Source organism: Pseudorasbora parva, chromosome 24 (genome assembly GCF_024679245.1).
Source record: "Pseudorasbora parva isolate DD20220531a chromosome 24, ASM2467924v1, whole genome shotgun sequence".
NCBI lineage: Eukaryota > Metazoa > Chordata > Actinopteri > Cypriniformes > Gobionidae > Pseudorasbora > Pseudorasbora parva.
In genome coordinates, this window is record NC_090195.1 from 2,680,051 (window position 1) to 2,752,139 (window position 72,089).

At 38.7% G+C, this 72,089-nt stretch overlaps 2 protein-coding genes across 2 annotated transcripts; one reads left to right on the forward strand and one right to left on the reverse strand.

Moving 5' to 3' along the window:
• Positions 1-8,860: 8,860 nt before the first annotated feature.
• Positions 8,861-37,495, reverse strand: LOC137064279 (uncharacterized). The gene is made up of 2 exons (XM_067435655.1): positions 37,479-37,495; positions 8,861-10,357 (listed from the first exon to the last, which is right to left on the reverse strand). The coding sequence occupies exon 2, from the start codon at positions 10,346-10,348 to the stop codon at positions 8,861-8,863; it is 1,488 nt and encodes a 495-aa protein (XP_067291756.1). The 5' UTR covers positions 10,349-10,357; positions 37,479-37,495.
• A 515-nt stretch (positions 37,496-38,010) lies between these two features.
• Positions 38,011-41,991, forward strand: LOC137064142 (uncharacterized). Its single transcript, XM_067435474.1, has 2 exons — positions 38,011-38,082; positions 40,385-41,991. The coding sequence occupies exon 2, from the start codon at positions 40,394-40,396 to the stop codon at positions 41,942-41,944; it is 1,551 nt and encodes a 516-aa protein (XP_067291575.1). The 5' UTR covers positions 38,011-38,082; positions 40,385-40,393; the 3' UTR covers positions 41,945-41,991.
• The last annotated feature ends 30,098 nt before the right edge of the window (positions 41,992-72,089 follow it).

Below are 72,089 nucleotides of genomic sequence, written 5' to 3' on the forward strand. Positions count from 1 at the left end.
ATTAAATTAAAAAATAACAAAACGCCAGGAATAGACGGGTTTGCAGGAGAATATTATAAACTGTTTGTTGACGACCTAACTCCGGTATTATGTAAGCTATATAATTATGTGTTAAATTCAGTTGAACCCTCCAGAATCATGGTCTGAGGCTATCATCACAGTCCTACACATGGAAGGAAAAGATCCATTGCAGTTTTCAAGTTATCATCCTGTGCGTTGACTATAAAATATTAACATCAATTTTAGGAGCTAGAATACAAAAATACATTAGGAAATTAATAAAACCAGACCAGACGGGGTTCATTTCAGGTCGCCAAGGGACAAATAATATAAGGAGAGCATTAAACTTGCAGTCACTCATGGCAAAGGGTACTCAAACATCAATGCTTCTCAGCTTAGATGCTGAGAAAGCGTTCGATCGGGTAGATTGGCAATTTTTAGAACAAACAATGACTGAGAAGGGCTTCTGTGAAAGATTTATCTTCTGGTTTCGGCTGCTGTACAAGAATCCCAAATCAAGAGTTAGAGTTAACGGACATTGCGCTGACTTTTTTGATATAGAGAGAGGTGTAAGACAGGGTGACTCTCTTTCCCCCATTCTTTTTGCTCTCAGTATTGAACCTCTAGCGGAAGCAATACGTCGGGATGTCCAGATTAAAGGGGTGGAGGATGGTGGGGGAAGAGTTCATCAAATTTCCCTTTTCGCTGACAATATCTTACTCTTTATGACACATCCCCTTACCTCAATACCTCGACTAATGCAATGCCTAAAAGATTATGGAGACATCTCTGGATACAAAATTAATCAAAATAAATCAGAGGCAATGATGATATCAGGAACATGGCCTAAAAAACTAAACAAGATGGAGTCATTTCACTGGTCAAAACAAGGATTTAGGTACTTGGGGATCACTATCACATCTGAAACTACAAGACTCTTTGAGGCAAACTATAATAAGCTAATTAATCAAATAAAGAGTGATCTAGTTCGTTGGGAAGTTCTTCCTTTATCTCTGTTTGGCAGAGTTGAGATTATAAGGATGAATCTACTCCCAACAGTTTGATATTCCCTCAAGCGATTTTTATAGATATTTGCAAATTAGGCACTATATTACGAACCATAAGGAAAAAGAAAGAATTTGCAAAATCCCAAATGGCATAGAACAATATTTTATCACGATTACAGAAGAACGTCTTCCTGTTGGTAAACATGTTTCTCATCTCTATAAAAGGTTGCTAACAGAAATGGCCGGAAACACTTACAATATTAAAGAATAGTGGGAAGCGAATACAGTACGAGAACAGAGCACGAGTTATGGGATAAACTTTGTTATGGGTGCCATAAGGGAATTAACAGTCAACAGTGGAAGGAATTCGACTGGAAAATTAAAATCTGTTACTTTCATACCCCTATGGTTATTTCAAATTTTGTAAAAGATCCCTCTGCAGCTTTATGCTGTAGGCAATGTGGTAAAACAGGTGACCATACACATATATTTTGGGAGTGTCCAGAAATCCTTGAGTATTGGAAAAACATTAAAGAAGAGTTTGAGAAAATTGTAAAGGGAGAAGTTCCCTCAATACGATTTTTCCTATTGAGTGTCATACCAGTCGATGTTTTCAATGCTGACCAAAGATATATCTTACGTGTATTACTACTAATTGCAAAAAAACAACAACATTACTGCTAATTGGAAGAAGTCTGTAAAAGTATCAACTGTAATTGAATGGAAACCGAGACTAAAACAGATTTATATGATGGAAAAAATGACAGCATTACTACAATTGAAAACTGACCTTTTTAATCAAAGATGGCACATGGTTAAAGAATATTTAAAGGTATTAAAATAAGTTTTTATTTTTAATTATTATTTTTAGTTTTATTTTTTATCTATTTATTTATTATTTATTTTTATATCATTATATGGCTGTACATTACTATATCTTGTTTGTTGAGATGTGAACATTCATATTAGGTACAGCAATATATTTACACTACACAGAATATTCTTATTTAGTATTATTATTTTCCTCTGTATTACTCTTGTTATTTTATTACTTGTCTCAGAAATTGTTCTGTTTGTTTTAAATTGTTTGTTTGGAAAAAATATATAAATAAAAAGTAAAAAAAAAAAAAAAAAAAATTAACCGGCAGCAAGTTTGAATCTGGCACGCGTGTACACAAAGCTGTGGATTTGCAACTCGATTTGGAAAACCATAAAATGTACATGAAGAATAGATGTGGTTAGGAAATTTAGTCAGTGCAATATTCTTTCAAAATTAGCTTTTTTTTCTTCTTTTTTTTTTTTACAAGACAAGGTTAAAAGATTAGATAGTCTACACATAATACTGGATGTAGCCTAAAGATACTATTATTTAGCCTAAAAACTCACTTTAACCACCACATTATCTTATAGTAAGAAAAAAAATGTTGAATGACTGCTGATTTTTGTATATACATTCATTTCCTTTTTTCTATTTTACAGAAAAAAATCTGAATCAAAAATTTGATGTAATACCAAAATACAAGCAATTCCTGTAAATGTAGTAGTCAAAATTAAAATTAAGTATCTGTAAAACAGGTATAATGTATAATGAAAAAACGTGAAAATTCTGTAAAAAATTATTTTATGCTTGTATTTTTTTATAAAATGTATTTAAATGGGACACAATATTCTCAGTTTGGCACACAAGTGGACTACCAGATTTTGGGAGAGCACTCGAAATTTGTATAGTGGATGGTCGCATACTTTTCATTGTTGAACTGTTCACAGCTGTCTTCTTGGAACATCTTAAGGTATTACCAGCTTGCCAAAAATGACCCTGCAGTAACTGTGGCTTTCCAGCCTGAAGAACTGAATGACTACGTCCACCTGCGGTTTAACAGAGGAAACGCAGTGATTTTTGGTCTCAGTGTTATTGGCCCTGCCCTGATACATAGTGAAAATGCACAATAATACAAAAGGATATAATTTATATGTATATTTTAACAGTTTGTTTAGCTCTTCAGTAGACATTGGTGACTAATGTCTTTTGCACAAAGAATAATTTAAGTTATCTAGCAACAATTGCTTTGTGATTGTTACAGCCAGCTCGTTTTAAGCTACTACATAAAAGAGGGAGTTTAAATTATATTTATTTGTATTAACAAATATAACAATAACCACAAATAACAAACATAAGCCTAGCGAAAATAAAGAAAAAAAGATATAAACAAAATATTAAAGCTATGTGGTATAAAAAAGAAATGACATGAAAGTCAAAGAGCACTCCCGTGAGAAACTATCCCACAGAGAGTACTAACCCAAATGAAAACTAAGAGCACTTAAATACTCTAATCTGCAAATTATCAATTAACAAGAGAGGGTGTGACTCAGGAACTCCCACAGTCTGCCACCAATGGGTAGAGAGAAACACTCAGGGTCGTTACAGTGATGAACCAGTCATGACAGATACTCAACTGTCTTCAAAAAGGTAAGACTACATTATTATACACTGCAAGTTGAGTCTGTATTTAATGGTTTTGTTCATTTGACTGTTAGAGAAACCATTCATTCACGCCTTATGTATATTATGCTTTTAATTCACCTTTTTTTTCAACTTAACAAAAATAGGCAAAATTTGGGATGAATTAATTGCAGAAGTACTATACATCGTAGATAATACAGACCTTGATTAAAGTGTGAGGAATTTCAGGCCAGTGCGCTGTTTTTAGAGACTCACCAGATGGCGCTAAAGCTCATATTTAAGAACCAACTTCCAAATTCAATATTGATATTGAAAAAAGGAACAGTCAAACCTCTATCAGTAACCTCATCGGTTGATTTCTTCTTGTCTGTGTTTTGTCCAGCATGGATCCAGTGGGAGTGAATTCAATAGAGACTGCAGCTCTGGGGAGACCCTTCCAGCTGGGGATGCTGTATGACTGCAGGAGAGATGCACTCGTACCCGGTGATGAACGGACGACTACCCCAAATAGTAGTCTTGAATGTTTTCAAGGCATATGAATTATAGAGCTAAATGAGTCTCGATAAAGATAAATACACACACTACATTCACAAATGCACACACAGGATTCATAAAAGCACACACAGGATTCATAAATGCACACACAGGATACACAAATGCATAAAAAAATCACAGATGTACACACAAAATTTAAAAAGCACAGAAATTTTACAAATGCGTTCAAGATTCAGAAATGTACAACTGCTTGCGGTCTGTGAACTTCGCTGAATTTTGAGACTCCCCTGACTTGGCTCAACACACAAATGCCCTTTTTAAACAGGGAATGATCAGGAACCAATCAGATATTAATGACACTCCCAATGGATGAGGAATAATTTAATAGTATTTAATAGAGCCGTGTAATGACGTATAAATGAATATCAAAAAATAGTCTGATAGATTGTTTAATATACAACACAACCAATTTGTAACCAAAGACTAGGCTATATAAAATGTGAATGAACTTTTATTAGTAACTTTGATAAGTTCCAGATTTCAATTAATTAATAACATCGATGGAGGGGGGGCCAAAAAATGCAGCCTGCCTAGTGTAGTCCATTTATTTAATCCGGCTCTGGGGCCTGGGGCCCGTTCTTCGTACGTCGCTAACTCAGTTAGCTGGATTTGACTGTTGATGATTCGGCTTAATCTCGGATTGTTTGGTTCTTTGAAGCTCATCCTGGGGCCTATACCATGAAGCTGGTTTAGCTGGCTAGCCAGATATGTTTAAGCTTAGTTTGTGGCAATCCTGGGTTTTAGGTAGGCCATTAAAGTGGTTTGGCTTTTAGCTGTGTTCTTCGCCATAGTAACTTACGCCCTGCTCCAGGACAGGTTATGTTCTGGCCAATCAGCTGTGAGTAAAGTGACACACCTCTGATGCAATAAAGCCACTCCCCCTGTTTCTGCTCCAAATTAAAGGTCACTACATAGCAAATATTTTTTAAAGACTAAAGCGTCTGGCTTTTAACAATGCTTAGTTATAATAATATTAATTTTGAATGATTTAGATATAATTTATATAATTATTATACCCTTAATCAATTACACATTTATCATTTTAGTAAATTAATTATGAATAGGCACTTTGTTAAAATTAATATTAATAGCCTATATAGTCATACAAATAAGCTTTAAAATCAATAAACAAAGCTATTAAAAAATCTATTAAAAAGCTGACTGAGCTTAAACGTTCATTTCTCTCTCTATATTAACTGAACTATCTTCATAACTTTTACTTGCATGGACGTATATTTTTTCTTTTAGTTGTCCTCTTTCATAAATAGCTATTTTCTTCTTGCTGTGTAAATTTGTTTAAATTCTTAATATATTTCAATCATGTAATATACTGCAGATAAGCGAAATGAATCTTGCTGCTTCTCTTGTGAGAAGTGACTCTCGGTGATCCACAGCGTGTGATTGGCTGTTCACTGCTGATGTCACCTGAACTCCGGATTAAAGCCTGAGTTGACAGAGAAAGCTGATGATCAGCATCATGGGACCAACAAAGCCTGAATAGATTGGTTTGGTTTTGTCAACTCAAAACTAATCCTGTAACCCTGAGTTTGTTAATCTACCATCATGGTACAGGCCCCTGGACTTGCTGTCATAGCAACAGGTCCGTTATCTTAAACCTGCTCGGGAGCTTATTTCATGTAAACAGGATTAGATCGCATCTTGAGGTGATATTAAAATCTGTCCCAGCCACTGCTACTTTAAGAGTTCTTTACTGAACCAGGGGCAATATAATTTAAAATAATAATAAAAAGTTTATTTGAAAATAATATTTTAATGTTGTGTAAAATTTGTGTATAATACTATAGACACAGTCACTTGATTGAGAGATTTATTTGTGAATTGTGATGGAATGATTACTTTATTGATGTATTGGAGGTTTACACACATTGTGCAATTTTTTTTAATTTTTATTTATTGCCAGAAAAAAACATGTAAAATAGAGCAAAGAAAATATATTAATACACATATACAACAAAATAAAAAAAAGCAATGAAACAAAAAAATGCCAGAGTATACAAACCTTGATAAATTAATAAAAAAAATAAAAAAATATAAAAAAAGTCTTTCTTGCTTTTTTATTCATAATATTCTTTAAACTGGTGCAATAGTCCTTAGTCTCCTGAAGAAAATGAATAAAATGTGGCTTGGATCCGGACCATTTCTTCTTGTGTATATGAAATTTTCCCAAAATAATAAAAAGTTGTACAATAAAGGTGAAAATATAATTATCACGTTCATTGGAATAATGTGTACATATATCAAAATTAATTCATTTAAATATAACATTTGTTTTCCTTCTATTTCCTCTCAATGTCCACCCCCAAAAAATCTTTGCGTATATACAATCACAAAAGAGATGAATAATAGATTATTTTTCTATTGAACAAAAATCACATGAATAATCAATATCTAAATTAAACCTCTCTAATACATTTTTAGCTGGATATATACCATGTAAAATTTTAAATGTAACTTCTTTTACTTTATTATTTAAGCAGTATGCTTCAAAAATACACCAAGCTTTATTCCAGTTTATATTCCTAAATACACGGTTCCACAATAAACTTTTATGAGTTTGGAGTTAGACCCCATGGTAAAGGGGGTGGTCTCGCTATCATTCATCGCCACAACCTCCGTATCAAGCAACTTGACTTTCACGACACCAATACATTTGAGTACATGGGAGTACAAGATACCCTTTATCAGTATCTCTGATGCTGAAACACTCATCCATGCGTTTGTCACATCACGTCTTGATTACTGCAATGCACTTTTCATTGGCCTACCAGCTAGCTCCATTTCAAAATTACAATATATTCAGAACTCTGCTGCCAGACTACTCACCCACACCAAACGTTCTGCTCATATTTCCCCAATTCTGCATGATCTTCACTGGCTTCCTGTGTCTTACCGTATTCAATTCAAAATTCTTCTTCTCACTTTTAAGTCTCTGCACGGCCATGCTCCCCCTTACCTCTGTAACTTGCTTCTCCCCTTCAGCCCTACTCGCTCTCTACGATCTGCTGATTCCAACTTTCTCGTTGTCCCTCGGCATCGCCTTGCTTCAATGGGGGGCAGATCATTCAGTGTAATAGCACCCAAATTATGGAACTCTCTACCCCGATCACTCCGTTTTGTTGCCACTATGAATTCAAATCCATGCTCAAAACACACCTCTTTACTGAATGTTATAGGTTTTAGAAATGTGTTTTTTTTTGTTTTTTTCACTCCGATTTCTCAATTATTGTACTTGCACTCTCAATTGCCTACTGTTGTTCTGTCTACTCTGTTTGTCAATTGGCTTTATTGTTGTTTGTTTATTGTAAAGTGTCCTTGAGTTCTGGAAAGGCGCTATATAAATAAAACTTATTATTATTATTATTATGAGTAGCTGTTTCACCTGTTATAATATCCCTAATATGTTTATTAGTACAACTGTGTTTCAGAATGCCGCCTAAAAACATGCTGTCTTGAACATATAGGCCTACTGCCTCTTCACACGCTCTTACAAATTGTATAACTTGTTGAGGTATGGCACCAAATACAACAGCAAACTCTTTTGGTGTAACTGGAAACTCAAATTTATCCAAAAATTCACTATAAGATAATAAAATATAGTTTGAATTTAAAAGTTGTTTAACTTACACAATGTTGTTTTCATACCAAGTATTATAGAAGAGTGATGTATTTTTATATTGAATGCATCTATTTTTCCAAATGTGCAGTTAATCTCCGTCGTGCATTAATGTGAGTGATGACGGATATTATGGGATGGGTTAATGCAGCACAAGAGATGCAGATAATTTGATTTTAACTGTTAATAAACTTTAATTAATATTCTCACATAAAAAATCTGCTTCAAATTGAAGTAAAAATGAAATTACAACATTCAAATAAAAATGTAAAGTGTGTACAAAAATTATAAAATCGTGAATATAAATAATTAGGAATCATGTTCATCAAAACAGTGCACATTTAATTTATCTAACTTTTATGTTGGTTAGTTTGTTTGTCCTTATAAAGGTTCTTTTTTTTTCTTTGACAAGTTTTTTGCCAGGTGGCTTTTTTAATTATATGATGTCATTACGTTGTCTTGACGCCAGCCAATCGCTGCATTGCTGATCATGGTTTCGAGTATTGATGCATCTGCCCTCTTCAGGGAACACAGGCACAAGCAGTGATCTCAGATATCTTAATCTAGATATTTCCGCAAATTCGTTTGAAGAACCAAATTAGCCAGAGATCAATTATCAGGATTAAAAGATCTGTCAAATCATCTCGGATGTATTAAGCGAGCTACGAAGAACGGGCCCCTGGACATTTATCACTTTATAAACAACCAGGACGGCCAGGTCAGGACTTGAAAACAGGACGTTTGGTCACCCTCTAAAAGCACATGTCATGCTTATAACTGTGAAGGCTGTGACGAATACACATTTGAATAAAAAAAATCATTCCCTATTCATGTCTATTGTGCTTTTCTGTGTCTTAAACTTATTTCAACTTATTTAATTTGTCTAGTAAAAACAAGTATTATTTGTAGTTGGTTTTAATTACTTTAATCCCAGCAACATGTCAAATAAACTGAACAAACTTCTTAAAATGTTTTGTTTGTCAAGTGTGCTTCTATTTTTATTTGCAATTGAATTGCTTTGATATTCTGTATCTAATGCAATATTCAGGCATTTTTTGTGTGACTTAAGTGTCCAAATATGTTTTTGTTATATGAGAAGGCAGCTGCAGAATATATTTTATACAAGCATAGTATATATCATGGATGAACATTATTTCTTGTCAGTCTATTTTCTTTTTTAGTCAAATTTATGTATCCCAGTCCTCATTCTCCTGCTCTCTTCTTGATGTTTTCCAGTGTTTTGGCCTTTTCAGGCTCGTTTATTTCCTTCAGTTTTTCAATCAGAACATCAATCTGGAGAAGTGTGATCAGAGAATCAGTGTTGAGTGAGATCATCTGCAGAGTTTCCACACAGTGAAAAGCTTCCATCACCAGCTTTACTTTCTCCATCTGTAATTCTTCCAGCTCTTTTTCCAGCTTCTTGACCAAAATACCATCATTTTCCTTTAAATCTGCTTCATTTATCCTTTTCTCTTTCTTTGTCTTTGTTACATATATTTTTGCTTCTTTGACATGTTTGCTGTAGTGGCATTTTTTAGTGCACACTGTACAGTGATCATCTTTCATCACGCTGCACCACGAGTGATTAATGGCCCAACAGCACCCTGGATAATGACAGTTCTCCTCACAGACGGTGCAGATTGTGGCCTTATAGGCTTTAGAAGTATCAATATCAACCTTCTCTTTGTAGGGCACTTCAACCTCATACTCAAAGTTCTTATTGTTCTTGACAAATTCTAGATCTTCTTGAGATTGTTTCAGCTCATTTTGTTTTAGTTCAATTGTTAGAACTTGTGATTTTAGATTGGAGATATTTGCCTCCAACTGCTTCCATTTTTGTAAAACATCGCGAGTCATCTTCAGGGTTTTTGGTTTTATGCTTTCAAGAAATTTGAACAATCCTGTCATTCCTTTAAAACTGAGTTTCCATGATTGTTCCTGGATTGGTTCATATTCTTCATCAGCGGCGTCTGACTGGCAGTTGTCAAACAGGAAATACACCGGCTGATTCTTGTCATCCACTGCACACTTGACTTTAGCCTCTTTAACAGCTGTAAGGGCATTTTTAGGTCGAGCTCCAGTTGAGCGTGTGAAGAGCAAGACAATGTTTTCTGCAATATCTCTCCCAAATAAAGATTGAACACCATCAAATATGTATTGTTGTATCTTTGAGAGACGATTTTGGGTTGCATTAATGACCAGACACACTGCATCTATTTCATGGACCCAGTCACCACATCCGATTAAATTAAGCAACTTCATTGTTATTTCCTTGTCATCCTCAACTCCACGCGTGTCTCCATATCCTGGTGTGTCGATGATTGTTAGATGGATTGGACTCTGTTGTAGATAAAACCCATAAACAGTGATGCTGGAGGTCTGACTGTGAGCTGATGTTCGGTCACTCTGGTCATCTGTGATCTCAAACCAAACCTTGTCTTCTCTCTTTACTCCTAACATGTAGTTGATCATTGTGTTGATCAGTTTTGTTTTTCCTCCTCCTGTTTCTCCCAACATCAGAATGGTTTTATGGGGTTTGTTTGTGTCTCTTTCCCCAACGGTCATTTTTCTATATGCTTCAGACTGATACACATTTTCTGGATTTGTTTGCAGACGGTATCGAGCAGGATTTCCATCTTCAATTAAGTTCATTTTTTCCATTTTGCTTAAATCTTGACTTAACGTAGCCATTTTTTGCCTCTGAAAAGTTATGACAGAAAAACATATTATTTTACACAGCTTGTTAAGATGGAATAAAGTTTTATTAATTAAGTGTAGAAGCAAAGGTACATTTAATATGGTATATTCATGTAATGATCACAAAGTCTTTATAATTAACTACCAATAATATTAGTATGCATATTGATCTAACTATTCTCTAACTTCAATTAAATTTTACATTTCATTTGATACATTTTTGCATCAAGCCAACACTATAGACCACACTTTCAGTTACAGTGGGAACAGAGTTATTGAACAAAACCTTGGCAAAGTACGGCCATTATTTATCGATTTTTACAAAGTGTACCGATAGTCCACTGGAGGTGAGCTTGGTGATGAACCCATGTGCAGTTTACTTACAGGTAAATCAAAATCCAACACGTGAAACAAACCATAAAAACTTGAGGCAATAAACCTCAAATAAAAAATTAGGGTTAGCCATAACCCTTTTTAGCAGAGCTTTTGATTGATTTGATTTGTTACTTCTTAATTTTTCAGCTTTATTTATTGTATTTATTAGGGGCCAAGCACCGAAGGTGCGGAACCCCTCTTGAAATCATTAGATTTTTTCTTATTATTATTATTCTGCCATGAAAGTCTATGGCAGCCCAAAGAACCGTTTGGGGAAAGTTATGAAATTTGGTACACTGATAGAGGTCATTACTAATAGTAAACACACCAAATTTGGAGTTTCTAAACCTTACCGTCTAGCGCCACCAACTGTCCAAAGTTCCAAAGTTTATGCTAATATTTTTGAACCATAAGGGATGGAAACAAAATTCTGATATCATTTGAGTCGAATGATATCAGATTTTACCATGTCGGCCATTTTGAATTATGTGCTAAAATGCTGTATTTTACGAATGCATGAACGGATCGTCACGAAACTTGGTATGGGTCATTACCACGATGCCCTGAAGTAGCCTGAGAAGTTTCGAAACAGCGCCACCTAGTGGATAATATTTTTTTCAAACACATAACTTTGGGTGTGGTTGACATATTTTGATGGGAGTAACTTTTTTTGTGCTCCTGAATCCTTGCTGAGTCCAACGATACCAAATTTGTCAGGTTTCGATGTACGGTTTGTGCAGCGTGGTAATTAAGTGCTTATAAAACATTAGCTGATATCTTTGAAACTGCTTGTCCGATCGAGACGAAACAAGCGTCAGAAAATCGGAAACATAGGTCGATAGCTATGAGTCAATGCCCAAATCTCAAAATATTGATAGTAAGGGGTAGTAAAATCCAATCAAAGTCATGTGTCAGTCATTTTGTGTGTGTTTTTTCACATAAATGTCTATAACTCCAAAACAAAATGAGATATTTCCACCAAAATTGACACACACTTCTATGGGCTCACTCCGAGGACACAAAAAAATTGGTATGATTGTGCCTGTTGGTGGCGCTATAATTAAACAAAACATATAATTGTCTCTATTTTTGCTTATAAATTGTCTCCAAATGTCTTTACTTATTTTTGCAGATGGTCTGCTGCTGGCTTCCTTGTTTGCTTTTCTTGTGCTTGGCCCCTATAATGGCTGCTTGCAGTTATATTTTCTTTTGTTGTTGTTGTTGAATGTTTTAATCGGTAGCACTTTGAGATTTTGTTTAATATAAAGTGTGTTACAAATAAAATCGGTAACACTTTAGGGTAAGGGTACATGAATTATCATGAATTCATTCATTCATGACTTATGCATTACTACATGCTTTAATATCTCATGAATCATCAAGAACTAACAGGAATTCAAAGTCTTTCATTCATGACTTCATGGATGAACAACGCCTTAATTAAAACATTAACTAAGGTGAGTACATCATGATGAATTATGTTTTTTTTACACATGATCATGATGTTTTCTGTTTAAACATTGGTCTAATTCATGCATTTAAGACTACGTTCGAAACCAGAATGTATGTATGTTTGAATGTATTTATGTAATTTGTGTCTATTTTACCTACTATCATGTAATGTTGTTGTTGTAGTTGCAATGTAACATTTTGGAATGGACCCCAGGAAGACTAGCTGATTGCATAGACTTTCAAGCTAATGTGACCCATTAAAGTAAACAAATAAATAAAACTAAGACTACTTTAAATTATGCTTTATTTTATTTATCGGGAGGAGCACATTCAGACAATTTACCCTCATTAATTTGCTTTACTCTAGTTGTGAGTAAGTGGGAACTTGGGAATTATTAAAGGAATATACAAAAACCCACATTACCTTATGCACACGCTAGACCAGTATACAGATTAATATGATTAACCAAAGTTTTTAATTAATCATGATCTGTGAGTTAAGCATGTTCATGTTTTCTTTATAGTAGCCTGCAGGTAAATGGTCAGACCCCAAACTGGCCACAGGCTCAGCACATACACTGTAAAATATTATTTAGAAAAAAAGTTACCTGGTTGCCTTAACATTTTTAGTTCACTGAAATTAAAATTTTGAGTTAATACAATGAACATTTTTAGAGAATCAACAACCTTTATTAAAATATTATTAAAAGATTTTGTAAGCATATTGGGTAATTGTGTGTTTTATTTGTGATGACGCAGTGAAACATGCCAAATAAACAGTGTATATATATATATATATATATATATATATATATATATATATATATATATATATATATATATATATATATATATATATATATTAGGCATGTGCCAATATAAATTTTTCATGTTGCGATTAAATGCTGAAGCTATTGTCACGGTATGCGATATTATACGAAATTGAAATAAGTTGCAAAAATTTTTTTGTCATAGCATAACAGCTTTAAGAACTATTTTTGTAATAAAAAAAAATAACTGAATGTTTAAATACAATAATACAATGCACCAAAAAATAAGAGACCACTTAACATTGAAGAATCAAAGTGGTCTCTTATTTTTTTTCCAGAGCTGTAAAAGTAGTATTTTCAAACAGATTAAAGTGCAAAAGAATTAGGCTCTAAAGAACAGCAGATAACAAATTACAATAAGGTGTCATTATTTAATGCATTCACTAAGATTGAGCAATAAAAACTGATCACTGTTAGTTTTATCTTAGGTCCATTAAAAAAGTTATTAAACAGTAACTAAGAAATTAATATTTCTTAGAATAATTAATTATTTATAAGTGTTTTTCATTGTCAGTTTGGTAATAATGAATTAACATGTTAACTAATGAAGTCGTATCTCAAAGTTTTACTGAACAATAACAAATAATCAGAACAGTTCTAATTATTAGGGCATGTTGTAGTCCAGATTAAAACATATAAATGTTTAAGTTTGAAAATAAATAGCCTATTAAGCCTTTAAAGGGGGGGGGGGGGGGGGGATGAAACACTCAGTTTCAGTCAATCTCATGTCAATCTTGAGTACCTATAGAGTAGTATTGCATCCTTCATATCTCCGAAAAGTCTTTAGTTTTATCATATTTATAAAAGAAATATAGGCTGTACCGAGTCTTTCCGGAAAAAACTGAGCGCATGTAGGCGTATCATGTGGGCGGAGCTAAAGAATGACGAGCGCAAAGCGGTGACGTCCTCAAGCGTGAAGAAACTGATCGCTATCTCAGCTAATAGATATATGATCCAGAATCATTCAGAGGCTGAAATAAATTGAAAAGGATGTACTGTATTTAGTGGCCTGTCAACATTTGTGTGTGTTTACTCTCAGTTTATGAGGACATGATTCGGTTTATGGACTATTGTATGCGACTAAACCTTAGCAGTAGCAAGCAAAACGGTTTTGCACGTCAGACTAGTGTAACGTTATACAGAGAACAACAATGGAGTCCGTTAGCGCATTTAAATGACGAAGCACGCGATCGTGTCGTTTACTGATGTTTACTCACGCAACGATAGCCGACAGCACAGACATTTGAAGCAGTTTTACTCACCGGCTGCTTCCAAAGCAGGACCGAACCTTTATCGCTGGGACCGCTCTGTCAAAAACACACTTCTTTGGTATGATTTGGTAAAGTCCTGACAGCAGTGAACGGTGGAGATCCACTTTTGAGACGCGACTGAAGCGATGTTGTGAAGCTTCCCGTCATTTCTGCGTTCAAATCGGTTCAAATGCAGAACTGCCTTCCTGGAATGCTGTGCTGAAGCGTTGAAGTCGCTCGACGTCACCCATAGGAATAAAGTGGAGCGCGGCGCGACAGAAGTGTTCACGGACGACTGGATCTGCACCTGAGAGAGTGTTTACGGGCGTGCATTTCCTCTCTCGCTCTAGTCACGCGCGCGCGCACCCTACCGGGAGAAAAGCCCGTACCCATACCCATAGTGATATATATCGCATTACCAAAAAACGGCACATGTCTAATATATATATATATATATGTGTTGAACTAATTTTCTTACCTTTGCTTAGTTAAGAAGACATATTATATTAAGTCTGCAGAAATATATTTAAAAAACATTAAATTAATTGATATTTTCAAATCCAGTTAACATTTAGAATTGCAAATGTTGACTTGGCTAAAAAACGCAAATCCAGTCAATATATATATATATATATATATATATATATATATATATATATATATATATATATATATATATATATATATATATAAGGCTATTAGGGCCAACACAATATTTTACTATGGTAAATAGATTGTTTGTGCTGTTGAAATGAGCTGTTAGAAACATTTGATAATAGCCTATATCAAAACAACATTTGTGAAATTAGATGTAGCCAAGCTATTTTCGATGTTTTGTTCAGGATGGATACAACACTTCTATTTACATAGAGCAAATTACATATTTAATATAAATATATAGGTCATAACATATGTAGTTAATTGTTGCATTTAATCTGCCTAATTTTAATGAACATACAAGAGCTTATTTGAATTCGCGGATTGATTATTAACGTTACTGTAGTGAAGCAGAGCAGGAGCGAGTGTTGAGGAGCTGAGCACGGCCGCTGGAGCGATTGGTTATTAACGTTACTGTAGTGAAGCAGAGCAGGAGCGAGTGTTGAGGAGCTGAGCACGGCTGCTGGAGCGATTGGTTATCAACGATACTGTAGTGAAGCAGAGCAGGACCGAGTGTTGAGGAGCTGAGCACGGCAGCTGGAGCGATTGGTTATTAACGTTACTGTAGTGAAGCAGAGCAGGACCGAGTGTTGAGGAGCTGAGCACGGCAGCTGGAGCGATTGGTTATTAACCTTACTGTAGTGAAGCAGAGCAGGACCGAGTGTTGAGGAGCTGAGCACGGCCGCTGGAGCGATTGGTTATTAACGTTACTGTAGTGTAAAGCAGAGCAAGAGTGCGTGTTGTGGAGCTGAGCACGGCCGCTGGAGCGATTGGTTATTAACGTTACTGTTGTGAAGCAGAGCAGGAGCGAGTGTTGAGGAGCTAAGCACGGCAGCTGGAGCGATTGGTTATTAACATTACTGTAGTGAAGCAGAGCAGGACCGAGTGTTGAGGAGCTGAGCACGGCCGCTGGAGCGATTGGTTATTAACGTTACTGTAGTGAAGCAGAGCAGGACCGAGTGTTGAGGAGCTGAGCACGGCCGCTGGAGCGATTGGTTATTAACGTTACTGTAGTGTAAAGCAGAGCAAGAGTGCGTGTTGTGGAGCTGAGCACGGCCGCTGGAGCGATTGGTTATTAACGTTACTGTTGTGAAGCAGAGCAGGAGTGAGTGTTGAGGAGCTAAGCACGGCAGCTGGAGCGATTGGTTATTAACGTTACTGTAGTGAAGCAGAGCAGGACCGAGTGTTGAGGAGCTGAGCACGGCCGCTGGAGCGATTGGTTATTAACGTTACTGTAGTGAAGCAGAGCAGGACCGAGTGTTGAGGAGCTGAGCACGGCCGCTGGAGCGATTGGTTATTAACGTTACTGTAGTGTAAAGCAGAGCAAGAGTGCGTGTTGTGGAGCTGAGCACGGCCGCTGGAGCGATTGGTTATTAACGTTACTGTAGTGAAGCAGAGCAGGACCGAGTGTTGAGGAGCTGAGCACGGCCGCTGGAGCGATTGGTTATTAACGTTACTGTAGTGTAAAGCAGAGCAAGAGTGCGTGTTGTGGAGCTGAGCACGGCCGCTGGAGCGATTGGTTATTAACGTTACTGTTGTGAAGCAGAGCAGGAGTGAGTGTTGAGGAGCTGAGCACGGCTGCTGGAGCGATTGGTTATTAACGTTACTGTAGTGAAGCAGAGCAGGACCGAGTGTTGAGGAGCTGAGCACGGCCGCTGGAGCGATTGGTTATTAACGTTACTGTAGTGAAGCAGAGCAGGAGCGAGTGTTGAGGAGCTGAGCACGGCCGCTGGAGCAATTGGTTATTAACGTTACTGTAGTGAAGCAGAGCAGGACCGAGTGTTGAGGAGCTGAGCACGGCCGCTGGAGCGATTGGTTATTAACGTTACTGTAGTGAAGCAGAGCAGGAGCGAGTGTTGAGGAGCTGAGCACGGCCGCTGGAGCGATTGGTTATTAACGTTACTGTAGTGAAGCAGAGCAGGACCGAGTGTTGAGGAGCTGAGCACGGCAGCTGGAGCGATTGGTTATTAACGTTACTGTAGTGAAGCAGAGCAGGACCGAGTGTTGAGGAGCTGAGCACGGCCGCTGGAGCGATTGGTTATTAACGTTACTGTAGTGAAGCAGAGCAGGAGCGAGTGTTGAGGAGCTGAGCACGGCCGCTGGAGCGATTGGTTATTAACGTTACTGTAGTGAAGCAGAGCAGGACCGAGTGTTGAGGAGCTGAGCACGGCCGCTGGAGCAATTGGTTATTAACGTTACTGTAGTGAAGCAGAGCAAGTTACTATTTAACCTAATAGTTAACGTTACTATTTAGCTCAATCATTTACGCTATTTAGGGTTACGTGGTTGTGTTGAATGTGATTTTTCGTGTTCCAACTTTTAAAAATGTCCCATAAAGTTAAGAGAACGACATTCACGAATACTATGATTAAATGGCGCACGTTTTCATGCGGGACGAATTCTAAACAGCGTAAGAGAATGAAAGCATGATGTACATTGCAATATAGGGGAAAAAACTACTTTAGTTTGCAAATTTAATTTAGTTACACATGCAAGTAAATTCTTAGTTATTGATAAAATGTTTAAAGAGCATAATTTGATTCATTTTTCACTTTCTTTCTCCAACAGGGTGTGGCCAAGATATCCATTGATGCTTTGTCGTAGTTACAAATGTTCTGATCCAAGCAGTCAGCCAGCTGAAACACTGGGAAGTAAGAACGCTCCACTGTATCTTTGTGTGTGTAGTTTCAAAACTGAAGGTGTATTAAAGACATTAAAGAAAAGTTACAAGGGCTTTGGTCATTTTTTTAAATTATTTTAAAGAAATTGTAAAATTCATTTTGTTGTAATGAAAATGTAGGTCTATTGTTTGTATAACAAATGTTATAAATGCAGATGATACAATGTGTTTTAATTTTTTGTTATCCTTGCTATAACATTTTGTAACTAGGTCCACAGCAACATCTAGTAATGATTAAAACGATAAAAATGATTTTAAAGTTAAAATATGAAACCCCTAATTAAAACGTTTTAGTTTAATTAATTATAAAAACAGGTTGAGTAAACATACATTTTAATGTTGAAGTCAAGTTTGAGCCAATTAAAAAATATTAATTCAGGTAACAATTTCTAGAACGAAATTGAGTGAACGTAAAAAATCTGTGGAACTAGTTACTAAATAATAATTAGTTGAAAGCACATTATTTTTTTTACAGTGTATATTCTATTTATATACAAAGCCTTTGATACTGTAAAACATTCATTTTTATTTGATCTATTAGATTTTTTTGGTTTTGGTCAGTACTTTAAAAGAGCAATTCAAACTCTATATAGTGACTGTAATATTTCAGTCAAACTTCCATGTGGAACTACTAATAGATTTAGCATCTCCCGGGGCATAAAACAAGGCGATCCAGGAGCTCCCTTCCTATTTCTTTTGGTCATGCAAACGATGACTTTACACATTCATAATAACTATTTTCAAGGTATTAAAATTAGGGAAAGGGAAGTTAAATGCTGTCAGCTTGCTGATGATACAGCCATTTTTATGAAATATATATCACAGGTTAAAAAAGTTATGGGCTTCAGGTTTATCTTTAAATGTTAAAAATGTACCCTTTTTCCACTTAAAGAAAATAGTTTCCCCTTAACCGAATTTGAGGGTATCCCAGTTAGAGAGGAAGTAACTTATCTGTTGGAGCTATTTTCTTGTTTTGTAATTAAGTTAATAATTAAATTACTTTTTGTTTTATTTTAACTAATTTGCACGATTATTTTATTGATATATATATATATAAATATAAATATATATATATATATATATATATATATATATATATATATATATATATATATATATATATATATATATATATATATATATACACAGAACGTTAAACTTATTATTTTCATCATTTTGAGCCATATTTTGGGGACTTTTATTTTGATAGTGCTGAGAACCTGTTTGGATATATTGGTGATTACACTTAGGACGAGCAGGCACTGGGAAAGGTTGTTGGTTTTTTACCAGGGAAAGAGAGGCTGCAGACACCCTTGGTTTGTATGCTTGCTCAAATGGAAATAAACCGCATGAACGATACGAAAGCCTGGACATTGGATTTATTGTATCCTGCGTAAGATACAATCTTTAAGTGCCTCAGTGGCCGTTTGATTTCTTGTTTGACTTAAAGTTAAGGACAAATTGCTGCAACATAAAGTAAAAAAACCCACCTTAATCTGGACATTCATTGTCAATGGACTTTGTGGAAAGAGGATTCAGGAGGATGTTGTTGAAAAGCACGTCGTTGTCTGGAAAGCGGTGGCCTACGGACATGATCACAGGAAGCCATTCAACAGTCGGTATGTGAAAATGTTTACTTTGAAGCTGTATTGGAAGACGGCTTAGCTATTGGAGCATCAGATTCATTTTTGGAGGTTGAATATTGGAAGGCTTAAAGGGTATAGAGACTTTGGAGGATGTGTAGCAGTTGTGCAATACCTCAACAGGGACATTCACATCATTCATAGGACAGCTATGTCATTGAAGTGACTTTTTTTGCTCTATGGAAAACAAATTGTGTGAAAATTGAGCACAATAGGAATTGGAGGAAAAACCATGTCGCAACAATCTGACACATCAAGAGCTAAGAGCGACGTTGTGTCCTCGCACTCTGTAAAAAGAAGTTTCAAGTTCACGGAAAAAGGATTGGCATTTTTTGCAAAAACGTGTCAAAAAAAGAGGTCTTTGAAATGCAAGCAGGCTAAGAGGTACATGGAACAAATTCGTGCCTTAATGGAGTCCACTGCCAATGTGAACTCGGTGCAATCTCAGTTGGCAAAATGCATTAATTGTTATGAGGAAGCTAATGACACGCATGAATCCTTCTTGAATTTGAAAATGCCTGAGAGTGAAGTTCAAAGACAAAATGAATATTTTCATACAAAAATGACCATGTTCCATGATTTCACTGAGGAAGTGGAGAGCTGGTTGTCTAAGGCTGCCCAATCACACGTACAATCAGTTGATACTGCGGCCGAACATCCTGATAACCAAAGTGTAACTTCTGATGGGATTAGACCTGAAGACAGTGCCTCTAATATCTTATTGGTAAAGGAGAATAATTCCAGATTACCTCTCAAGTATCAAGAGTATCCTCAACTTCATCTGCAAGATAAAAGCAGAAGCTGATAAAGCAGTGCTTATGGAACGCATGTCTGCATTAAAACACTTGTTAGAAGCCAAAGAAGAGGAATTAAGGAAGGAAAAGGAACAGTTGTCTCTGGAAACTGACCTGACTGCAGCCAATGCTAAACTCCGGGTGTTGGAAATTAATTCAAAATGTGGTTCAAAAGGATCTGACGGAATGAATTCCTATTTTGAAAGGAACAAACAAGGTACAGGCCGCCTGAATCCGCACGCTGACCATTTCATTCCAGATCAAATTGACATAAAGAATATTCACACTGAATCTCACTCTGAGTCACAGGCTCAGATTGTCAGGCCTAAAAAGTTGGAAAAGAAACAATCAGACACCAGACTTGCAACAGGTGATACACAAACACAAAGGACACAAACGGTTCATGATGCTCAACAAATAGGACGTTTATCCTATCCTAACTCAGCAGGCAATGATAACTCTCGGAATTATATTGTGAGCATTATGCAACGACAGAACAATCACGCTCTGGATAGATGCTCACGGTTTAAGTTAAAGATGCACCGGGACCAGATAAATTTCATAAAGGCAAATGGAATTTGTTTTGGTTGCTTAAAGATTGGTCACATGAGCAAAGACTGCAGGAGTCGTTTGGATTGTAGTGTGTGTCACCAGAAGCACCCATCAGTCTTTCACATTGAGACAAAGGGTACATCAGTCAAAGAAGAACAGGATGCTGTGAGCCTTCCACTAAAAGTGTCAACTGGACAACAGACATGTGGTTATATAGGGGCTGGTGAAGAGGATGATGCTGTCTTCTGAATTGTTGCAGTTCAGGTTAAAAGCCAGATGAGTAATACAGTTGTGCAGACTTACGCATTTCTGGATCCTGGGAGTTCAGGTACTTTCTGCACTGTTGATTTGGCAAGGAGACTAGGTCTAAGAGGAAAGCCAGCAAACATTTTATTAAGGACAATGGGTCAGAAGAAGATTGTGAGTACTAATGTTTTGACTGGTTTAGAAGTGTCTGGCATGGATACTGATGATTTTATCATCTCTTAACTCAAAAGATTATGCCAGTGTCAAAGTTGAACATTCCACGACAAGAGGATGTGGCTAAATGGTCTTACTTGGGGAACATAAAGCTTCATGATGTGGATTCAAATGTTGATTTGCTCATTGGAACTGATGCAGCAAAAGTGATGGAACCATGGGAGGTGATCAACAGCCAAGGTGAAGGACCATATGCAGTTCGAACAAGAGTTGGCTGGATAATTAATGGGCCACTTCGAGGTGGAAGTGGCAATGGAGTAAAGACTGGCTGCTCTGTTGTTACAACCAATCGTATTTCAGTGGAATATCTGGAGGAAATGCTCATTAAACAATACAACCATGATTTTAATTAAAGAACATTAGAGGAGGGATTGGAGATGTCAAGAGAGGACGTTAAATTCATGAAGATTGTGAGTAGTACAGCAGAATTGAAAAACAGACATTATTGCATTGACCTACCTTTTAGAGAAAAAGATCCTGTCTTACCAAATAATCGCTGTGTTGCTGAACAGCGCCTCCATGGTTTGAAGAGGAAGTTTGAGAGGAACGATAAGTTTAAGGAGGAGTACACCACATTTCTTGGTGATATGTAGGTTCAGGGCTATGCTGAAGTCATACCCGTAGACCAACTGGAACAAGTGGATGGAAAAGTCTGGTACATACCCCATCATGGAGTACATCACCCTAGTAAAGGAAAGTTAAGGGTTGTGTTTGATTGTGGAGCTACATATAAAGGAACATCACTAAACTGTCAGCTCTTGCAGGGTCCAGATCTCACCAACTCTCTTATTGGGGTTCTCATTCGGTTCAGGAAAGAACGTGTTGCTGTCATGTCCGACATCCATGCCATGTTTTATCAAGTGCAGGTCCCTGATAAACACATGAATTTTCTTCGCTTTCCTTGGTGGCCTAATGGTGATACTGATCAAGAACCAGTAGAACATCGAACGAAGGTACACTTATTTGGAGCTGTATCGTCCCCAAGTTGCGCAAATTATGCTTTGAGAAGAACTGCAGAGGACCATGCTTCAGATTTTCCAGATGAAGTGATTGGTACAGTTCTTCATAACTTTTACGTGGATGACTGCCTGAAGTCCATAGCCTCAGAAAAAGATGCAATTCAAATTACAAAGGATTTGACTTTGCTCTGTGACAAAGGTGGATTTAGTCTCAGAAAATGGGTGACTAATAGCCGTTCTGTGTTGACATCAATACCAAGTAACATCAGAGCAACAGAAACGAAAGAACTGGATCTAGATACGGACCAGCTTCCTGTAGAAAGAGCGCTTGGTCTGCAATGGTGCGTTGAGTCTGACAAGTTTAGGTTCAGGACTCGACGTCTTTCAAAAGCAGATAAACAGGCTTACCTCTATGGAGAGTTGTTTTTTTAGGGACCATCTACAAATGACGTTCTTCTTCAGGTTGTAACGGCAGCTTGCATCCTTGATCTTGCAATACTGCCATCTTCTGGTTCTACGCATTTCCCATATACTTCAATCATCATATTAGTGTCATTAATCCCGTTTTAGTCAGAAAGCAAATTAAATATTTTATTCCTTGTTCACTCCTACTGCAGTCCATTATAACAGTTACTCCTGTTTTTTGATGTATTGAATAGATAGACATAATATCATTAAAAAAAACTTAATTTTTTTTTTCTTTTTTTCTACAATTTAGACGTGACTGTATGTTTTGTGACATTTTGCCTGATTTTTAATAAGTGCCTCTTGAGATGTTTTATATAATGTAATTTATATTATCCCTGGCTCTTCATGCATTTTGTTTAGCATTTTCTGTTCTTTTTTGCTCCATTTATGTTGTTGTTAAAATTTGTTTATATTCCTATACTTGAAATACTCAAAAAAATATAATAAAAAAACTAAAGAATGACCTGCATGATTTATACAAATAAATAGATTTGATGTTGTTATACATATTAAAGATTGTTCAGTGGGGAAATTATAGTGTAGAATTTTGTTCATAAAAATGTATGATTTGTAAATGTGTTATAAGCTCTTTTTGTGGTAACGCTTTTGGGGTTTTGCACTCTTTTTTACTAGTTGTACTATTTTAACAAGTAAGGTATAATTTTTTTTTTTTAAATAATTTTCATAAAGAACAATATTCAATAACTTCACTGTAATTTACTGTACCATCACCAAACTCAGCTGACACGTCGCCGCTGCCCAGATAGCTATAGCACAGATTACAGATGGATTTCCACATGACTGGATATAAATGTAACTGTTCATTCTTTTTAATTTCCTAAAAATCTTTTTAAACACCATCATTATAATGCATTTTTTATTGTTTCTAAAGTAAAATATATAGCATTATAATGTGCGTTATATTTGCTGGTAGGTTCATCTGTAGCCAGCTAAAATGTAATTAGCCTATCTGTTTGCACACAATGAAAAAAAAAAAAACTTTGTACACGGTCCCTAACTGGTTTTCCACGCTACATTGTACATTCAGTGGACATTCGCAAGTAAGAATGCCTTTAAAATAATACTTGTACATTTTTTTCGATTTTGAAAAGTGGTGTGGGTTGACAATCATTGCTTCACAATATCATATCGCTGTTTACCATTTGCAAACGTTAATTTATTGCACATTTATTGAGATAGTTATTGAACGCAAATGTGCGAATATAAAACCAACTTTACTGATGTATACCAGGAGAGGTATTTTATCTGTGGTCAGCTCAATGTACGATCCATTGGGTTTTTTTTGGGTCCTTTTATCATGTCAGCTAAGTTAACATTACAGGAACTCTGTAGAAGAAACTTGAAGTGGGATGAACAAATACCCCCCGTCTTCTCTAAACAATGGTCTGACTGGCTAATGGATCTGACTGGATGATTGGATTCCAGGTGAATCGCTGCATTAAACCTTCGGATTTTGGAACATCCGTAACAGCACAAATTCATAACTTTTTAGATGCCAGTCAAGTTGGATACGGTACAGTATCGTACCTGAGATGGAAAGATGATCATAAAATACATGTTTCATTTCTTGTAGGAAAAACTAGAGTTACGCCTCTGAAGCCATTTACCATTCCTTGCCTGGAGCTCGCAGCAGCAGTTCTTGCCGTCCGAATTGATAGAATGCTTCAGAAAGAGTTGCAGTTGCCACTGGAGAGGTCAGTGTTTTGGACAGATAGCACAACTGTCCTCAAGTATATCTGCAATGAAACTAGACGTTTCCATACCTTCGTTGCAAACAGGGTTGCGGTTATTAGAGAAGCCACAGAAGTTGACCAGTGGAAATATGTGGGCTCTAAGATCAATCCTGCCGATGCAGCATCCCGTGGACTGAAAGCAGAGGAATTTCTCACACACCAGAAATGGATTAAAGGTCCAGAGTTCCTCTCTTTGTCAGAGAAGGAGTGGCCAATCACTGATGTGGATTTAGCAGTAATTCCCACTGGGGACCCAGAGGTCAAGAGAGAAGTAGCTGTGAATGCTGTTGTCAAGCACTTAGAGGATCCTACAGACTATCTCATTAATTACTTCTCATCTTGGAGGAAGCTTAAAAAATCGGTTGCCTGGTTTCTCCAGCTTAAAAGAGTTCTTTTGCTCCTGAGCCAAAAGAGAGAAGAGTTTCATCTGCTGAAAGTGACAGAGACATAGGAGTCAAAGGGGTTGTTGAACAGAAACTTCAGAGCTTTAAAGCCACTCTTGAAGGGAAATCTCTTATTCCAGAAAGTTATGATGAAGCAGAAAAGGCATTACTTTGTTTTGTTCAAAACCGTAGGTTTAAGAGTGAAATTGCCACCCTGAAGAAAGGTTTGGTTAATGTCCCTAAGGACAGTTCATTGTACAAGTTGGATCCTATATTGGAAGGCGACATTCTCAGAGTCGGGGGTCGCTTACACAAGTCTGCATTACCATCAGAGATTAAACATCCTGTTATCCTTTCCAAAGATTTGCATGTTTCCCAACTGATTTTGCGTCACCTCCATCAACCGCTAGGACATGCGGGTAGAAACCACATGCTGAATAAGCTCCGACAGAGATATTGGATAATTAATGCTAACTCTGCTGCAAGAAGAATAATTGCAGAATGTACAACATGTACACGTTATAGAGGAAGGCTTGGAAAGCAGAAGATGGCAGACTTACCTGAAGAGAGGGTTATGCCAGATAAGGCTCCCTTTACAGATGTGAGCGTTGATTATTTCGGCCCCATAGAAGTTAAAAGAGGAAGAAGCTCTCTAAAAAGGTATGGAGTGCTTTTCACTTGTTTGACCAGTCGGGCAATACACCTGGAAGTGGCATATTCTTTGGAAACGGATTCCTGTATTAATGCTTTGCGGAGATTCATTTGTAGGAGAGGTCCTGTGTTCAGCCTAAGGTCAGACAATGGCACGAATTTCCTTGAAAAAACAAAGAGTTAAAACAAAGTCTTGCTGCTTTGAATAATGCAAAGATCCAAGGTGCTTTGATTCAAGATGGGATTAACTGGAGCTTTAATACACCTACAGCCTCACATCAAGGCGGTGTTTGGGAGCGTCTGATCCGCTCCGTAAGAAGCATACTCACCTCGGTTCTTGGGCAGCAAGTTTTGGATGATGAAGGCCTGCAGACCCTGTTTTGTGAGGTAGAGGCAATACTAAACGACAGACCCATTACAAAGATCTCTGATGACCCTAATGACCTTGAGGCCCTCACAAACCATATTCTTTTGCTAAAAGGAAAGCCCATCCTTCCGCCAGGACTTTTTGCTCCAAGTGACATGTATATCAAGAGAAGATGGAAACAAGTACAGTACATTGCCGAACTTTTCTGGAAAAGATGGACTTTTGAATACTTACTTCTAATGCAGGAAAGACAAAAATGGGCTGTACCAAGAAGAAGTTTTTCTCCTGGGGATATTGTCATCATTGCTGTAGCCACGGCACCGAGAGGATCCTGGATGATGGGCCGAGTTCTGAGTGTTAAGCCTGACTCCAAAGGATTGGTTCGCTCTGTGCTCCTCCAAACTAAGACTAGTGTCTTGGAGAGACCTATAACGAAGATCTGTCTGCTTCTGGAGGCCACAGTGTAGCATCATGGACATGTATTCTTTCTTTTCTTTCTTCTCTTCTATTTTTCTTCTGTTTTGTTTCTTTTCCAGATAGCCACGGGAAGAAGATCAGAAGAATTTATGTATTATAGTTAGAGCCTAGCTAGATAATTTGGTTTGTATGCTTGCTCAAATGGAAATAAACCGCATGAACGATACGAAAGCCTGGACATTGGATTTATTGTATCCTGCGTAAGATACAATCTTTAAGTGCCTCAGTGGCCGTTTGATTTCTTGTTTGACTTAAAGTTAAGGACAAATTGCCGTAACATTATCTTTATATCAAGATCTGTAAAAATCAGTCAGATAGAGTGCAATCAAATTTCCAGCCCCTTATGGTGAAAATTAAAAAGAAATTCGATATGTGGCTCATGAGAGATTTTCACACTCAAAGGAAGAGTTCTTTTGTCCAAAACAGAGGGACTGTCTCGTTTAGTCTATCCTGTGAAAGTAATAGATGTACCAAAATCTTTTATTAAAAAAAAATGATTTTATTCAATTTCATATGGAAAAACAAGCCTCACTATTTTAATAGATATATTTTATGTAATTCTTATAACCAAGGAGGCTTGAATGTACTTGATTTTGTTACTTCTAATACAATTTCAAGGTGAACTGGATTAAACATTATATTAAACAAAGATAAGCTATGGTATATAATTCCAAATCTTATTTTTGAAAAAGTTGGTGGTATAGAGTTCCTTTTAAAATGTGATTTTGAGGTTAGCAAACTCCCCGTCCAGTTATCCAATTTTCATAGTCAGGCTCTTTTATTTTGGATTCTTATATACAAAACATAAATTTTCACCCCATAAAAAGGTTAATATGGAATAATAACATTTTTAAATATTAGAAAAAATCAATCTTCTACGACAAAATCCAATTTTTAAAGGCAGATATTGTTGAATGGTGTAGATATTAAAGTATCAGTAGAAACCCTGGAGTATATTCAAATTATTGTGCTTTCCCCCCTCATATCTCCCTGAGACAAGAGAGTTAAGCATTTTATTTCTGGAAAGATTCCTCCTATGATGCAAACTGACGATTTTTGCATCATAGGAGGAATGTTTGCCCAAAGGCTAAAGACTACAGCCAGCAGAGGGAGCCATTTCCGCATGTTTTGAATCCGCGCATGGGGGATGGGAGAAAACACTCAGCTTGCAGGGAGAGCTCAGCTGGCAGCTACAGGCACTCATTTAAACGGAGCTATGGTGTGCAATGTAAGTCTTTTAACTTCTCAAATTAATTTCTATGAAAGTTAAGCTTGTAAAGGCATGAACTGAAACGCGCCAGACTGAACTCGCGTTGTGAATGTATGCCGCGAGTGTAGTCGCGATTACCTCAGCTCTCATCACTCGTGCAGTTAGTGCTCAGTGCTGTGATACTCGCGCGGTGACTCACTCATTATATTGAACAGACACGTTCAGTTTTTAATTGTAGTGTCTTCTCTAACTCAGTCACTGTAATCAAGTTGGTGGCTTTGGGAATGGCACAGGGCAGCGAAGCATTCTGGGAATTGTAGTCTTTCATCCTCATCAGACAAAAATACATTTTCTGTCTTTTCTCAGTCTAGAAGACACCAAATTCAAAAATAATTTCACATTTCTACTGCACTGATGACCCAGTTTAAATACAGATTCATCTTCCCAGCGCTGAAGTACCCCTTTAAGGATACCAAATGCAATAATACATTTTTTAGAAGTCTGATTCATTGCCCTGTAACATTTCGAGGTAGATACTTTTGGAATGACCATTTTGAGAATATTAATTGGAGATTGATCTGGACTTATAATAACAAATATTGTGTTAATAATAAAGTTAATGAAATATATTTTAAAATTACTCATACAGTTTATCTAAAACCGATCTGAATATTGTGTATTTTGTAAAATATACCCTGAAAATATTTTGCATCTTTTTTTTTTGATTGTATGTATGTTCAGTTCTTTTGGGTTGATGTAGAATATTTATTTAATATGTTAAATGGAACCAAAATTAACATAAAGAAAAGAGATGCTATTTTTTATTATGACAAAAAAGATATAGAAAAGAGTCATATTACATCAAAAGTAATATTATAAGATAAAAAGAATGCTTTTTATCTTATAATATTACTTGGTAAATTCTACATACACAAATGTAAATGGTCTGAAAGAATTCCCAATATCTCCCATTTTAAGGCTGACATGAAGATTTATTTTGAAACTTTACAAGGACTCTCAAACCGCAATGCAACCAGAACTATGGACATTTACAAACAATTTAACTCCTCATCTTTAACTTGACATGTATACTCTTCATTCTGTTTTTGTTTTTGTTTTATTTCTTATGTTATGTTTTTTTTATTATTATTATGATTTCACGATCTCATGGAAATGTTCAAAGAATTATTTGTGAAACATTTGTAAATAAAAATAATAATATAATAATATATATATATATATATTTTAAACAATGCTGTCATGAACACACACACACACACACACACACACACACACACACACACACACACACACACACACACACACACACACACACACACACACACACATATATATATATATATATATATATATATATATATGTGTGTGTGTGTGTGTGTGTGTTCATGACAGCATTGTTTTATATCAGTAAAGGAGCCTGAAGGCCTCCGGGCAACAGCAGATGCAAAATAATATCAGCAGTAGCAACAATAATCAATAAATAGTTTTAGGACAGAATTAAGATTTAAAAATCAAATGTATCCGCGTGAAACCGCTGTAGTCAAACTGCGTATGCGCGGGCAAAACCTTGGCTAGGGTGAAACTGCGGCTCTGTGGCTCTACAGACTTATTATTGCACACATAATTCAAGAAACAGAAACGGCTTACTGAAAACAGAGCTGTTTTTCACCAGGTTAAATGAGTGACTTCTTAGAATACTAAATATAATTTTTAATTAAAGTATATTACAAAGTTTTAATTTAGACACTAAATAATAATATTAACTTGGACAAAAATGGCATTATATGACCCCTTTAAAGAGCAGTGAATGTTGAACCATAGTAATCCGTATAGAGGCCGTATACAATCTTTGAAAGGCATGGGGTTAAATATGCACAATAAGGTGCAAACAGAATACAGTTACATCAAAATGAGTTAAACAGTAAGTTTAGTAGTATAATACTATAATCACTATTGCTTTTAGGCAAGGCAAGGCAAGTTCATACACAATGGCATTTCAAAGTGCTTTACTAAGGGATAGAAAGGGATTAAAATAGGGATAAAATGCATAAGAAAAAGAATACAATGTAAAGAGAATTAATAATAATAAAATGATGATAACCAAAGAAAATAACAAAGGTAAACTAAAACAGTTATAAAAAGAATTAAAAAATGAGGCCATCACTTTCCTCACACAGCGAATCACTTTCCTCACACAGCGAATCACTTTCCTGACACAGCGAATCACTTTCCTCACAGGACGACTGACTTTCCTCACACAGCGAATCACTTTCCTCACACAGCGAATCACTTTCCTCACACAGCGAATCACTTTCCTGACAGGACGACTTTCCTCACACAGCGAATCACTTTCCTCACACAGCGAATCACTTTCCTCACAGGACGACTGACTTTCCTCACACAGCGAATCACTTTCCTCACACAGCGAATCACTTTCCTCACACAGCGAATCACTTTCCTGACAGGACGACTTTCCTCACACAGCGAATCACTTTCCTCACACAGCGAATCACTTTCCTCACACAGCGAATCACTTTCCTCACACAGCGAATCACTTTCCTCACACAGCGAATCACTTTCTTGACTCATGTAGGTACAATATTGTGATTAAATCTAAAATCGTGTTGTTACCTCTCAAACGTCATTCATCCTATTTTTGATAGTTTTTTATTTTTATTTTATTTTTTACAATGTAATAAGTTCATCAGAAAAATAATAGCTGCACACAAAACATGACACGTAGTAAGAAAAATTATTTAATGTATATAGGGCCTACAATTTAATCATATAATTGTTTAAAAACGGATGAAATCTCTGCAGCGTGTCAATAAAACGAACTTTCAAACGAATTAAAAGACTGTTGGAGTTTCCAATACTGACAAAAAGTAAAAAATACACAAAATGTTACTTCTGTAGGATATCTGAATAGGCTAAATAAAATAAATGCCATAAAAATCACATCACGATTGTTTGGGCAGGATCTGGCTTTACTGTCAAGTGAAAATCCCAAACATGACGCTTGTTATTAATGCATTGTATTTATAACACTATTTTATTATGTAGGCCTACAATATTTTTTTTAAATTAAAAAGTCGTTTGAATCCAAGAAGCTCTAAACGAATTTTAGAATTGTTAAGAGGACAAATAGACCATTTTAAAAAGTTAAACAGGCTACAAAAATAAAACGTTTAGGTTACAGCTTAAAAAAAAAAAAATGTTGCAGCGATTTGATGCTTTTGATCGATTAGATGTTATTGAGATCTGAAACCAGAACAAATAACTTCTATTTTTTGTTTGAGTGATCTAAATTCATACGTTTTTAGCCTCATCAAACCGCAGCTGGCTTGTGGTTGTTGCATGTTAAAGCTAACGTTAAAGATTGTATTTTATTTTATTGTAGGCTACTAATCTTCTTAATAGGCTACTAAAATGTTGCACACAGGAAAATTGAGCGGTCATTTGTCCAAACATAAAGGCATGCAGTTACAAGCAGTCCTGTCGGACAAACTGTCCCACTTCAGCATGATTTTCTGATTAATAGCCTATTTCAACACCCGCAGGTGAAGCTGTAGACAAGTTTCCTATCCACCTTTCCACTCGAATATAGCCTACATGGAAGCTTGCATATTGAAACAATCTTTAACGTTAGCCTTAAACATGCATTCAAGCCAGGCCATGAGGCTAAAAACGTATGAATTTAGATCACTCAAACAAAAAATAGAAGTTATTTGTACTGGTTTCAGAGCTCAATAACATCTAATTGATCAAAAGCATCAGATCGCTGCAACATTTAAAGGGATCCCCTGGTGTTGAGACTTGTATGGCTTAATATAACATAAATGATGTCTCTTACTGAATTATGTAGTAGAAAACCCATGAAAGATCTACGTTATTTAAAAAATCGATTTTATATTTGGACCACGGGCGGCGCCATTTTGTTTGCGTTCTAGGTTGATGATGTAGAATGGTTGCACTCCTCAATCAGCTGGCGTTACCCGTAGCTATTTTTACCACAACGCAACTCGAAAATTGTTTCAGAGTTAAACAAAACCAATGAATTGCTTTGTAATTGTCCTTAAAACACACTCAAACATACATGTGCACACAAACTCACCTACACAAGTCACAAACAGATCGGCGGGTGGGCACACACACCTGACAGACTGCGTTGTCTCAATCGAGATGTTGGGCTGCTCAGTCTCCACGACAGGGGCTGAATCTGAAATCGACCCCTATACCCTGAAATAGGGCATTATTTGAAGGGACGGACATTTGTAGTGTTGTCCGACACCATAGTGGACATGTTCGTGTGCAGTCATTCAGTCTCACGTTGCGCCGCAATTTACACACAACAGCTGTCCGACTTCACGCACTCAAACATACATGTGCACACAAACTCTCTCTCTCACACAAACTCACACACACCCCAACAGATCGGCGCGAACACACACACACACACACACACACACACACACACACACACACACACACACACACACACACACACACACACACACACACACACACACACACACACACACTGCGTGCGCGCATACATAACCCTCAATCCCTGTGTTGATATCATAGATAGACTGTTGATATGCAGTAGATTAACTGTAATGCCTAATGTGACCAGCAGAGGGAAATATCTAGGTAGGATGATGGGATAAGTTAACGCGAGGAAGAGAGGCAGGATGTTTTGGTGATGATGCATGGGATTGGTTTGTGTATTAAAGTTTGAGCACAGCTCAGTGAATTAACCTCAATCTTTAAACTTTCATTTTTAAGACACAAATAACATTCGCTACTTTTGTTCACTAATACAACTTGAAGGAGTGAATGAAGACGAGTGCGTGAAGTCGGACAGCTGTGTGTAAATCGGCTGTACACTCGTTATTGCGGTGAACGTGAGACTGAATGACTGCACTCGAACATGTCCCTATGGTGTCGGACAACACTACAAATGGCCGTCCCTTCAAATAATGCCCTATTTAAGGGTATAGGGTCGATTTCGGATTCAGCCCCTGTCATGGAGACTGAGCAGCCCAACATCTCGATTGAGACAACGCAGTCTGTCAGGTGTGTGTGCCCGCCCGCCGATCTGTTTGTGACTTGTGTAGCTGAGTTTGTGTGCACATGTATGTTTGAGTGTGTTTTAAGTACAATTACAAAGCAATTCATTGGTTTTGTTTAACTCTGAAACAATTTTCGAGTTGCGTTGTGGTAAAAATAGCTACGGGTAATGCCAGCTGATCGAGGAGTTCAACCACTCTACATCATCAACCTAGAACGCAAACAAAATGGCGCCGCCCATGGTCCAAATATAAAATCGATTTTTTAAATAACGTAGATCTTTCATGGGTTTTCTACTACATATTTCAGTAAGAGACATCATTTATGTTATATTAAGCCATACAAGTCTCAACACCAGGGGATCCCTTTAAAAAAAAAAAAAATCAGAGACAGATAGCTGTAACCTAAACGTTTTATTTTTGTAGCCTGTTTAACTTTTTAAAATGGTCTATTTGTCCTCTTAACAATTCTAAAATTCGTTTAGAGCTTCTTGGATTCAAACGACTTTTTAATTTAAAAAAAATATTGTAGGCCTACATAATAAAATAGTGTTATAAATACAATGCATTAATAACAAGCGTCATGTTTGGGATTTTCACTTGACAGTAAAGCCAGATCCTGCCCAAACAATCGTGATGTGATTTTTATGGCATTTATTTTATTTAGCCTATTCAGATATCCTACAGAAGTAACATTTTGTGTATTTTTTACTTTTTGTCAGTATTGGAAACTCCAACAGTCTTTTAATTCGTTTGAAAGTTCGTTTTATTGACACGCTGCAGAGATTTCATCCGTTTTTAAACAATTATATGATTAAATTGTAGGCCCTATATACATTAAATAATTTTTCTTACTACGTGTCATGCTTTGTGTGCAGCTATTATTTTTCTGATTAACTTATTACATTGTAAAAAATAAAAAATAAACACTAACAAAAATAGGATGAATGACGTTTGAGAGGTAACAGCACGATTTTAGATTTAATTGTACATGAGTCAAGAAAGTGATTCGCTGTGTGAGGAAAGTCGTCCTGTCAGGAAAGTGATTCGCTGTGTGAGGAAAGTGATTCGCTGTGTGAGGAAAGTCGTCCTGTCAGGAAAGTGATTCGCTGTGTGAGGAAAGTGATTCGCTGTGTGAGGAAAGTCGTCCTGTCAGGAAAGTGATTCGCTGTGTGAGGAAAGTGATTCGCTGTGTGAGGAAAGTCGTCCTGTCAGGAAAGTGATTCGCTGTGTGAGGAAAGTGATTCGCTGTGTGAGGAAAGTCGTCCTGTCAGGAAAGTGATTCGCTGTGTGAGGAAAGTCGTCCTGTCAGGAAAGTGATTCGCTGTGTGAGGAAAGTGATTCGCTGTGTGAGGAAAGTTAGTAGCTGTGTGAGGAAAGTGATTCGCTGTGTGAGGAAAGTCGTCCTGTCAGGAAAGTGGTTCGCTGTGTGAGGAAAGTGATTCGCTGTGTGAGGAAAGTGATTCGCTGTGTGAGGAAAGTTAGTAGCTGTGTGAGGAAAGTGATTCGCTGTGTGAGGAAAGTTAGTAGCTGTGTGAGGAAAGTGATTCGCTGTGTGAGGAAAGTTAGTAGCTGTGTGAGGAAAGTGATTCGCTGTGTGAGGAAAGTCGTCCTGTCAGGAAAGTGATTCGCTGTGTGAGGAAAGTGATTCGCTGTGTGAGGAAAGTGAGTAGCTGTGTGAGGAAAGTGATTCGCTGTGTGAGGAAAGTCGTCCTGTCAGGAAAGTGGTTCGCTGTGTGAGGAAAGTGATTCGCTGTGTGAGGAAAGTGATTCGCTGTGTGAGGAAAGTGATTCGCTGTGTGAGGAAAGTCGTCCTGTCAGGAAAGTGATTCGCTGTGTGAGGAAAGTCGTCCTGTCAGGAAAGTGATTCGCTGTGTGAGGAAAGTGATTCGCTGTGTGAGGAAAGTTAGTAGCTGTGTGAGGAAAGTGATTCGCTGTGTGAGGAAAGTCGTCCTGTCAGGAAAGTGGTTCGCTGTGTGAGGAAAGTGATTCGCTGTGTGAGGAAAGTCGTCCTGTCAGGAAAGTGATTCGCTGTGTGAGGAAAGTGATTCGCTGTGTGAGGAAAGTTAGTAGCTGTGTGAGGAAAGTGATTCGCTGTGTGAGGAAAGTTAGTAGCTGTGTGAGGAAAGTGATTCGCTGTGTGAGGAAAGTCGTCCTGTCAGGAAAGTGATTCGCTGTGTGAGGAAAGTGATTCGCTGTGTGAGGAAAGTTAGTAGCTGTGTGAGGAAAGTGATTCGCTGTGTGAGGAAAGTTAGTAGCTGTGTGAGGAAAGTGATTCGCTGTGTGAGGAAAGTTAGTAGCTGTGTGAGGAAAGTGATTCGCTGTGTGAGGAAAGTCGTCCTGTCAGGAAAGTGATTCGCTGTGTGAGGAAAGTGATTCGCTGTGTGAGGAAAGTGAGTAGCTGTGTGAGGAAAGTGATTCGCTGTGTGAGGAAAGTCGTCCTGTCAGGAAAGTGGTTCGCTGTGTGAGGAAAGTGATTCGCTGTGTGAGGAAAGTGATTCGCTGTGTGAGGAAAGTCGCCCTGTGAGGAAAGTGATTCGCTGTGTGAGGAAAGTGATTCGCTGTGTGAGGAAAGTCGTCCTGTCAGGAAAGTGATTCGCTGTGTGAGGAAAGTGATTCGCTGTGTGAGGAAAGTCGTCCTGTCAGGAAAGTGATTCGCTGTGTGAGGAAAGTGATTCGCTGTGTGAGGAAAGTGATTCGCTGTGTGAGGAAAGCGATTCGCTGTGTGAGGAAAGTTAATAGCTGTGTGAGGAAAGTGATTCGCTGTGTGAGGAAAGTCGTCCTGTCAGGAAAGTGATTCGCTGTGTGAGGAAAGTGATTCGCTGTGTGAGGAAAGTGAGTAGCTGTGTGAGGAAAGTGATTTGCTGTGTGAGTAAAGTGAGTAGCTGTGTGAGGAAAGTGATTCGCTGTGTGAGGAAAGTCGTCCTGTCAGGAAAGTGATTTGCCGTGAGGAAAGTGATTCGCTGTGTGAGGAAAGTGATTCGCTGTGTGAGGAAAGTGATTCGCTGTGTGAGGAAAGTCGCCCTGTGAGGAAAGTGATTCGCTGTGTGAGGAAAGTGATTCGCTGTGTAAGGAAAGTGATTCGCTGTGTAAGGAAAGTGATTCGCTGTGTGAGGAAAGTGAGTCGCCTGCTGCGTGAGGAGAGTCAGTCGTCAGCCATGTGAGGAAAGTACTTATACAGATCCACTGCCGGCCTAGTGGGTAAGTCAGTAGTTACTGTCTATTGTATAGTGATTTCCCAAGACAAGTTATTAGTCTTATTTTTGGACCTCCCGGCCTGCCATAGCAATATTTTATAGCAAACTAATCAAATTAAACCATTTAACATTAGTTAAATTAAATACTTAACGCACACAGTAGCCTACTCCACAAATTATAGCGATCACGAAAGGTCTTTAACGTGTTCAATCGGGACCAATACAAAGTTAGATAGTAGCCTAGAAATCTAGACGCACCCTAGCGGCAGCGAATCTAATCTGCGGCTGCCGTGAGTGTTGTCTAGCAACTCTCAATACAGTTTTGAGCTGTAAAAGCCAAACTGTGGTCAGGCCAATCACAACGTGTATAGAGGGCGAGGCTTAACATAATGATGGCTGAGTTGCTGGACTAATGAAATGGAGAACGTGGAATAACAAGCAACAATCGTATTGCTGCATACACATTAAACCAGCTTGATATCCCTCACAGCGTCTTAGAATAATAGAAAACAAAAGGCTGTGTCGTGAATGCATCAGTTTGCATTTTTAGTATCAGGGCCCTTTTTCATTCCTCAATTCCTTCAGTTACTTCAGTCATGGAATTTTTAATTTATTCATTATTATTTATTTATAGAATTATTAAAAAATCAATTCAAGCAAAAAATATAAATAAATAAATAAATAAATAATAGGCCTATACATAAAAACAATATTAAAGTCATATTGACATGAGTAAAGATTAGGTGCAATTCGCTGGTTGTCCTGTGGGTGGAGTCATAGTCATAGCTCTGTCTCCTTGCGATGCATTTAGGGTTTTGTGTCATCTGGTCAAGAGTAAAAATTGGGGTGGGGGGCATCTTACCCTGGCTTACCATATAATTCAAGTTATAATAATGTTTTATAATTGTAAATTAAATAATTTAATAAAATAATATAATTGGTGCTGTTAGAGCACAGTGCAATGCTAATAAAATAAAATTATGGTCTTTTTGTGCTCCATGCCTCAGTGATGGTGACGGTGACTATGAGCAGGGAAATGTACTCGAGTCCAGTTAGGCTAACAATAAAAGTAACGAATTTATTTTTTCAAAAACAAAAAACAAAACAAAGGTATATTTATATATATAGACAGTTATGTAAACAGAGAAACATTATTTTTCATATGAATATTACAACTCACACTCTATCCCTTTTTACATTTATTTGTGCCAGTTTTAGCAAATATCAGTATTTTAAGTCGGCCTATAAAGAATGACACATTTGAGATAACACAAATCATCAAGTTCTATATGACAAAGCCTTGATGAAAAGTAATGCAAATTTAAGCATACTGTCCAAACTCCTATACATTCAATGTGCATAAAATATTATGCCATTTAATTTATCATTTAATCCATTGAAAGAAATAAAACAAGAATTTGGCTTGATTTTATGTTTTTAGCTCCAGGGGTAGGGATTAAAAAACAAGCTTCCATAATTTTCTACCCCGGAAACTAGAAACATAAAATTAAGCCAAATTCTCAGTTTGATTAAAACTAATAAATGCATTGTTTTCTACTTTTATTATTAGGGTAAATCAACAAAATCAACAAAAAAAAATTCAACACAATGTTAATATAATTTTGCTAACCACTAAAGATTAAACAAAAAATATCTGGCTATCTGTCCCAACTGTTGCAATTCTGACCTAAAAGCCAATCAATTATAGTTATTCTAGTTTCTTCAGGGTTGTCTGGAGAACTGAAATCTATACGCAATCATTTTTATGAGCATTATTTGTGATGGAAAATAGTTTGGAAAAAAATACCTGACATGAAAACTTAGTGAGAACTCAGAAAAAGGATCTACTTACAATATGATCTGTGGAGAACAGTCTGTCCTTCTTCAACTGACAAGGCAAACTAGACAAACAATAAGATCAGAAGGTGCTTTTATAATGAAGCCAACACCTATTTCTGAAGATCATGTGATTTATAGGAAAACAAGAGCTTATTTTACAAAAAAATGGGATTTTTTTCCCCATCATAGTCATGAAGCATAACATCTTTTACTTATAAATCACGTGATCATCAGAAAAAGGTGTTTGCTTCAGTATAAAAGTGCTTTCTGATCTTGTTGTTTGTCTAGTTCACCTCGTCATTTGAAGAAGGACAGATTGTTACACAGATCTCATGTAAGTAGATTTCAATTTTACTATTTTTTTCAACTCTACTATTTTATACAAAAAATTATATATAGCAGTTTATTTTGCTACATGCTAATAATTTGTAGACCTATTTGTATCACTAATGAATATAGAAATAATGACTATTTCCTTCATATATTTAATGTATTTAATTTTTTATTTTTATTTTAATCAATAAATATTTTTATTATTTTAGAATCAAATTGCTGAGTTACCTTGAAGACCTCCACCATTTGAGCGATTTAAGACATTCTGTGCGGTTCTTTAAAGGGTAAAAATACACCATCACAATTCATTGTCAATGTTATTGTTATTTGGGTGTTATACTTTCTCATTTTCATCCATTCAATTTGTACCTTGACATTTGGGCTATTATGGGCATACTGACAAAAAACAAACAATCAGTAGAAACAATTTTGCCACTAAATTGCTATACCATATATATATATATATATATATATATTGGCTTAAACGCGACATTTTTAAGTAGTTTTTTTAATGCCCAATAATAGTGCTTATAGCATATAGCCTATAATGTAAAATTTTACGTGTCTGTAGCATGTGTGTAAATAAGGAAAGCAACAATGGCAAGGCAAGGCAAGTTTATTTGTATAGCACATTTCATACCCAATGGCAATTCAAAGTGCTTTACATAGAAATTAATTAAAACAGTGGTAACAAATGCATGAGAAAAAAGAATACCATATGGATGAATAAAAAATTAAAAACAAGCATAGTTAAAACAGTTGTAAAGATAATAATAATAATTAAAAATAATAATAATAACAAAACAAATAAGATAAAATAAAATGGTCAGATCCACAATAATGGTCTGATATAAAAATAAACATTCTTCAGTTTACAGCCTACATACATGTACCATCTTTATTAGAACACCTCTCCTTCATTTCTTTCTCAAACACGTTCATAACATCCATTTTAATCACTATTCCCTGATTTTTACTCAGGAACCTTCTTGTTCCTGAGTAAAAATAAACATTCAGTTTATTACTGTGTGCTAAACAATTGGCTGCATCGATACGCACTGTTTTGACACAGCATTGAGGGATTAACTCCATCCGTGGAGTCTTATGGAAGTCATTGCTGCGATCCGCCATCAACAACGTTCAGGTCATATTGATTTCCAGTGAGCGCATGCTGCTCCAGCCACCTATAGTAAGACCTGCAGCTGGGCAGTGAACACATGCGCATACCGAAAATCCTCTGTGGAGTTTTCTAGAGTTCTCTAATTGTGCATTAAAAAGTTCTATTTTGAGCGTTGATGGGGTGGTGAATCTCGTTACACCGTAATACACTAAAATCCACTCCACGTTTTCTGTCATGCGCTGTGCTAAAAGATCTCGCGTTGTTTCCCGTGCAATCCAGTTTAGATTGGTGAGATCTCGCGGTGATTCCCGTGTTACCAAAACGGAGAGCAAAACTGTTGTGATGACGCAGCAGATGTACGACAGAGGTCCAGATGAATGGTATGGCTGATGCAGAGTTTTCAGGCTGATGATAAACTAGCCCGCGACGAGAGCCTCTATGGATGTAACGCGGTCTGCGCAGAAGTCCAAGTTCCTTAATGACCGCGATGCACGCAGGAAATGTGCGGTCGTTGAAATTTAGCAGCTGTGGGATGGAACATTTAAGCTTCATGACGGCCGCTGAAAGGTTTTGACTAGCGCTATGCATTATAGAAACACAGAGCTGGAACACTGTCAGGCACAGCGAGATGATGGTCCATACCATAGCAGAGGAGTGTATACGCCAACTCCCAGCAATTCCAGCAAACAGCCGATGTTAGAAGAGATAGCAGGGTTGAGTAAAAGTCTTTGAAATTAGGAGAAAAACCGTAATAATCCATACAAAAAGGTTTTAGATGTATAAAAGTGGTGAAAAATGAGAGTCCTCTCCTGACATGAGGGAGTCCATTCAAACTGCCAACTATCAACAGCCAACTATCAACAGCCGAGAAGAGTTATCTGAGACAGTAAGATCCAAGCAAGTCCCAAAATTTGCACTGACTGAATGTACTAGTTACTGACAAAAATAAATAAATAAAATAAAATCTAAAATTAACATATATAAACTAAAATCGGGTGGAAAAGTGGCAAACAGACAACGCCAGCGTCCTCTCCCCTTGTTGCTAGGCAACCAACTATGGGCTACGCCAAGGATCAAACTGAAACTGTGAACAGCGTTAATCATGCATTTATAAATTTAGTGCCGTTAAAATGAATTTGCGTTAACGTGTTAATTTTGACAGCCCTGCAATAAATATAATTAATATTTTCAATGTCTAATTTTTAACTTTTGGGGGAATTAGCCATTTAAGTCATGCTTTATGGAAACACCCTGGACACAAGAATTAGCACTTAATCAAATAGTAAATTTAATGTGGTTCCATGCAATGTTAATATAAATTAAAGTTGATCATAAAGACATGAATGTGCAGTTCCATATTAAACATACCTTATTTGCTTCTTAACTTAGCTAAAAACAATATATGTACAGCCTAAACATATTCCAAGCTGTGTAAAATAACAGGTTTTTCTGTTATAACTTTACAGAGGGGAAAAATGGCAAGTTTAAATCAAGAATTATGCAAAATGGAAAAAGACAAAATCATTAACAAAAGCAACCTAACTGAAGATGGAAATCCTGCTCGATACCATCTGCAAAAAAATTCAGACACTTCGAATCAGTCTGAACCATATAGAAAATTAACATTTGGTGACAGAGATACAAAGAAACCCCATAAAACCATTCTGATGGTTGGAGAATCGGGAACAGGAAAAACAACCCTCATCAACACGATGATCAACTACATGTTAGGAGTAAAGAGAGAAGACAAAGTTTGGTTTGAGATCACAGATGACCAGAGTGACCGAACATCAGTTCACAGTCAGACCTCCAGCATCACTGTTTATGGGTTTTATCTACAAGAGAGTCCAATCCATCTGACAATCATCGACACACCAGGATATGGAGACACACGTGGAGTTGAGAAAGATAAAGATATTGCCAAAAGTTTTCTTAGTTTAAGTGAATCTGCAGAAGGGATCAATGAAGTTGATGCAGTGTGTCTGGTGATCAAAGCAACCCAAAACCGTCTCTCAGAGATACAACTATACATTTTTGATGCTGTTCAGTCTTTATTTGGGCAAGATATTGCTGAAAACATTGTTCTGCTCTTCACACACTCAAAAGAAATGCCCCCTAGAGATGCCCTGATGGCTGTCAAAGAGGCTAAAGTCAAGTGTGCAGTAAATGACAAGAGTAAACCAGTGTTTTTCCTGTTTGACAACTGCCAGTCAGACGCTGCTGATGAAGAATATGAAATGATGCAGGAACAATCATGGAATCTCAGTTTTAAAGGAATGGCAGGATTGTTCAAGTTTATTGAAAACATAAAACCAAAAACCCTGAAGATGACTCGCGATGTTTTACAAAAACGAAAGCAGTTGACTACAAACATCGGCAATCTAAAATCAAGAGTTGAAATGATGGAACTAAAGCAGAATGAGCTGAAACAAACTCAAGCAGCTGTGGAGAAGAACAAGAAGGATGTCAAGACAAATGAAAACTTTGAGTATGAAGTTGAAGTGGCTTACAAAGAAGAGGTTGATATTAATCCTGCTATAGCCTATGAGGCGACGTGCTGCACCGTCTGTGAAGAGAACTGTCATTATCCAGGATGCTGGTGGATCAAAGATCTCTCATGGTGCAGTGTGATGAAAGATTATCACTGTACAGTGTGCACTAATAAATGCCACTACACCAAACATGTCAAAGGAGCAAAAATATATGAAATAAAGACAAGAAAGGAGAAGAGGAATTTTTTTGATTTAAAGAACGAATATGATGGGAAGATTGGTGACGGTGTGTCTTTGGTCAAGAAGCTGGAAGAAGAACTGCAAGAATTACAGATAGAGAAAGTAAAGCTGGTGTTGGAAGCTTTTCACTGTGTGGAAACTCTGCATATGATCGCACTCAACGCTGTTTCTCAGTTTACACTTCTGCACATTGATTTTCTGATTGAGAAGCTGAAGGAAATAAATGAGCCTGAAAAGGCAAAAACACTGGAAAACATAAAAGAAGACAAGAAAGCAGGGGGAAAAACTAACTAAAAAGAAGAGAAAAGAAAAGAAAAGAAAAGAAAAGAAAAGAAAAGAAAAGAGAAGAAAAGAATAAAAAGCAAGGATAATGACATAGTCAACCTGCTGAGACAATCAACGTAGCACACCATTAGCAATATGTATGTGTATGTGCACAGTATGTGTGTTGATGTATTGGTACTATTTTCCTTTACCAACTCAGGATATTGTCTTAGTAAATTTAATGCAGGACTTAATTTGAGAAGTATACTACATTTTTCTTTTGAAAAGCATGTCTATGTTAAATTTCATGGAGACTTTTGCTAATATAAACTATAATATCTAAATACTGTCATTCAGCTTTTTTATCAGTTAACGAGTTCTGAGACTGCTTGAGATTTAGATCTAATCTAATACTTACTATAATCACACATAATAGGTGTAAAAAGTTTGGTATAAAATCAACAAATAGCCAGAATGTTACTGTATTTATAGCAGATTAAAACACAATATACTGTTTAATCAATATAATGTATAATCACACTATACTGTTTAGAGACTTCCAGCCTTTGTACCTTTACTGTAATTTACAGTTGTTTGTATTCTCTATTGCATTACCGTGTGCTTACCAATGAAACTAGTTAAATAAACTAACATTAACTTGTAGTGTTTTCTTTCTTGAATTTATGTATTCTACTTGTATTATTTAAATGTAGGTAAATATGTCTGCTAAACACAACAAATTCAAGAATATGGATATTTATTGTACAATGCAGTGCTAAGACACTGTTCAGGGACATTTTGAATTGTATTGTTGAGCACTGCAACTTCGCAGACATACTAGAGGCAGTGAGAGCTTCTATACATTCTTTTTTCTTTTTTCTTTTTAAGGTTCTATATATGATATATGTGATTTCTACATGCAAACCCCTGTTAAGTAAAAGGCTATTAAATGGTAAGAAGCACCTTGCAGATTTCTTGTCTGTTACAATCCACTGCTAATAGCAACGATAGAAATAAATGACGTTAGCGAGAGTTAGAATATTATTAGTAAATATGATGGCACTATGCCATTATACACTGTGAAAAAATGTCTTGTGAAGGTAATTTTGCACACACAGAAGAGGTGATATTTTCTGCTAGCACAAATAATGTTTTATTTCTGTCACTATATCTGCAAAATCAACAAAAACAACAATGAAATTCACAATGTGTTGATATGGCTAGTAATTTGACAACTTCTTTATCAAAAGTGAAACTCGCATACACATTACTCTGAGTATGTCCAGAAATAAGAACATTTGTATTCCACCAACTAAATGATATTAACTATTCAGTAATCAGATACTAATCAATTTCAATTTATATTCAAACTGTATACAAGCACTTTAAGTAGGGGAGACCAGGGGATGATTGTAATAACACGGGTCAGTTGTAACAACTCTAATCTGTCCAATCAGGAGCTAGTTACAAATCATCTTCATGCTTACTTTAAATGTATTGAAAGGCATCGTTTAGTAAATAAGGCATAATAAGGCATTGTTGAGTAAAGTTCGAATATCATTTGAGTATCTCATTGCTGGGCCAAGTGTCCTTGTTTTCAGTAATCAAAATATGGTCACCCTGCACACACGCACGCACGCACGCCACACACACACACACACACACACACACACACACACACACACACGGTAATTGGTTCTAAGAGTAACTTTTCTCTATTTTAAAAGAATAATAACAAATATGTTACTAAAATGATTTTCTAACACTTTTAGTTATAGTTTTAGCTAAATATAATAAGTCTCTGTTCCCTCCTTCAGGGAATGTCTCGCTTACGTATGTAACCCTCGTTCCCTGAGGAGGGAACGGAGACGTAACGTCAGTGACTGAAGAATGGGGGTTTCGCTTAGAAGCCTATCATCTCTGAGAACTAGAAAACGCCCAATGGCAGTGCCAATGCCATCGGCATGCGAGATTTGTATGCGTAACTTCACCTACCCACGTGGGTATATAAGGAAGTAGCTGGCATGATTGCTTTAGGTTTTACCAGCTGAGGAGCCAAGTTGAACTCCCGTTCCAGCGGTACAGTGGTGTGGCAGAGGGACGTTACGTCTCCGTTCCCTAAGAGAAACCGAGGAGCCTCTCTTTCGTTCAGTCACAGTCAGGGCTTTCGGAGAAGCTCACCTAAAAAGAATATTGTGTGTATCCAGTCCATGGAGTGGAATGGCGAGCAAGCAAAGACAGCTGAGCCAATCCATTACCGGCCACTTGTAGAGGCGAGTACATAGTCAGATACAGGCTCCACTCGGAGATTGTAAAATCTGGCGAATGTGTTCGGTGTCGCCCAGCCTGCAGCTCTGCAGATGTCTGTTAGCGGAGCGCCATGCGCTAAAGCCCAAGAGGAGGCCACACTCCAAGTGGAATGTGCCCTAACCCCAAGGGGGCATGGGCGTCCCTGCTGCTGGTATGCCAAAACAATGGTGTCCACTATCCAGTGGGACAACCTTTGCTTTGAGAGAGCCTTCCCTTTCAGCTTCCCACCATAACAGACAAAGAGCTGGTCTGGGGTCCTGAAACACTGCGTCCTGTCTATGTAAGCATGGCTGGACAGAGCAGTGCCAAGGCTGGGTCTGCCTCCTCCAAGAGCAGCACTTGCAGGTTCACCACCTGGTCTCTGAAAGGAGTGGTGGGAACCTTGGGCACATATCCAGGCCGGGGTCAAAATTAAATGCTAAATGATATAGAATCACCCAGCCCGAACTCCAGGCACGCTTTGTCAACCGAAAATGCCTGCAGGTCCCCTACCCAATAGATGGAGGCCAGTGCGGTCAGGAGCGCCGTCTTCATAGACAATAACTTAACATCTACTTACCGCAACAGCTCAAATGGGGCCTTCTGCAGGGCACTTAGAACTACTGAGAGGTCCCAAGAGGGTACGAGAGGAGCACGAGGAGGATGTAGTCTCCTCGCACCCCTCAGGAACCTGATGACCAGGTCATGCTTACCTACCGGTTTACCCTTCCAAGAGGTCATGGTAGGCAGCAATTGCAGCCACATAAACCTTCAGGGTGGAAGGAGACAGCCTTCGATCCAACCCTTCTTGGAGAAATGACAGCACCGACCCGATCAGGCATTTCCAGGGGTCTTCTTGGCAAGAAGAGCACCAACTGACGAAGAGGTTCCACTTCTTGTTACAGGAACCTTCTTGTTTCTCGTGGAATCGGCCCTAGCGGAAGTGATGGTAGCCACCACCGGAGGTGGTAGGGTACTCAAACCTGCCGCGTCCCATCCAGGAGCCACACGTGGAGGTTCCAAAGATCGGGATGTGGGTGCCACAGAGAGAGGAGATCCTGTCTCCGAGGAATCGGCCAGGGAGGGGCTGTCACAAGGAGTACCAGTTCTGGGAACCAGGTCTGGCCTTGCCAATACGGGGCGACAAACATGACCTGCTCCTTGTCCTCCCTGACCTTGCACAGAACTCGTGCAAGAAGGCTCACTGGGGGGAACGCATACTTGCGTAGGCCCTGTGGCCAGCTGTGCGCCAGTGCATCCGTGCCGAGCGTGCCCTCGGTCAGGGAATAGTACAGGCTGCAGTGGGACGAGTCATGGGAGTCAAACAGATCTACCTGTGCATCCCCGAACTGATCCCAGATCAGCTGGACCGACTGGGGATGGAGTCTCCACTCCCTTAGGGATTGGCTGAATCCATGAAAACTCGTCGGCTGCACGGTTCAGGATCCCCGGGATATGGACAGCACGAAGGGACCTCAGGCGCTTCTGACTCCATGGCGAGATGGCGGTTGAGTTGGGACATGCGGCGGGAGCGTAGACCACCCTGGTGGTTGATGTACGCTACAACGGTCATGTTGTCCGACCTGACTAGTACGTGTTGACCCTTCAGCAACGCTCGGAAGCGATGCAGGGCGAACCGTACTGCCAGCAACTCGAGGCAATTGACATGCAGGCGGCGCTGGCTCTCTGTCCAGAGCCCGCGGCAGCATGTCCATTGCACATGGCACCCCAACCCGTAGTGGAAGCATCTGTTGACACAAAAACATGCCTGGAAACTTGTTCTAGGGGAACACCTGCCCGTAGAAAACTGAGGTTCGACCACCCGAGTCACTGGGACCCGGAGCGTGCCAGACTGCCATGCCCATCTCGGGGCTCGATCGCGAAGCCAGTGCTGAAGCGGTCTCATATGAAGCAATCCGAGCGGCGGCGTCACGGCGGCTGCAGATGCCATATGCCACAGGAGCCTCTGAAACAGTTTCAGTGGAACCGCACTCTTGCTCTCTATCTGACGGAGGCAAGTCAGCAGTGACTGCGCTCGCTCGCCGGTGAGCTGCATGTAACCCAGGTTACTATAGGCCATGTCCAACCTATGAGAAAAAGAGCAATATAATTAAAATGCACATAAACAATTTTTATTGATTTATTTTAATGCCTGAAAGAACTAAATATTGTTAAAAATATATATAAAATATCACAAATTGAAAAAGTGATTAAATTAAACACTTAGGAATAGCTCCGCCTTAGTGGATTGCGTCATCTCTACCGCGCTGAGTTGAGTGAGCAGTCCCTCGTCACGGAGCAAAGTGACATGATCGTTGAGCTGTGATGCGTGTGAAATGCGGTTCTAAAGTCATGAAAGTAAGTGAGAAATACCAGATTAAATTAGTGTTGTCACGATACCAAAATTATGACTTCGATACGATATCAGACTAAAATATCGATATATCGATACTAAATCGATACCACAGTAAAAAAATAAATAAATAAGATAAGATGCTTAATATGACAACAGAACTTATTATTCATTGTTATTTTTTACTAAAAATTCATGTGGCCAGCATGTTCCTTAGGGTTGGGCATCGTTTTGATTTAAACAATTATTGATCAATTGATCAATTACTATTAAAATTATCTCACAAATTTTTGCTATCTCAATGTATTTTTTACAATGGGGTAATTGTGTTGCAATAGCTTACACACAGCACAAGAAAGCTTGATTTCGAATGGTAAATTGAATTTAAAAAGACGAGTAAACAGTAATAAAATAAGAACAAATAAACAGATTACAAACAATAGCACAAATAAATGCAATAGAATAGAAGATACAAATTAAACAGACTGCTTTATTTTTTCAGGTAAGTCTAACATTCAGATAAGAAACTGAATTAAAAAAATGCATAGTAATTACATTTAAAACAACATTGGATAATGTTCTTTGTAAAAAAATTCAATAGCGTACAGATGAAACTATTAAAGTTACACACGTTGATCAGTCAAGAGCAGTTGATCGTTTGTCTTTTTGTAGTTTGAATAGCAAATGACTGCGGTCCCTTTAAGACTTAACAGACGCATGGATCCTAAACACTGTTCCTGTTACTCGTTCTTCCTGAACTGTTTGCGACTGTGTTTACGTTAATACTCTTCCAGATGTGCACTGATAATTCTTGGAGTGTATTTGACCAATAATAAACTGGAAAAGGAAGCAAATGTTTGCACTTGTATCATGTCAGAGGCGGCTTTATTACGGTAGGCTATGTGTGTGTGCGCTTCAGATGTGGAGCACGAAATCTGCGGGGATTAGTAGAATTAATTTATGTGCAATCCCGCGCGAAATTCAGACCGATCACACACTAACACTAACACACTGTCATGAGGAAAAAGTCCAGCAGAACGCGCGTTCGCCGTGCTCAGAGGTTAACCGGGCTGAGTGAGAATATGCCGGTGTGTGTCAACTCGCTGACGGTCAGAGAGGAGAGCGCAGCTGATATCGATACTGTAAAAACTGAGAATCGTATCGTTTCAGATATTCCAGTATCGATATATATCGAAATATCGATATTTTTGACAACACTAGATTAAATGTTGAAGTGCATACTTCAAACATTGTTAACAGGAAAGAGTTGTTTAAATGGTTCTAATCGCGATTGTATTGACTTTAAGGGTTAAATGAGAAATTGAGATGATTCGTCTCACAAACTGCATGAAGCAGATTTCCCTGATACATCGAGATTATTTCTGATCTTTATCAAGCTATTCTTGGTGAGTTAATGAATCATTGTATTTAGTTATTATTTGTGCAATTTTTCAGTCTTTTGGAGAGTTAAGTGTTCTCAAATGGAACTGTGATTTGCAGTTTAAGTATTTTTGTATGACCGCTAACTTTATGAACTTGATGAGTGCAACAGCTTACATGTAGAGTTTTTGCTAACCATGCGGGCCATGTGCTGCAAGCTATGTGCTAATCGAGTGCGCACACGTCACTCTAAGATACCATTCTCGTTAATATATGGTTATATTCTGTTAAATGTTTTGAGAAATGTGTATTGATGCATTTAATGTTTTATTGCGCTGAAAATAATCATTTGAAAAATTAATGCTGTGAAATGGAAATTAATTGTGATTTTTTTTTTCTGCCTTGTGTTTGCAAGGTTGGGTTTTTTTCCCCCTTTCTTTTCTCTCTTGATCTTGTTTTTCATGTCCTTCTACATCCCGTGGAATTGAATGAGGAGTTTCTGGAGTTCTGAGTTGAAACTGTTTCTGCCATCATTGGGGAGTGCTTCTCATTGGTGGAAACTGGCGAGCCAAACCTGTTTTCCCGAGCTTGGACTTCATTTTTATACATCGAAGTGGTAGGATCATTCGAATTCAATTGTGAACGAGAAATATTTTTCTATTTTCCCGGAGTTGCGTTTTTTGCTGAACAGCAGTGCAAAGGACATTTGAATTGAACAAAACTCCTGTTTTTTTTGCTGGAGTCAAATCCATCAAAGACACTTTTTTGAAAGGACTGCGATTTGGTGTTTTCCCCCCATACAAACTACCTGAAATGTTTTGTTTCAATTGCTGTTATTCTTTTTTTTGTTGTTATCTTTGTTTTCCATCTTCTATTGAATTTGTTCTGAAAACGTAAAGGTTATTGCACTATATAATTGTAATTCAGATTGAGTGTGGAAGAGAAATAAAGTTGTTTAAAGGTATAGGTAACAAATCCAAGCTAGAAATTAAACTAATAGTAAATAAAAAGAACTGTCAATTTAAGAGCTAAATAACTATTATAATCTTAAATAATTTAGAATATACAGAACTAAATAAACACACTGTCATTATAGGAGTTAAAACAACCTTATTTCACAAGATCATAAAAAGCGGTTATTTTGTGAATTGTATATTCTGGTTTTGCTTCTTTGCCATCAATATTTTGTTTTTTTCCAGTTATTGGTTTTACCCAAACAAATACAAAGAGTAACAAGGAAAAAAGAAAATACTTACTCCTTTAACTATATTTCCGTCTCCTGTCATCATTTCCCGTATCTTGCTGCAACACTGGCTCAACAGCGAACGTGGTCTTCTGATCTGGTCCAAGATATCAGGAAGTAATTCATACAGTTTTGTGTAGGTCATGTGTGCTACATATATACATATTGTGAGTCACGCGGTCGCTACATGCGCACATGGCGACCGATTCGATCTCCATACCGAGAAAAGAGATCCTCTGCAAGGGGCAGAGTTTGCTCTTCTCCCAGTTGACCCGAAGCCCCAGACGAGCTAAGTGGTGGAGAACCAGGTCTTTGCGTTCGCACACCCACTCCCGAGAGTGGCCCAGTATGAGCCAGTCATTGAGATAGTTCAGGACGCGAACCCCTTGCTGCCTGAGTGGCGCAAGGGCTGCCTCGACAATCTTCGTGAAGACGAGAGGGGACAGAGCTAGCCGGAATGGGTGTACAGCATACTGATATGCCCACCCTTCGAATGCAAACCGTAGGAACGGTCTGTGTCGCGGAAGGATGGACACATGGAAGTACGCGTCCTTCAGGTCGATCGCTGCAAACCAATCGCATGGACGAACGCATTCAAAAAGGCGTTTCGTAGTCAACATCCTGAACAGAAGCCTTTGAAGGGATTGGTTCAGGACGTGAAGGTCCAGGATTGGTCGTAACCCACCGGATTTCTTTGGTACAATGAAGTAAGGGCTTTAGGAGCCGGACTTCATTTCGGCTGGAGGGACGAGCTCGATCATGCCCTTCACCAGTAGGGTGGCGATCTCCGCACGCATGACAGGGGCATAGGGCCCCACCATGGTGTAGCAGACACCCCGGAAGCGGGGAGGAGCTCGCGCGAAGTGAATCGCGTAGCCGAGCCTGATGGTCCGCGCGACCTAGCGGGACAGTCCTGGAAGCTGAAGCCAAGGTCCCAGGGAGTGCAACAACGGGGTCATATGGAGCACCGGGGCAGCGAGGCAGTGCTACCAGCCCGGACGTGGGTGGCATAGCGGCCTGGGGGGGCACTGGTAACAACTGCGCCCTGACAGAGGAGACCAGGGAAGGACTCGTGTTCCACTGGGGTCTGTTCTGAGAGGGGGCTGGCGACAGAGAGGGACGAGAGCGGTGTGGCCCGGGGGCAGCACACTCTGCCGTCACCGGTCTCTGGGTGCTCAGGGATGGGTTTGTCAGTTCTTTCTTCAACCATAATAGGGTGCTGCCGCCCTGTAGGGCAGCAGCTGAACGAAAGATTCTCCACCGGGGGAAGGATTGTATATTTTTCAACCCGCCCCGCACCCGCGACCATTAAATAGACATACGGGGTCCGCGGGTTATGAGATGACCCGCGCATTACTAGTTCAGGGCTATCAGGGTTGTCATGTCAACAAATGCATGCGCGATGGCATCCCCTGTTGTAGGATGACAGAGCTTATGACAGTAGTTGAGGACATTATTTTTTCCCAACTGTAGGAGGACCCCGATAGCAAAAGTTGCCAAGTGCTGCTTTAAGCTTGAGCTGAGATTGGTTTATTATGTGTCAAACAAGCTTTTGCTGTGCTCAATGTATATGTGAATGAAAGACTAGATTTTCAATGGACAGAACATTTTTTAAGAATTTCAAAAATAAAAAATAATAATTTTGAAGATGAATAAAATTCTTATGTGTTTGGAACAATATGAAGGTTAGTAATTTATGAATCATGACCACATTTTTATTGGCAAGTGGACTATCCATTTAAGACAACTTGAATGATCAACTATCAGTCACTGTACCCACATCATGCATTTATGCTAATGGTAGCTGAAAGGTTAACATGTTGTTAAATAAATGTAATGTAGTTTTGACATGTGTCCTACCTTGTGTCTTGAAAACATCTGCTGACTCTTCCTTTTAAATAGTAATAGACCTGCCAGGATCGTAGTTCAAATGACATCAATGCCATTTTTGTCCTTGAAGACAAAATAAAAAATTATTAGGGTAATTTAACTCACAATTAAGCAACATTTATGGGCAGTTTATTTTTATTATGATTCATGACAAGACTTCTTTCAACCACTGCTAATCTAGCATTGCCAATTACCTGACACCTTTACAAACCCAAGGCAACTTCAGGATAACTGCCAGTGAAAATATAACACACAGGAAATGTTTCTGTTTATATTAGGAAAGTCGACTATAACCACAACTTTCAAGACTTGACCAGTATTCTCCTGAAGCAATACAACATGACTTTGAACGGTAGACAGACTGGACTTTGGACTTTAAGCTTTAAAAAAAATCATATTGATTCATAAGACTTACAAGTTGTGCTAAAAGACATTTATGGTCATAATTACGTTTGCAAAAATAGCAATTCATTCAAAAATTAAAACTGAAGAACAAACTTATTTTAATAACTGTTCATAACGTTATGAGCACTGAGGATTTGGAAGCTGCTTTTGCCAGTCTCAGTGCCTCAGTTACCGAGAGCAAGGCAGTCTCAGTCGAATGGCCGCTTTTGAAGCCGGATTGGTTGTTGTCTAGGAGGTTGTCCCTTTCAAGAAACATAGAGAGTTGATTGAACACAACTCGCTCAAGTGTCTTTGCAATGAAAGGCAGAAGGGATACCGGTCGGTAGTTTTCTAAAAGTGCTGGATTCAGAAAGGGTTTCTTAAGCAGTGGGGTTACCCGAGCCTGCTTAAATGCTGTGGGAAAGGTTCCCGTGTGAAGAGAAGTGTTGACAATGTGAGTGAGTGCAGGAGTGATTGAAGAAGAAATGGCCTGAAGGAGGTGAGTGGGAATAGGATCAAGAGGACAGGTAGTAGGGTGATTTGAAAGGATGAGTTTAGAAATATCTGCCTCCATTTCAAATCCAGCTGAAAACATCCCAAAAATAGTGCAGAGGCTATCTGAGTTTGGAAGTTTTTCGGGATACAAACTAAACTTTTCTAAAAGTGAATGTTTCCCTATTAATGCTCGTGCTTTACAAATTAATGCAGCATCCATCCCATTCCACATTTCTCAATCTGGTTTTAAGTATTTGGGAATCCATATTACCCGTACCTTCACAGGTTTATATGCAAATAACTTTTTACCACTTATAAGCAAAATTAAGTCTGATCTTCAAAGATGGGATGCATTACACTTATCTCTAGCAGGTAGAGTAAATTGTATAAAAATGAACATCTTACCTAGATTCTTATACTTATTTCAATCGCTTCCAGTTTTTCTCCCCCAAAATTTTTTCCACTCAGTAAATAAACCCATATCATCATTCTTGTGGGGGGGGGGAAGAATCCTAGGATTCGTAAAGAGCTCCTTGAAAGGCAAAAATCCCACGGAGGCTTAGCTCTTCCTAGTCTTATGGGCTACTACTGGGCCGCAAATCTTAAAAAAAACATTTGCTGGTACACTTCCCCAGAGGTTGATTGGTGTAAGGCGGAGGCAAATACCTGTATCTCTACATCGCTTTCTGCTCTAATAACAATGAAGCTACCTCTTCCTACCTCTAAATACTCTTCAAGCCCAGTTGTACGTTCAACGCTCAAAATATGGTCACAGTTTAGACAAAGACATAAACTCAGCAACTTTTGTATGCTAAGCCCAATTTGTAATAATCACTTATTTCTTGCTGGAAAAATAGATTTCACGTATGCAAATTGGCAGAAGATAGGTCTGGCCAAGTGTAGTGATTTTTATATAAACAACACTTTTGCCAGTTTCAAAGACCTCTCAGAGAAATTCCAACTGTCACAATCTAACCTATTTCGGTATTTTCAAGTCCGGCATTTTATTCAATCTCAGAGCTCAACTTTCCCTGACTTGCCACCAACTTCACTACTGGAGACAATTTTGGAATCTCCCATTGTTCTTAAAGGTCAAATTGCATTAATATATAAGATAGTTATGTCCCCAAATAACGGTTTAATTGACAGAATTAGAGATGATTGGGTAAAGGACATAGGAGGTGAAATACCTGACGAAATTTGGGATGAAGCTCTGATTAGAGTAAATAAAACAACCTCTTGTGCACGCCTCAGTCTTATACAATTTAAAGTCCTCCATCGTGCCTACTACACAAAACATAGACTTTCTAAAATCTACCCCAATGTAGATGACTTATGTGATCGATGCAAAGGTGGCAAGGCAGACTTTTTTCATATGTTTTGGGCTTGTCCAAAGCTGAATGAGTACTGGACATATATATTCAAAACACTAAATGAGGCCTTTAACTTGGATATAAAACCTAGTGTTGAACTAGCTATTTTTGGAGTACCAGAACATAGAGAAACATCAACAAATAAAGTTAAAAATGTTATTGCTTTTGCCACCTTACTAGCAAGGAGAAGAATATTACTAGAGTGGAAGTCAACAAACCCGCCTAAAGCCTCAATGTGGATATGTGACCTGATTTCATATTTAAAATTAGAGAAAATTAAATACCTAATGAAAGGATCAGTCCAAAACTTTTATAACATTTGGCAACCCATGATTACATATTTTGAGAAGATGAAAACTCTCCCACTTAATTGATTATTGTAACTAATCCTGTGAAAACTGATTGGTTCAGTCTCATTGTCATTTTGTTTTATAATTATGTAAAGACCACAAATATGTCAGTTTTTTTTATTTAATTGTTTTTATTTTTATTTTTTATTTTTATTTTTTATTATTATTTTTATTATTATCATTATTATTATTATTTTTTATTATTACTATTCCTCTGATGTTTGCTAATCATAACTGAATACATTACTTATCCTTTTCTTTTTCTTTACTTATTTATAGTTGTCATTATTATTATTTTTATTGCTATTGTTGTTTTAATATTTTATGTATGTTAAATTCTTTGGGGGGAAGGGTTACTGTGGGGGAAAAGGAAAGAAAAATGTATAACTGTAAATGTACAATACCTTCTGTTAATGCTTTGAAAGATTTACAAATAAAGTATTAAAAAAAAGAAATATCTGCCTCGGAGAGCGGAGAGAAGGATGGAAGCGTGTTCGTGTTAGTTGTTGAGATGTGCGTGTCAGTTTGTGATGAGGAGAACTGTTTGCTAATGAGAGCTGTTTTGTTGGTGAAAAATGATGCAAAGTCATCAGCTGTAAGAGTTGATGAAGGAGGGGGAGGAGGTGGACAAAGGAGAGAGGAGAATGTTTTAAAGAGTTGGCGAGAGTCAGAGCATTTGTTGATTTTGTTGTGGTAGTATGTTGTTTTAGCAGTGGAGACATTTGTAGAGAAAGAAGAGAGAAGAGACTGATACAAGGTAAGGTCAGTATAGTTTTTAGATTTCCGCCATTTCCTCTCTGCCGCCCTGAGTCCAGAGCGATGTTCACGGAGAACATCAGACAGCCAGGGGGCAGATGGGGTGGGGCGGGCTGGTCTGGATGAAAGGGGGCAAAAACTGTCTAAGGAGGATGTTAGAGTGGAGCAAAGTGTGTCGGTAGCACTGTTAGTGTCCAGTGCTGAGAACTGAGCAGGTGGAGGGAGTGAAGATGAAACCATAGTGGATAGGCGAGAGGGAGAGAGTGAGCGTAGATTACGCCGAAAGGTAATCTGTGTAGGAGTGTGTGTTGTATCAGGAGTCAGTATGAGGTTAAGAGTGATGAGAAAGTGGTCTGAGGTGTGTAATGGAGTAACTAAAGTGTTGTCCGTGGAGCAGTTGCGTGTGTATACGAGGTCTAATTGGTTACCTGATCTGTGAGTAGCCGTAGTAGATACTAACTTAAGGTCAAATGAAGTCAGTAGAGTGCTGAAGTCTGCAGCTAGGTGTTTATTAAGATGGATGTTGAAGTCACCAAGCAGAATCAGTGGAGTGCCATCCTCAGGGAAGCTAGAAATTAACACATCCAACTCCTCCACAAAGCTACCGAGGTGACCTGGAGGACGATAGACCACTACCACATGGATTTTAACAGGGTGAGTAATAGTGATTGAGTGCGATTCAAATGAACTGGCCGGTAGAGATGGTAATGGATCAAATTTCCAATCATTTGAGATAAGCAAACCAGTACCCCCACCCCTCCCAATAGGCCGAGGAGTGTGTGAAAAAGTTAAATTGGTTGAAAGGGCTGCAGGAGTGGCAGTGTCCTCTGGTTTGATCCAGGTCTCAGGACCATGAGGCTGAGCTAAGAATCAGTCCCAATAGATGAAATAAAGTCTGCTTTGTTTACAGCAGACTGACAATTCCAGAGACCAATTGGAATAGAGAGTAGAGTAGCAGAGGATGTTAGGATATAGCGCAAATTATTAGGATTGCGGCGTCTCGTGCGTACAGAGCGTGAATTACGAGTGCTAGTAGTTATAGTTGAGATTTGAAAGCACATGGTGAATACAGATCAGAGTAAAGGCCAGATCGTAATTAGAAAAGAACCGAACACAAATAATGAAAGGAAGATGATACTCAAGTGCCTTGTCGGGGTCCTTGCTCGAGAGGAGTTGCACAGGGAAGAGTTGAAGTCTTTACACTCGTCAGTCTTCACACAAGGAGGGCTTCACACTGCCGCTTCCGCTGCCGCGGACTATCACGCTATTTATACTCACTTGAGTATCGTTATTGAAAGCAGCTGGGAACGCCCCCAACAAACTGACTCCCAACGTGGCAAAGACCAAACAAATGCTAACTCAACAAATGCTAACTCCCACACACACCGCCAGAATACACCAAAACTACTAATACACACCACTGCACCACACAGACACACTTATCCAACAACAAATGAACAAACAATCAAAAATGAGAAAAGTTACAAACACTTACACAGTAGTTGTCTATCAGTCAATCAATGCTTCACCTCTAGCTTTATAGTGTTGCATATCACTCGGCCCTTCTGTGCTCGGATGTAGTGCTTCCATTTAAACTCATACGCGATTCTCGCTTTACTCACAGCAGGTTGGCCAGGTTTGCATTCAAACTCGATATGTGATACAGCACTAATTCTATTCTGCGCTCAATCAACTGATTCACAATGATTGCATCCTGTATGGCAACTAAACCACAGCGCAAGAACACAATTCAAATCTCTTATGAATTCTGTAAGTGAGTGGATGGTGCTCCCTTTATTAATAATAATAGATTTTATTTATAATGCACTCTGCATTCCGAAGAATCTCAAAGTGAAAAAATGTGTATAGAATAAACAATCAACACATAAAAGCTTTTCTGAACAGAAACCGAGCTGATGGCGGAAGTCTCTGTAAGCTCCACAGTACAATGTGGTCCTCTTTGTTTTACATTTCTCCCAGCGGCTCTATTGCTACATATTCCTAGCCTAGAATCTAGACGCACCCTAGCGGCGGCAAATCTAATCTGCCCCCGAGTGTCATCTAGCAATTCTCAATACCCTTATTGGGCTGTAATTCCCCAACTCTTGTCGGGCCAATCACATCGCGTATAGGTGGGCGGGGCCATAACGACGACGGCCGAGTTGTGTTTGCGTGTTTCTAGTAAACACAGAAACTGGCGAACGGCGGTCTTTCGAATCAGCTTTGACCGCGACTCTGGAAGACTGGAGTTACGTTTTTCTCTGAAAAAAGAACAACGAACGGCATTGAAGTCATGCTTAAAAAGGGAAGATGTGTGGTAACACTTTACTTGAAGGGGTGTGCATAAGACTGACATGACACCTTCATAATCATGACATGACACGTGTCATGAATATGAAGGAGTTTTTATGCATGTTTATGACAACTGTCATTAAGTGTCATTCGCTTAATTATGTCATTTTTAATGCAATGATGAAATTTCAGAGTTGTCTTTGTTATGACAACTTGACATAAACCAATACATCATAACCTGTCAGTGTCTTTGTCATGACAGCTTGACATTACCAAGACAACATAACCTGTCATAAACAGACATGAAATGACATAGCAGATTATCAAATTTAAGAAACTTACTTAGCTTATAGGGTTAACCTTAAACTGTTATGTGGTTGGTTTTGATGTTGACTGAGGCCATTATAATGTCATACATTTTTTTCAGTGGCACAAGTTTAATTTGTCATTAAAATGTAATTAGGTGTTAATACGCTGTCAAATTATTTTTTAATAACAGCATCATTAATATTTTTCAGTTCATAATGTTTTATTTTATTTTTTAAGTTTCCTCCACCAGCTTCAACAGAAGGTTAGATAATAGACAATTTCAAATGTCTTAAAAATATGAAAAGGAGTTCGAGAAATAAAATCAATCATTTAATTTTTAAGACCTGCCCTCTCACAGAACTGACTCTTAAAAACACAGGGCATGAATTTATACACAGGTGACCAGCACCAATTAACGCAAAAAGGGGAAAACACGTACACAAATAATGGCCATTACACAAAATAAACATATATATATCAACATCATATACACACATAAACAAACACAGAAAAATAACACTTTGTCAAATGACTTCACTTTATAAATTATCTTCCGATGTATAAAAATAAGAGGAATAGTCTTTAGAACCCCACCCCGGGCTGAACAAGGAATGGTTGCGACTAGATCCTAGGCCGGAACATTATATATAGGGCCAACGTTTCCGCCCGAACCCCTTTAGACGGTGCACCAGCACACGGGACTCTGCCATAACAAACAGACAAACAAAGAAATGGTAAGAATAAACTCAAACTATTCGTTAAATAGTGAGCGAAAGTTTAAATAAAGTATATTAAACCCAAAATGACGTTGCTGTGAATTGTTTTTACTTACTGCAAACTAAATTGACATTAAACACCTAAACAAACTAACCTGACTGAGGCTCTGCCAACAACTGTTACAGCGTACACATAACCAGTGGTGCCACCATAGACATCATAGGTTTATATGTCTATGCCACGCTATCATTTTGAGTTATATTAATAGTTTTTAATGACTCTGTACGATTTCCTCTATGATGCCATATTTCAGGTCAAGCTAAATATTCATGACAATGTTATGAAATAATTTGACAGAGTATTGACACTTAATGACATTTAAAAAAAATCATGACATTATAATAGCCTAATGACAGCCAACGTCAAAACCAACCACATGACAGTTTAATAATAATAATAATAAAATATTTTATTTATAACGCACTTTTCATTCCGAAGAATCTCAAAGTGCAACAAAGGGAAAAAATAACAATACATGAATAACAAGTAAAAATTACATCTCAACATCATGCCGGACGCTGATGACGCTAGCCTGGTGCAAACTTCAGCCACCATGCAGTTCAAGCCCGAGGGAGACCACCAGTGAGCAGGCGACACCCAGAAGAGAGAGCAGCCGCAGCGAGCAACATCAAATGTCCTTCAAACCAAAACCAACCACAAATTCAAACAAAAACAGAAGAGAAGCGGTGAAAAAACAACGTCCTCTCAGTGGCTGCCAGCAATCAGCAACAGTCCCAATAGTAGCTCTGTTAGACTAGTCACAAACATAAGAGAATAAAATAAAATCTAAATTTAATAGTAAAGTTAACATGATTTGTGGGTGGAGAAGCGGCGAACAGACAACGCCAGCATCCTCTCCCCCACGTTGCCTAGCAACTAATGTAATGTAAACCCAAAAAGCTAAGTAGTTTCTTAAATTTGATAATCTGCTATGTCATTTCATGTCTGTTTATGACAGGTTATGTTGTCTTGGTAATGTCAAGTTGTCATGACAAAGACACTGACAGGTTATGATGTATTGGTTTATGTCAAGTTGTCATAACAAAGACAACTCCGAAATGTCATCATTGCATTAAAAATGACATAATTAAGCGAATGACACTTAATGACAGTTGTTATAAACATGCATAAAAACTCCTTCATATTCATGAAACGTGTCATGACATGATTATGATGGTGTCATGTCAGTCTTATGCACACCCCTTCAAGTAAAGTGTTACCAAATGTGGCACAATGATATAAAAAAACACTGCATAAGTGTGTTTTCAACACTTTTTTAGTAAAAAAACAAAACTAAACTAAAAAAAATTATTTTTGTTTCATTTGAATTTCCTCTGTCTTTCAGACATGAGCGGCAAAAATGAAACAAAAGCTCTATTACTGTGTGTGTGGCATAGACCGTCAAAAAATATGGACGACTCAACATCATCCGTTTCCGCTTGTCAGATTTGAAGCTTTTAGGCGGCCTGCACGGCACGGACATCGAGTCCGGGACATTGGGACCGAGTCTGCGCAGTAGCGATTTTGGGACCGGAGTTGCGCAGGAAGTAGAGCAGGAAGTGCAGCTGCGATATCAAAAGCCCGCCCACACTCTCGCAGATGCAGAACAATTAATTATGTTGGTGTGAAATAAACAGTTATGGAAATGTAGAAATTAAAGCTAAAGCTCCAATCTGCTCCCAAAAATTTCGAAAAAAGTCAGTTAGTGCCTCAGTCTCAGCTGTCAATCATGACGTCACACCGCCCGTTTTTATAGCATCAAATAACTAACTCAAACTAAACTTATTTTAAAAACGAACACTTGAAATGAAATCATCGTGATGATAGCTGCCTTCAGTGACATAAACTAACTTTGGGGAAAAAATATTTGAAGTGTAATTTTATTATTTAGTTTGCCTCGCGTCCATTATAAAACAGAGGGGCGGCTATACTGGGAGGCGATCACCGGGGGGCGATCGAGGCGCGAAAGCTTCAGTAAATGAGAGGGAGACTGCAGGCTTGGTGTGTGGCGGTCGGCAATGCATCGCACATCACTCAGCTTGTTTGCCAATGCCAACTGCCAATAAAAACTAACAAAGAAGAATATACAGCTTCTTCTTCGTCATTGTCATCAGGGATTGGTGGGCTTTTGTATTTCACCAGCGTCGTAGTTAACTATAGTTAACATGGACACTACACATTTTTTAAAAGAAACACTAAACCTCACCGGCCAGAGAGAGATTCTGCGTCAGACGAAAGTGTTACAGGTTTGTGAATCCGCTGTCGTAACACTTGAGTTAACGTTACATGACTGTATTGCTGGCTAGCTAGCGAGTTAACGTTAGGTGTTACTTATTAAGGCGAGACATGACAGGTGAAAACATGAGATTAAGATTTTGGGCCAGTTTACTCCCTTAACATGGAAGCTTTCATGTCAAAATAAAAAAAGGCAACGTGGTTATTTCATTATATTTTGTCACCGTGCGCCTTTAGATTTCTACCTGAAATCATCCAAAGTTATTCTAACGCGAGCTCCCGTGCCGTCTCCATTCACAGAAACATGTCATGCCTGGTATCATTATAAAGCTCTCTTAGTCTCTACCTTTGTAGAACTAACCAACCGTGAAAGTTTGCAGCCTAAAACAATATCTGATGCAAATTTGTCAGCTAAGCACAAAGTAAACCAAACTGAACTCTAAAGATTAATAATGATGTTTATACCCAATTCCAATTTTACCTATGCAGGCTAACTTAAAAATAGTCAGATAATGGTTGCCTTTTTTATTTGCTTGGGGTGAAAATGAGTCATCCTTAACATTTTTGGTGTTTTGGATTCACTACAGCTGGAGAACAGTTAAATACCAAACAGGTTGTAGGCTCTACTGGGATCTTTTTTTTTTTTTTTTACTGAATAACTTATCATTTTCCCAGATAGTATATAGATTTTTAGGCATTCTATTATCTCAAACAGCCTGTAAAATAGTGCATTTAGCTGATGTAAATGGGAAAAAAATCTCCCCAGGGGAGTATGCCCCCGGACCCCCCTAGGTTTGGGCTAAGCCCCGAATGTTTACATCGTCTGGCTCCGCTCCTGCTATGAGCAAGCGGGTGGTGGAGGCCATTTTCCTTTCTTATGAGGTCGCTGGCCTTCACCTTTGTAGGCTTTATGTATAAAATCAAGCACCTAGGCCTGCAGACTCTTTTACAAACATTTGTGAATGAATGGGTCATTTTCAGGAGCTCAGTGAATTCAAGCATGGTACCATGATAGGTTGCCACTCGTGGAAATTTTTGTGAAATTTCCTCACTACTAAATAATCCACGGCCCACTCTACTAGGAGAATGGCTGTCTCTAAGGCTTTATTGTAAGGAATTTCTCCCCAAGAAGTGTGTAATGCGACGGGGTGGTCCTCACTGCATACCTTGATGAGGTTCTATGAACTTGACCTCAGTTCTACACCGGGGGCACGGGTTTCTGCTGATTCGTAGTGTGCTATGTTCACACGAATGGGCATCTGGCTCCTATGGAGAAGTGGGTACTCCGTTACCACAGGTGTGACCCAGTACCAGTTGAAAGGGAACTAAGAAAGGGAAGTTCCCTTGAAATTAACTTTCGAGTTCCCTTTAAAGGGAATAGCGTGTTGCCTATTCAGGGAACTAAGGTTACATTTGTGACTGTGATATTTTCAGTTTGATTTATTGATTTGATTTATTTCCTTTCCAGTTTCTCAGTCAGAAAATCAAAGTTTATTTAGTTTATCTGATTTATTGGTTTATTTGATAGGGACCATGCATATTCATGAACATTGTTGTATAAAATACATCATGTAAATATGCCAGAATTAGTAAAAATAACTACTTTTCGTCTGCAGTCCCTAGACAGGTAACATAAGAATAACAGCCACCCAGCAATCATATCATTCACTTTCACTATAAAAAAATAAAAATAATTAAAAAATCATAAATGGCAAGACATTGTTTTTTCACCTCTGTTCAGATTTACAGTGTAAGTGTACAATTGATAAAAAATATTGCAGTTAAATATGAGTACACCTCTGGTTTTCAAGAAGCCACTGCTTTAAGTGAGTTTTAAATGTGTTGAATGTAGGACATTCTCTTATTGAAAGGGGCAAGCAATTTCAGAGTTAACCATTGATTACTGACTGTGGCAAGGGGGGCGTGGTTCAGCGAGGTCTGCAGCGGGAGATAGGGCCGCGGGACGAGCGGTAAGTGAGTGGGTTGGACGCAGATTAATAACACCTGTCTCTTGTCCCAGTAATGAGCGCGGAGACGGGATAAAACACCAGCGGAACCAGAGACCAGGGAGAGAGAGAGTTCGGACGGTTGATGCCAAACCCCCACAGAGACTGAGTTACCGGAAGCCGGAAGTGCCGACCCGGAAGTGATCACTATTGTTTTGAGTTTGCAAGAATCTCCACACTACGAAGTGTGCCTTGAATATTGTGAGAAAATAAAGAGCATCAACCGTCTAGCCGACCCCCGTGTCCTCTTCCTTCCTTACATTCACGAACTTTGCTACACTGACAAAATGTTTTGCCCAAACGGGGTGCACCTAAATGGTATCCCACAGTCCCCTTTTACGTAGGCCTGTTAGAATCGCGTTCCGGGGGGATTCTGTTCCAGCCGGGATCATGTTTGTGGGTTCACTTTCACTTTCAAAGGGGCAGGGACGCAAGTGCATACACTATAGCTGTGTCCCAAAGTGAAGGGTGCCCACTTCGAAGGCTAGGCCAGGCCACGCCTTCAAAGTGCACGAAGGGCGAACCAAGGGACAGGGTTGCCAGGTCTGAATAACAAAACCCCTCCAATTGCTAATCAAAAGTAGCGGAATCAGCCAAAATGGGCCAAAAAAAATCCAAAAAGTGGGGCGTGGGCGGTACAAATATTGCTCTAGTAAAGACAACTTAACCTGTGGACTATATAGGCTACAAACACCCCTAGTAGCCTAAATGCAGCCCCATTCCAGACTTGGCAACAATGAATCAAGCATTGTTAATGGCCTAGCAGTTTTGTGACAACTGACAGCGTAAGTTCGTGAGGAGATTTTAAAAAGAGAAATGGAGCAGATTCTTTCTTTTTTTTTTGTTGAACTTTTTATTGGGTTTTGACATGCTTCAAAGCCTGCGACAATGGGAGACCGGACCTAAGCATGTAAATCTGTAGCTGGTTATATATCATCAAATTGCAACCATTAGGCTAGTTAACAGTTTATTTCTTATGTTAAATGTAACTGTTACAATATACCAACTGGACTATTTGCCTTTTTTTCCAGCTACATCCAAGTTACCACAGGACTATATAGCGTGAGACTACAGCTAGCCGTCTAAAACAGGTGAAGTTTAACAACGACTAAGTGGCCTGTTCATCTTGGACAGACATTTTGTGTGTGTTAAGGGGCACAAAGACACCCTTTACGTCTATGCCGTTTAAGCTGAGTGGTGGCTCTGGGCATTAACTGTTATAACTCTGTTGCAAGCACCAATCCGGTTCGTTTTATATATATATATATTATATATATACAGTCTTGTTCAAAATAATAGCAGTACAATGTGACTAACCAGATTAATCAAGGTTTTTCGTATATTTTTTTATTGCTATGTGGCAAACAAGTTACCAGTAGGTTCAGTAGATTCTCAGAAAACAAATGAGACCCAGCATTCATGATACGCACGCTCTTAAGGCTGTGCAATTGGGCAATTAGTTGAATTAGTTGAAAGGGGTGTGTTCAAAAAAATAGCAGTGTGGCATTCAATCACTGAGGTCATCAATTTTGTGAAGAAACAGGTGTGAATCAGGTGGCCCCTATTTAAGGATGAAGCCAACACTTATTGAACATGCATTTGAAAGCTGAGGAAAATGGGTCGTTCAAGACATTGTTCAGAAGAACAGCGTACTTTGATTCAAAAGTTGATTAGAGAGGGGAAAACCTATAAAGAGGTGCAAAAAATGATAGGCTGTTGATAGCTAAAATGATAGCTAAAATGATCTCCAATGCCTTAAAATGGAGAGCAAAACCAGAGAGACGTGGAAGAAAACGGAAGACAACCATCAAAATGGATAGAAGAATAACCAGAATGGCAAAGGCTCAGCCAATGATCACCTCCAGGATGATCAAAGACAGTCTGGAGTTACCTGTAAGTACTGTGACAGTTAGAAGACGTCTGTGTGAAGCTAATCTCTTAATTGCAACTTATTGTATTTTATTTCAACTTTCAACTGAAGACTTCCGGTTGCGGTTGAAAGGGCACGCTGGCGCGTTTGGTTGCCGCTTCTCTCTCTCGTTTTTAGTAGTTTATTTTTATGAGCCAATGTCATTTAATTCGTTCGTGATGTGGAATTATGCATCGCATGCTGGATTACTGCTTTTATCTCTGAGTGCGGTATATTGGAATATACTCTACTGTTGCCTGGCCCAGGACGTACACTGTTTACACCGCTGTGAGGCTGCTGTTGGTGTGGATCCTCCCCGAATGGCTCTCAGGTACACTGCTCGCCAGTTGTTGAACCTGAACGGACATTTAGATGTCGCGAGTGACATTCGTGCTCTCTGCAGTAATGTTGGAATACTGCGACGTAAGCGTTACATACATCGCTCGTCAAGGCGTAGTTTTTTATGCTCAATATCGAAAGCTGTCGCCTACCCGCGATTTCTGCGCAAACCCCATAGACTGCAGTTAAGACCTACAGGGGTTAATTTTCATAACTTATTGGCACTTAAGCGTGCCGAGGTTGCTCCGGATTCATCTGCTCACCCATGTATGCTGAAATCAGCACTGTTTAACGCGCGCTCTGTCAACAACAAAGCCGTTATTTTATCTGACATTATTTTAGAACAAAAGCTTGACCTTGTCTGTTTAACTGAAACATGGCACAAAGAATCTGATGGTCTTCTTTTTAACGAACTGACTCCGGCTGGCTATGGATTATTTGATCTCCCGCGTACCTCTGGTAGAGGTGGGGGTATCATTGTGTTGCACAGTCAACAGTTCAACATGTGTCCCGTGTCTGTCCCCAAAACAGACTCATTTGAATGCCTTGCTTTGAGTGTTTCTGCGTCCCTCTCTACTGCAGTGGCTACAGTCTACAGGCCTCCTAGGGCAAATAAAGACTTCTTATCTGAATTATCAGATATATTGTCATTTCTTTGCCTCAGGTTTGAAAGAGTTCTTCTCCTGGGAGATTTCAACATCCATATGGATATAAAAGACTCCACAATAACGAAAGACTTTTTGTCCATTTTGGAGTGCTTTGAACTTAACCAGCTTGTGGACTGTCCCACACATGACAAAGGCCACATTTTAGACCTTGTGATTAGCAATGGTGCCTTTGTGTCTCAGTTGTCAACCTCGGACTTGGGTCTGTCTGATCACCGGGCTATCTTCTTTAACATGGAATTACCTGTCACAAACACCAATGCTTCTCGTATCATTAACTATCGCAAGTGGAGATCTATTGAGCCCACTGATTTTTCAGACTTTATTGACTCTTCTTTAAGTTGTGTTTCTTTTTCTGATGATCAGGATGATAACGTTTCTGTGCTGAATTCTGTTCTTTTGTCTGGCCTTGACACGCTGGCTCCATTGAAATCACGATCCATCTCTTTTGCACGCTCTGCTCCTTGGTACAATGATGATCTGCGTGCTATGAAGGCTTTGTGTCGCAAAATGGAGCGTAGGTGGCGCATATCAGGTTTAACTGTTCATCACCAGGCCTGGAAATACAGCTTACTTGAATATAAGGCTGAAATTGAGTCAGCTAGATCTGTTCATTTTTCTCAATTAATTGTCAGCACCCAGAGAAATCCTAAACAACTGTTTCACTCAATCAACAAGCTGCTCAAAAATCACACTGTCTCTAATGTTCCTGCTTCAACTCACCGTTGTAATATGTTTTTGGAGTTTTTTAGCACTAAAATTGATAATATACGTAACCACATTGTTCCCACTAATACTTCTGCTGCCTCCTCCTTAAAAATGTCTGCATTTTCTGGTATTTCTCTTTCTAACTTTGTTATTCACGACTCTCAGTCTCTTTCTACTTTGGTTTCAAAACTGAAAGCCTCAACTTCCAGAGTTGATCCTATACCATCTTGTCTTTTTAAATCATGTTTTGATTCCCTCTCTCCTGTTGTTTTGAGAATCATTAATAACTCTCTGTGTACTGGTGTCGTGCCAACAGCACTTAAAACTGCTGCTGTCACCCCTATACCAAAAACAAACAACATGGATTCTGATAATCTGAATAATTTTCGTCCCATCTCAAATCTTCCATTCCTCGCCAAAATTTTAGAACAAACTGTGGCTTCTCAAATGCTTTCTCATCTTTCCTCCAATTACCTTTTTGAGCCACTACAGTCTGGATTCCGCAAACTCCACAGTACTGAAACAGCGTTAGTTAAGGTCACTAATGACTTGTTAATGGCTTCTGATTCTGGTCGTCTGTCTTTACTGATTCTTCTTGATCTTAGTGCCGCTTTTGACACTATAGATCATTCCATTTTAATCACCCGTTTACAGACTGTCTTTGGAGTTTCTGAAACTGCATTACAGTGGTTTAGGTCCTACCTTTCTGATCGCAGGCAGTTTGTTGTGATGGGTGATTGCAGGTCTGAGGTCGGTGTAGTGCACTCTGGTGTTCCCCAGGGATCAGTTTTGGGCCCTTTACTTTTTAATATTTACATCTTTCCACTTGGCCAACTTTTACGAACTCTTGGTCTTAACTTTCACTTTTATGCCGATGACACTCAGATTTATATACATTCAAAACCTGATGTCAATATGCCTGTGTCTTTTCTTTCTCAATGTTTTACTGAGATTAGACAATGGATGTCTGAAAATTTTCTCTGTCTAAACAGTGACAAAACTGAAGTAATGTTAATTGGTTCACCTCATCAGTTGCGTAAAGCAGAGTCCATAACCTTAAGTGTGGATGGCTCTGCTTTACAATTTCAAACTAAACTGAAAAATCTGGGGGTGATATTTGATGCCAACTTAACATTTGACCATCAGGTTCGTAACACAGTCAAAACATCATTTTTTCATCTAAAAAACATTGCAAAATTACGTCCCATGTTGACCTTCTCTGTGGCAGAAAAGTTAATCAACACTTTTGTTTTTTCACGCATTGATTATTGTAACGCATTGCTGGCTGGAGTTTCTAAAGCTACACTGAATAAATTACAGTTGGTACAAAATTCAGCTGCTAGAATTCTAACTAGGACCAGTGCAAGGGAGCACATTACTCCAATCCTGCAAAAATTGCACTGGCTTCCTGTTAGTTTTCGTATTGATTTTAAAATTTTAATGCTCACGTATAAGGCCTTGAATAATTTGGCCCCTAATTATTTGTGTGAGCTTTTAACTCTCTATACACCAACACGTGCTTTACGGTCCTCTGAAGCTGGTCTTTTAACTGTCCAAACAGCACGGTTGAAAACTATGGGTGATCGGGCTTTTTCTACTTTGGCTCCTAAGTTGTGGAATTCCCTGCCCTCTGAGATTAGGAATGCAGAATCCCTTAGTGTTTTTAAATCATCACTCAAAACATATTATTTTAGGATAGCTTTTATGTGATTCATTTGTCTACTTTGTTGCTGTCTTTTTATTTTTTATTTTTTATTTTTTAATGCCTGTAATGTTATGTGTATTTCTATGTAAAGTGCTTTGAGATGTAACATTTAAAGGCGCTATATAAAATAAAGTTTATTATTATTATTAATCTATTTTCAAGAATCCCCCGCAAAGTCCCTCTGTTAAAAAAAAGGCATGTGCAGAAGAGGTTACAATTTGCCAAAGAACACATCAACTGGCCTAAAGAGAAATGGAGGAACATTTTGTGGACTGATGAGAGTAAAATTGTTCTTTTTGGGTCCAAGGGCCACAGGCAGTTTGTGAGACGACCCTCAAACTCTGAATTCAAGCCACAGTACACAGTGAAGACAGTGAAGCATGGAGGTGCAAGCATCATGATATGGGCATGTTTCTCCTACTATGGTGTTGGGCCTATTTATCGCATACCAGGGATCATGGATCAGTTTGCATATGTTAAAATACTTGAAGAGGTCATGTTGCCCTATGCTGAAGAGGACATGCCCTTGAAACGGTTGTTTCAACAAGACAATGACCCAAAACACACTAGTAAACGGGCAAAGTCTTGGTTCCAAACCAACAAAATTAATGTTATGGAGTGGCCAGCCCAATCTCCAGACCTTAATCCAATTGAGAACTTGTGGGGTGATATCAAAAATGCTGTTTCTGAAGCAAAACCAAGAAATGTGAATGAATTGTGGAATGTTGTTAAAGAATCATGGAGTGGAATAACAGCTGAGAGGTGCCACAAGTTGGTTGACTCCATGCCACACAGATGTCAAGCAGTTTTAAAAAACTGTGGTCATACAACTAAATATTAGTTTAGTGATTCACAGGATTGCTAAATCCCAGAAAAAAAAATGTTTGTACAAAATAGTTTTGAGTTTGTAGAGTCAAAGGTAGACACTGCTATTTTTTTGAACACACCCCTTTCAACTAATTGCCCAATTGCACAGCCTTAAGAGCGTGCATATCATGAATGCTGGGTCTTGTTTGTTTTCTGACAATCTACTGAACCTACTGGTAACTTGTTTGCCACGTAGCAAATAAAAATATACTAAAAACCTTGATTATTCTGGTTAGTCACATTGTACTGCTATTATTTTGAACAAGACTGTATATATATATATAAACGAACCGGATATATATATTTAAAACGAACCGGATTGGTGCTTGGTGCTATATATAGACTGTACTCACAAAGGTACAATGATCAAGATTAACTTAAAAATTCCCCGGAGTTGTCTTTTAACCAGGTTAGTCTGAGATATATAATCTCTTATTCAAGAGAGACCTGGCCACGATAGCAGAACAAATTAGATCACAATCACAAAACAAACACAAAAAAAGCAAAGACAACTCAAGTGCATTTCAATTAAATAAAATTCCATTAATTAAATAATGTGCACGTGCGGATGAACTCATGTTCTATAGATTTTACATAACCTCTAAACTCATTTAAGGAAATAAGACACTGTAGATTAAATGTTTTCTGTAAGTAATTCCAAGTTGAAGGTGCAACAAACATGAAATCCTTTTTGAACTCGGTCCGAGCTTGAGGTACATTCAATCAAATAATATTCTGGGACCATAAACCTTGTACTCTGTATAAAAGAAAAAAAAATTGATATGTAGCATGTGTGGTGAAATGCAGATTATTACTGGGTGGTAACTATGCGATGGAGCGTATATAAGGCCAGGTATGGTAAACGGGTGTCGCATCATACTCGGCTAATCGCACTTCCAGCATCTCGGTACATCATACGAGGGATAGCCTATGTTAAATATCCCTTTAGCTGTTTTCTTGTTTGTTAACAGTTATTTTGGTTGGGCTGGCGTTCGGATGAGTGCTTGTTGCACCCACAGATGATCAACAACGGTTGCGTTGCGGTCTGTATGTTATCGGATAGATGATGTGTTTGGCACGATTCAGTATGTATAACCCACTCCTAACTCCCTTCGGCCCTTATGAAGGTAACTTGGTTATAGTTATTTTTTGTGGTTTTTAAGAGTTTTAAACCATTTCTGTGAGCCTGCCTGTTTTGATTCCAGCCTGCATCATGTAACATCCTGATTTCAGCTTGCGCCTTCAACACTGCTTTTTTGCTTTAACTTTTTTTTAGTTTAATAATTTTAGTTGCATTCATTCATTTGTGTTCTTTTGTTTGGTTCTAATATAGTGTTGTGTCTATTTATTTCCTTTCTTTATTACGTTGCTATTTTGTAACATTTATTTGTTTTGTTTTGTATCCATTGAACTTTTTGCATTTGGTAACGCTTGTTTTGTTTCTATTTAGTTCTTTTTTTTTTTAATTAATTTGGTTTGCATTTATTGTGTTTTTGTTTTGGATCCATTTGTTTTATGTGTTACGTTGGCTTTGCATTTATTTTGCTTTTACTGCTTTGCATTGTATCCATTAACTTGTTTGGTTCATTCATTTATGGTAATTGTAATTTTGTTTTATTTAATTGTCCTTGGATTGGTGGTTCTTTTCTTTGTATGTTGTAACCTTTTTTTCTTCATTTTTTATTATTTTTTATTTTTTTGGAAATGGGTCTGTAACATAGTAGGGTCACCTCCTTTCAAAAGTGGTAAAACATACGCAGACTTCCATACCTTGGAAATTTTTTTTGTGACCAGTAAAAGATTAAAAAGATGAGTCAGCTAGGATATCTACAGCTAAACTTCAAAAAGAAAGGTTCTAAGTGATCGGAGCCTGCAGGTTTTCGAGGATTCAATTGTTTCAGGGCTTTTTCAAGTTCACGTCTGCTTTATTGTCAATTTCCACATGTACAGTACATACATACAGAGAATCGAAATTGCGTTACTCTCAGACCCCAGTGCATACAGATAACATTCACATTAAAGCTTACAAAATAACTAGATCAAGTATAAAATATAAAAAGTAGGTACAACTATACAATAAGGGAATGTTAAAAAAAGACATAATAAAATTTAAAATTGAGTTCAATAAAGCAGCGCAAGGCAAATAACAGATATAGTGCAAATCAATGAAGTGAACAACAGTGCAGTGAAGTTCCCTTTATCGAGGGAACTCGCACTGCGTCATGGTAGATGACACATCGGGGAACGCCCTCGGCGTGACGCTGCTGAGTTCATATCAAAAAAGTCCAATCTTGATTGGTGTTGCATGATGACGTAACGAGTGACGGCAAACCTGGAGGTATAAAGGGACGCCGGCACAAGCAAACGCAGCTTCCTGCTTTCAGCGGTCGCACTCTGTGTTCTGTCTGTCTATTTGTTGTTGTTTGTCCCGTAGGGCTTTTATTATCATTAGAGAATGGCGAGCGAGCAATTCAGACGGTGTTCCTCCCTGTCCGCGTTTCGGGCACGGACACACACCAGCTCTGTGTGCAGTGTCTCGGCGTGCAGCACGCCCGGGCCGCTCTCGAGGGAGCGGCTTGCGGCGAGTGTGATAAGCTGCCGCTGAGAGTGCTGCGCTCGCGGCTGGCGGTCTTTGACGAGGCCGGCCAGCCTCGCGAGCCTCGCAGTTCTGGGCCCGCTGTTGCCGAGGCAGAGCGGCGCCGCAGATCGTGGGGCTCGCAGATGGATCTGTCAGCAGGATTAGGGAATGTTGAGGCATCTCTCTCTTCCTCTGACGATTCAGAGGATCTTCCGCCACGTGTGGAAGCCCACACTGCGGCTTCTTCCCATGAGGCAGAGGATCAGGTGCTCATGCTGTCCGATTCTGAGGGGTTGTTGACAATGAGCACCGAAGCCGGCGCAGTGGGGCAGTCGCCACCCCACTCGCAGGCTATGGAGGAGCTCGTGGAGGTTTTGACTCGCGCTGTGGCCAAGCTTAGTCTAGATTGGCCACAAGAAGAGGTGCACGTCCAGCCGCCAAATAAGCTGGATGAGCGCTTCTTCAAGCGACGAGCCCAGCCTCCACGCCGGGGTCTGCCGTTTTTCCCCGACCTGCACAGTGAGCTGTGTAGGGCGTGGGAAAAACCCTTCTCAGCACGTTTGACTACGCCCCCTGCACTTGACTTCGCTAACGTGCTGGGGGCGTATGAGAAGGGATATGTTGCGCTGCCGAGGGTTGAAGAGGCGCTCGCGGGCCACCTCTCACCCGAGACAGCAGCTTCATTGAAGACCCCGGCATTGCCCTCGAAACCATGCCGAGAGACATCAAAGCTGGTGGGAAGGGCATATAGTGCGGCTGGTCGCGCTGGTGGGTACCTGCACACTCTCGCGGTTCTGCAGGCCTACCAAGCGGACCTGTTGAAGGAGCTCGATGAGGGCGAGGGTCCCTCCCCGGAGGATGTGACCGAGCTGAGGAAGGCAGCGGATTTGTCTCTCCGCGTCACCAGAGAGGCGGCCCGTGCTATCGGCCGCTCCATGGCGGGTTTGGTGTGCGCGGAGAGGCATCTCTGGCTTAACCTGTCGGGGATCAGGGAGAGAGACAGACACTTTCTCCTTGATTCCCCGATTTCGCCTTCTGGCCTTTTCGGCGGCGCTGTGAGCACCGTCGTCGAGAGGTTTCAGGAGGTGAAAAAGCAGGCTGCCGCATTCAGCAAGTTCATCCCTCGCCGCTGGGGTTCCTCCAGCAGGGCTGCCTCGAGTGGGCAGTCTCAGCCAGCACAGGGCTCCTCGCACCGTGAGGTGCAGAAGCAGAGCGTCACTTCTCGTGCCCCTCCTGAGGGAGCTTGGCAGAAGAAGCGGCACTCTCGCGGGA

What these genes read in the sequence shown, in the direction of transcription:
- LOC137064279 (XM_067435655.1), bottom strand. Translation starts at nt 10,348, where the DNA reads ATGGCTACGTTAAGTCAAGATTTAAGCAAAATGGAAAAAATGAACTTA.
- LOC137064142 (XM_067435474.1), top strand. Translation starts at nt 40,394, where the DNA reads ATGGCAAGTTTAAATCAAGAATTATGCAAAATGGAAAAAGACAAAATC.